Raw genomic sequence first — 72,089 nt, 5'->3', positions numbered from 1 at the left:
GGCAAGGGGGCCCCATAGGCAGGGCTCTTAATTAGAATAAATAATCCTGCAAAAAAAAAAGCTGCAAAAAAAACCTTCAAGGGTCACTGAGCAAGTACATCTATCTATCTCTATATATCTATATCTGTATCTCTAAATATATATATATATATATATATATATGTGTATGTATGTATGTTAACCCGTGCAAGATACTCATGCATTCTAGTCAAATCAAGTTACTTAAGGTGTTTAAAAAGGTTCTTGTCATGCATTTGGGGCTAGCCCAGGCCTCCTCAGGGGAAGAGTGTTACTTCCCGACGCAGGCACCCTTTTTTAACGTGGTTTTGTCCACATGTCACCACCTCATCCTTCATCTTCATCGCCACATCCTTAATCTCCATCGTCTTACTGTTCTAAAACCTCTCGATACACAACGTTTCTGCTAAACGCCTTATCGCTGTGCTCAATCAGCCTTCCTTGAAGGGCAGTATTCATAACCTGCACTTTCACATCACTGCTTCTCTGTACTCGTGAAAATGCGACATACAATTGTCCATGACCAAAAACAGGCTCTGGTAAATAAATACCCACACGGTCAAGAGTTTGAGCCCTCAACTGGTAAATTTAGCCTTTACTACCCCTCCCACGGGGGGAAGGGGGGATGATGGAAGTTAACTGACTTCACTATTATAATTTTTTTGTCAAATAATGTCAGTATACCAAATTTCAGGTCAATTGGATGAGCCCTTTCTGAGAAAATAGTTTTTTCCACACACACACACTAACACACGCCGCTAGGCTTATATATATTTATATATTTATATATATATATATATATATATATATATATATGTATATGTATATATGAATATGAATATGGGCCCCGGTGCACTGCCTTGCCCGGGGGCCCATAATGTTGTTAAGATGGCCCTGCACACACACAAGTATTCTTACCTTCTTCTTCTGCTGCCTCCTGCATAACACCTATGCTGGCCGTGTGGGAGGAAGGGGCGGGGCCAAACTGCCACAGAATAACCGTCACTGCCCAATTTCACCGCATAAATGTGGGGGCAAATTATACATCGTTTTTGTCTTTTAGGTCTCCGGTCAGGCATGTACAGTACATGGGCAGCTTTAATTGAATAATTTTTACATTTTTCTCTGCCTATTCAATCATCTTTACCATTGTCATTTTAGATAACTTAAAAGATCTCTGTTTCATTTAATAGAAACTATGTTTAGATTCACTAAAATAATGTTTTTAAAACTGATAACTGAACAAATGTCCTCATTGACATTTGAGAACAAGTCAGGGTTTGTTTGTTTGTAGGCATAAAATGCCCACTTTAAAGGCCCTCTAGTTTCAAAAATGTTATCTGCCTGCTGTAATTATGCTCGGTATACAGGAACGCACATGATAGGAATAGTTTTGTCAGCTGCTATGAGCAAACTTTAATGTTTTTTAACTGCCTCCTCTTTGTCTGCTCCCCTGAGATTTTTATTCAGATCTCTTGATCTGGTCACCCAACCCCTCTGCCACTGACCATGCTGTGACCATTGTGAGATAATTATCTCACATTAATAATATTCGTGAAGTTTTTAGAGGAGATAAAAGTATTGTGGGATAGCTGCAGAAATAAATGCTCTGTATGCAATATAAATTCTGTAAGCAGACTCTAGGAAATCCCATCCACTTAATATTATGTACAAAAAATATAATCGCATATAAAATTCGACTCCTTTCATAGTCTCTTAATTAGCTTATGCAAAATAAATGCAGTACATATATTAAGGTAATTTATAAAAAAACAAAAAAACTTACATTTATAACCATTTAATTATTTAATGGGGTAAACATTATTAAATCAAAAGTACATGTTTTGTTTTTTGTTTTTATGCCTGTATGTTTTGGCATATTCTTAATAGTAGCAGATAACCTTGGCTATTTAGCAACAACCCTCCGAGTTCCACTTCATTTCATCACAGCTGTCAACCACCTAGACAGCCTGGCAGGAGCAAGTTATGAGACCTGGTAGTGATTACTGGGTGGATGATCCAAGTTCCCTTCCCGTATGTATAGTACTTTAGGCTCCTGATTGAACAGAAGCCACAACCATTTTGCCATGAGCCAAATTTACTTTACACTGCCAACCTAGCTGATTGAACAACTAGAAGTGCAGGAGCTTAAGCCCACCCGTTCTGGCAGCTCTCTCATCTCCTAGGTGCCAGTTTTGTGAGATCTCCATTCCGGTAACCGTTGGGGTCCAAGGAAGTACATTGGGGATGTGGAGTTGTCACTAAATAGCAAGAGATGGGCAAAAGTGGACAAGCCTTTATAAATGTGTCTTTTCCCTCCGTTAAAGTGTCATTACACTGACTGACTAATTATTTTTAAAGATATTTGTATAACTTCTTACTCCATAAAACAATGATATTTCCATTTCTGAGAGATACTTTTGTTTATAAAGCTGTAAAACAGCTTTTGTTCATATTAATAAATGCAACTATGCAGACAATGACTTCTGCCGAGCCTATAAGATATGTATGTATTGATTATTATACTGTATTAAAGCTGGTGAACAGGGCTGGTGCTATCATTAGGAGAAGTTGGGTGGTTGCCTAGGGTGTCACTCATTCAGTGTTTTAATACCCTGCGGCACCCCCATATGGGCACCGGTCACTGATATGGTGGAATAGAAACTGGCAGCTTCTTACCTGTGAAGCGGTCATCTGCTGCTCCTCTGTCTAGAATGGGCTGTAGGCGTGGTGCTTGGCAGCCACACCAACCTCCTGTCCACTAAAGTGAAAAAGCAGTAGTGGGGGGGTGAGGACATAATACTGAGGGGCACCATTTTCGAGGAAAGTGGTGCCGCCTTGGATGCCCCCAGAGACAGTTCCAGCCCTCATAGTGCAATGGATGCCAATTTTATGAACAGTGACTGAGGATAGAGAATTAAAGTGGTATGATCAGCAAAATGTGTTTTTATTATTATTTTATGTTGCTTTGTTTCTAATGCAATATTTGTTTTCCTCATAGTTTTACCAACAAGCTGCTTAAGCAGCAACTGTTAATCGTCACGATTTTGGTTTAAACAGGGACTGAAGTCTGTTTTAACCCAAAATAAAACATTATTTACCAAATACCTCCTCATAGTAAAAAGCGTCTTTAACTTTAATCTTCTGATTGCTGGGATAATATTCTGTTACATGACTGTGCTGACACTTTTTTATGAGGAATGTAATTTCCTTTTTTATTTCATTTCAGTATTTTTTGTTTTTTAATTTCTCCGGATCATATGTGAAATTAAGTTTTCTCAGGAGTAGCTTGAAAGTGCACTGACCGTTTACGGAGCATAGGGGCCATTGGAAAGAAGAGGTCAGATCATTGCCTTATGTGAACCAGCAGATCATATGTTATTGCAACAACATGTTGTTAAATAGTTTTTCGCATCTGAAATTGAGGTTATATTAAGCTGTTTCTATTTGTATCATTGCAATATCTTTTAATGATGTTACTTTTCATACAGAAAAAGCCAAAACAAAATACTAAACTCTCTGCCCCATCTCCCATGTGTAAACATGTTGTCACTGCATTCCCTAGGTAGCACTATTGTATCTAATGCACTTTTAATGGTGGAGATTTTAAGCCATGACACTGCTGGACTAAAGAACTGTTAAGTAATGTATTGTCTCTTATTTTTCTCCTTTTTAACAGTAAATAATATTTAACAATACTATAATATATCATTGCTACTTGTACTTGTTATTTTATTATATTAAACTTGAGTCAAAAACATGTTTTTCTCAATGTGAAGGAAATAATCTATTAGTGTAACATTTTTACCTGAAATGTTCATATGAAGAAATGAAATGTTTTGACACATTCCTATGCATGTTGTAGCCTGCAGGTGTCACTCTTACACTTGCTGCAAGATGTTGTCATACATGCATTTTGGTATGACAAGCTTTTCTTAACAAGAAAAACAACCATGTTCTGAAGTGACACTAACAATCTTAAGAATCTACTGACTTTGTATTTATAATTTCCATTTAGCTCAGGTCCTCCAGGGCAGCACAATAGATAGATAACACCCTACCCTCCCTCACGTGCACAGGAATGAAACACCATTCCTCCTTGTGTTGTTACACATGTATTCACCAATCAACCATGTGCTGAGTAGGGGAAGTGAAAGAACCCTAAACTCTCTCATATTGAAGTTCTATGTTATGAAGGTAAACAACACTGTTCCGTGATAACTTGATCTCTGCTGCTGCTCTGATTAAAAGTAAACTCCATTACAGGTGACTTCTATTCCTCCCACATCTTTAGGACATTGTTTTTTCAATTCCGTAATATACAGCTTTTCACATATTCATTAACGTTCAGTACTGGCTTTACTTCTTCTTTAAGGAACTGGTATTTATAGGGTTCAGTTCAACTGTTCCTTTAAGTCCACTTAGCAGCACACTACTGTTCTGGAATATTTTTCTGGTAAAAGCAGCTTTCCCTAAATCCTGTAGCTCCAAATGATGATAATAAGTGCTGAGCCAACGTCTATCGTACAACAGGTGGGCGCACAAAGTGGAACTTCTGTTTACTCTGAATGTGAAAACATGAGAGTGCATTCTCCAAGGGCTGCTGAAAGCACATGGGTAAAGAATGTAGACACTTATCTGATTTTATATTTTGGGTTTGAGAATAAAAAGAGAATCTCTTTAGATAGACACCAGAATGCTGAAAAGCTTCACTTAGTCTTCTCCAATAATTAGATAAGGTGGTTTAGTTGAGAGGGCCTGGAGTTCACCAATTGTTGTTGCTGTGGATCAGGGCTGCCAGAAGTATTGTCTTTAAAATAAGCTTAAGAGATTAGTTTGATAATGGTGTAACGCCCCCTGCGGGGAGAAACAGGGACAGACGCAACACAAAAGAACTTACCTTATGAACGATGGTCACCTCCAGTCCGCCTCCGATATCCCAGCTGCGATCCGCAGCCGCAACCCTTGTCACCTCCAACCACGTCCCTCTAGGGAAGAGACAAAGATTACGGCCGTGCCTACCAGGTAAGGGCTGTCCGAGAATACGGCAACGAACAAGGACACTCTCATTCCAAGCCCACTTGCCGCCTCCTCGCTTTTGCTCTTGCCAAGACGCGGGGGACTACAGGCACTTAAGACCAAGACTAGTACGAGGACTAATCCCGCCTCAAGTACCTCACACACCTGCCGGTGAGGGCCTAACCGAAAGGGAATCGATACTCACCGGGACACTCCTACTTCCGATCCGGTTCCCCTGCACCTTCCCGACTCCTGCGGATGACAAGAACACACAGCCTCCCTCTACGCTCTCAGTGAGACTAAGATGGCACCCACAAAACTGGACTGACTACAACAGCGACCCGACCCTAACAACGTTCTAATGGTCGGCAACGCAACTAAGTCAAACCACTATGACTAACTAGGTGTGGTGCACTAACGGAACTGCTCACTTACACACTACGGGTAACACCAACCGGTGTTCACGGACTAGACCGGAGGGCGGTTCCTAACCCCCTCACCCAGGTCTAACCAAGGAGACTGTCTCCTTACGATGGGGTCACACGGCTGCTTCAAGCCCGGCTGAGGCTCAGTGGAACAGCACACTAACCCGCGGGCCGACTGCCGCACAGAACAGCCGATCGAACTGAACCGCCCGACTGCCTGTACTCGGGTATCTCGCACGTGTCCCTACGTCCGGAACCACAGGTCCACCTGCACAGAACCGGCCTTGGGGACCCTCAATCAGAACCACGGCTGCCTCAAGGTGTGCTGCACTGCCACCAACTCACTCAGCCACCCCCTCTGGGAACCAGTGTGACCCCGGGGACCTAAGGGACAGGAAAACTACGTGTGTTCTCCCCTGACTATGTGTATGCTGGTAACTACACTTGTCCCCACAGCACGGGTTAGCACAGAACAACACAGGAACAAGAGCCTACCTTTAATGGGGGCCTGACGTCTTGCCCCTGACACAAATACGTAGCAAACCCAAAATACTGTAATTCAACAATACCGCCGCACAGACAGAATACAATATACAGTACTTTGTAAACTACTTACCGGAGCACACCGCTGCTAGCCAACCAGCCGGTTGCTACAGCACCACAGGAGCCTCCGCTCGACTGTAACTCCTAACTACGTGTGCTCACCTCACACAGGACCGCGCCTACACTCACGAGGCTCCCACGCCTCTATCACACCACCTACAGGGCCTTCTGCCATGGGCCTCTTGCCCAGTTGCACACAGAGCCTTGTGCTCTGATTAATGGGCCTCAGCCCCCTCTCTACCACAGGCCTCTGAGCCCACTAACTAGGGCCTTGTGCCCTGCTACCTAGGGTTCCTAGCCCCTGCCTGAGGCCTGTGGCCTCCCTGACTGACTGAGGGCCTTGTGCCCTTTATAGCCTATGGGCTACCAGCCCCTAACCAGGCCCTCTGGCCTTCCTATGGCCTCTAGGCCACTAACTACCTAAGGGCCTTGTGCCCTTTTATACCTGGGGCTCTCACGCCCCCTGCCTAACTAACAGGGGCTTGCCCCCTTTATCAAAAGTAATATGGCCTACTGGCCCACTAACTCGTAGGGGCCTAGTGCCCAGGTGCCCCTAATTTACCTCATCCCCATGGGCCTTGTGCCCGACCGTGGCCCCGGGTCTAGTGCCCGAATTTAACGTTGAGGCTACTTACCTGCTCTGCGCAGGAATCTCAACTTGCCACGCCGTCTTCTGCCTTCTTTCTCCGGGTCTTCCAGACCCTCCAGCCGGCGGCGCCTCTTCTCCTGTTCGGTGCGGGTCTTCTGCCTTCCCTGGAGGCGGGGGCGCTGTCAGCCCTTACAAGGGCTCCCCGCCGACGATCTCCGCCGCTTCTGGTCTTCTTTCTCTCTGGACGTCCCACGACGTCCTTCTTTCTCTGCCACCGGACTCTTTCTGCCAAAATGGCGTCACCTGGCGACTTATATAGTCGCCGGCGTGAGCGCTGATTGGCTCGCGTCGGCGCCAATCTTTTGAATGGCCGGGCGCGAGCCACGATTGGCTCGCGCATCCGGCCGCTGATTGGCCAGCGGGGAAAGATTAGCCCTGATTGGCTCATCCTTCCACCGCGCACAGGACCTGCAGGAAGAAAGTCATACTCACCGCCGCTGGATCGCTGGACGGGTGAGTACTTCTCTTCTTCCCTCTTCACCCGCTTGTAGGGCACCGCCATCTGGGGAGTCTTCAGCCCCTCCAGGGGCACAGCGACAGCCGGAATCTTTGCCCTCTTCACGGGCACCGGCTCCGGAGGCATCTTCTGTCCCTCCAGGGACACAGCGCTGGCGGGGGTCTTCTCCGGGGACACCTCCACAATGGGACAAACAGGACAACATTTAGGTCCAAAGATGGACATGCCATGGTCTTGTTTAGACCTCATTTTCCACTGATTTGGAGAAATCTTTAATTAAGTGGTACTTTGCTAGGTACATTTCCATGCACCATAGAAGATCACAACCTGTACATTGACTGTAGCAAGCTGCAAACAGTTTGCAAATCTAGAGGGTAAAGATTTATGAGCAAGTATTTCTTCTAAGTTTTGTTCCTTCTCTACACCAGTACATGAAGTTTCTTAATAGTCTATGACAAATATCAGAGTAGAATCTATTGTGTAAGAAAAATCAAAACTATTTCTTCTTGCCGTCTTTCTTGGGCAAGTACTAGCTTTTTCAGTTCTCCCATACAGTCAGACCTAATAATTAAGAATTTTGATGAGGCACTGAACCCTGTCTTGGCAGATTATTTACCAAAGGAAGTGACAAGGTTCTTCATCAAATAAACTCGTTTTCAAAGCTAAAAAGTTATCTTTGTGAAGTGGTGTGTAATCATGACACAATTGGAAAAAAAAGCACAAAACCCTGAGCTTACTCACGCTAAATTAGCCGTTCTAGGTGTTATTTGAAAGCTACATACCCTGCTAAATGGAGTATCCAAACTCTGATATCTGCAAACAATATTTTGCTACACAGCATTCACCCAAAACCCAGGAAATCCACATTCTTACCCTAAAGGCTAATTTTTAAATGCCAGATGTATTATCTAGTAGGTTTTACGGGGAAAATGTTACAATCATAAATGCTAGCAGCCTCTGAATAAATTCTTTGTTCAGGGCATACTGACTGGTTGGTTCTTTATTGCCCACTCTATATATTGCTTGGGTGCATCCCATAATAAAGTCTGCCATGGCAGCCCAGTATATTCCCATCCAGGTTGTTTTTTATGTAGTTCAGAAGACAGATTGGGAAGTACTTAACAGATGTGGAAGTTTGAGGAGCTGGCTTATAGACTCTTTTAGGGGGGTATTATTGTTTGACCTGGCTCTAGCTAAACAAAATGGAAGCAAACCCATAATAAAAGCTGCCATGGAGTACTCAGACACTGGTCTAACGAAATATATTGGAAATATTTAAATCAAAATACAAGATAACCCATTCTTAGAAAGTTCTTAACAAAATAATAATAGAATAAGAAACAGAAATATATGGGAGTTTATCTTAATGTACTTTGGGTGTATAATTCCAAGCCAACTTAGTTACAGTAAAGGTCATTCATAAATAACGTAGTGGATACTTAAGCTGTCCGATGTTTTAAACTAGAATACTATAGTAATTACATTTCAAAACAAAAGATGTCCTAATTCAATATAAATCTACTTTATTCTCAAACAACAACCCGTGCTGATAACCATAAACAGAGAGTTAGAACTTCTCTTAAGCGGTACATACTTGTATACATTATTTGATATTGAAAGAAAAAAAGCATAATATGGATTAAAACAAAGGGTAAAATGAAAGCAAAACTTCCATCTTTCATAGGTGGTACAATAGTCCATGACCCTAGTAGAACTTAGCGACTTGAAGGTCTTGTTCTGCTGACGAACCTTTAACCAGAGATGATAAACTAAAATAGGCCAACAGAGAAGTAACTTTTGTACAGGTGCCACACTTCACAGCAGAGACCTTTTATAATCTCATGTTTGCCCTACAACCACGTCTTTTATAGTGAGTGACACTAAGGGGTAAATGTATCAAGCCACAAGTGTCCTGTGGTTTTCAAAAGTGAAGATGTTGCCTATATCAACCAATCACATTCTAGTTATTTATTTAGTACAGTCTACAAAATGATAGCTAGAATCTGATTGGCTGCTAGGGGCAACATCTCCACTTTTCAAAACCAACGGACAGTCGCAGCTTGATAAATTTACCCCTAAGTCAGAGAACTGTTCTAGAAACACATTGTTCTGCTGCAGATTTCCTAATCAATTACACAAAAAAAATCTACATAGTTTCAGGTGTTTGCTTTAATGAGTTAGCTATAACAATGGTCCTTGAAAAACAAGGTAAGTATTAGTAAAAAAAAAATAAAACCTAAATTTTTTTTTTTATTTTATTGAGAAAAGTCCCAATCAGAATACCATAATATCAATATATAATTGTTGACCCTAGCTTAGACGAGTTGTGACCCTATCATTGCCCTGCACTATCCCCTACTGTGACTTTCACTTATCCCTCCCACCTTCCCTGGTCATTGGTGGGGGGAGCAGGGTAGTTTAAAAAAAAACAAACATACTCACGTGATCGCGGCGCCGGCGTCCCTCCTCTCTGCTGCTCTGTGCTCTATTCAGACTGAATGCCGGGGGTGATGTCATCATGTCACGCCCAGCATTCAGTCAGTGTGGAGCAATAGAGCACAGAGGGGCAGAGAAGACCAAGAAAGAAGAGAGAAGAAAAGGTAAGTGAAGGGAGGAAAGCAGGGGGTAGGCAGAGGGGTTAAAAAACGGGGGGGGGGGGGCAGCATGACACAGAGGGGTTAAAGAACAGAGGGACAAAAGCAGCATGGCACAGGGGGTTAAAGAAAGGAGGGACAAAAGCAGCATGGCACATGGGGATGATGAAAGGAGGGGGCAAAGGCAGCATGGCACAGGGGCATGAAGAAAAGGGCAAAGGCAGCATGGAGGGCGCAGTGTGATCATAAGGGGGCATAGCGTGGTGATGATAAAGGGGCACAGTAATGTGTGTGTGATGGCACAGAGCTTTTGGCAATGTAGTGTGTATGAGGTAGATGGTGGCTAATTAATGGCTGCTATTTTGTTTGCGGGGTCATGGTAATACTATTTTAATGTTGGGACTGGAGGAAGGCCTAATTATTAATCATGGATGCTATTGATTTAACAGTGGGGCTGGCTGTAATTTTCTAAATGTAGCCATTTTTTTTTCCAAATCGGTCCTCCAATATTCCAGGATCCGGACAGCCGCAACTAAAGAAACCAGCAGCCACATGTGGTAAAAGTGAGAAGAACAGATAGGACAGAGCAGCATAGTGTGTGAAATGTTGTGATTCTAGTAGGGACAATGCCAATGTTTGGTGAGCCCAGTGGGCGCAGGCCATGACTGAACTCTTTCTGTACACACTGCATTCTTCCTATACTACACAAGGGTGCTAGATGTCCTGAAAGTCAGGAGTGCTTGTACAAATGTCACGGTCCGGTGAATTCAGGACCTAGTGATTTTGAAGTGGTAGCCACGCCCCCAATCATGTGGCCACACCCCTAACGGCGGCGCAAAATTTTTCTGCTTACTCAACTATAAGGGGGGCCCCATAAATTTGTTGTACCGGGGCCCTGAATTCCTCTTGGCAGCCCTGCTCATAATGTGTATACTTGAATGCTGACATCTGAACGATAAAATGGTAAACACTAAATTTGTTTGTGATTACAAATATTTTGGGATTTTTAGCTTTCTTTTTTGGGAAGGTGAAGGTATTAAAAGTGGTCTCAACATAATAGCAGTCTTCTGTTTGGACAAAAAACATTTTGATTTTACCTTTATTACTGCATATTTGTATTGTCTCTATGTGGAAAAACTGGAATCTGCAGAAAATGACCATAATAACATAAAATCTAGTGTTTTAGATTCCCAGGTCATCAATATCATCCTAGTCTGTTTGAATCAGGCAAGTGCAACAAGTATACTGCAGAATGACGTGGACCCTTGGAAGCTGTTTGGATAAAAAGCACACCTAAGGCTAGTGTAGCACTGAATTTAATTTTAACATGATAAACTTTCCTCAGTGCTAAGTTTAAACTTTTGGGTGAATGCTTTCTTTCAATTTTCAGTAAGGGATATAAAATAGTTTGAGTAATTTGCATGGTAATAAAAGTCTTATATTTAAGGAATATGAATGAAAATCTAAACACAGTTGCACAAGATTACTCTCCAAAACTCTGTTTTATACTTGACACGTGTTATATTATACATGTTATACATAGCTTGTAAAACACTTCAGACAATAATGGATTATATTATGCCAACTGCAAGAGGGTTTGATAATTCCAATCCAGCTATGGTGCGTCTTTTGGATGCTTGGTAGTAGACTGAACTGAATAGTTTAATTCTTGTTTATACCCAAATTCAGAACGCACAATCACGTCCTTATCACAGAAGTACAGCAATATTTATTACAACACTATGCGTGGTCAGCAAAAATTCTGATGGATTTGGCACAGGATCTTCCTTCAGGAAGGAGAGACTCTTTATTGTCATTAGATATGGAACTGCTCTTCCCTAGGTTTAAAGCATGCACTTACAATTTCTAACAAAGCTTCAGTAAATAATGGACTTACGTTGGTTGAAGAACTTTAATGATGCAAACTATCTTTACCATTAAGATCTACGGTGTTAAAAAAAAGTTGCAAACTTAATAACGAAAATTTTGTTGAATTGTTTTTTCCATTTCTATATTCTGGTCTGATCCATTTATTTGTAAATGAGCAATTGTAAAAAATATAAGATGGGGAAATCAAGTGTACATTTACAAATCGTTTTTAACATTTCCAATTTTCATTATATATTATTACCTTTTTAACGAAGCTCTTGAAACAATTTGCTGTAGGGCAACGTATTGAGAGTCTCCAGTTCTGTGTTAAGGTGTGGACTGCTGTGTTCCACGTGCCTGAAGTAGTCTGGCTTCCCTTTGGCATGTGACCACAAAAGAACAATCTTGCTGTAGTCCTCCCATAGAGGAAACTTTATATTGGTGAGCAAGGAACAACAGAAAACTTGTAAGCTGCATCACATATTTCTTTAGTGCATCAAAAACAGTTTCTGCTTGCTATAAAACTGCTGCAATTTAGAAATAATGGTTTGTGAAGCCATGGCTAAGGTGGCCTGTTTCATTCTGGAGCTTATAGCTGAAAACCGTGATCTGTGCATTAAGCCATCAATAACTTCATTGTTCCTTTTTACTTTATGTACTGCAGTTAATCAGCAAATTACCATACTAAAAGAAATGCCAAATTTTGCACAACTTGTGTTCTAAATTAGACTTTGTAGACTGAAAGGTAAATTTGTTGAAAGAATCTCCTTTCTATCTTGATTTAATAGTTTGATCAGACAGTACTTGGATGTGAAGAGTCTTTCTTCTGCGCAGATGGGATCACCTACAGCTCTCTTCAGCCGCATCACCTGTACATCAGCTTTTAATGCTGGGGATATAAAAGCTGTTGACATTAGACAGATAAAATGGCGGGAATAGTTACGTATATGATGCTCCACAGTTTTACAATAAAAGTGGTCTACTTTTATTGTAAAACAATCAAATTCCATTCAATTACATTTTCCATACCACCACTTCTATATTTACACTTTCATTAAAACGATGATCGGATCACTGATACCAGATACCACGACAGGAATACACCAAAGGTGTATTCCCCAGCACACTGGTAATACTGACACCTGGAAACAGTGACCGGAATCCTTGCCAACGAATGAAGAAGCCGGCAGGTAACGATGACACGTCACTTTCAAGCTGCACATTATGTTTGCAGTTCTTAAACTGCTATTTTAAGGACACACTGCCTCTACAGTCTAATACATTGTACAGGTGGCGCCTCCTTAAAATTGCACGTTAAGAACACCAAACATAATGTGCAGCTTGAATGTGACGTCATTGTTACCTGCCGGCTTCTTCATTTGTCGCCAGAGTTTCCAGTCACTGTTTCCAGCTCAGTATTACCAGTGCGCCAGGGAATACACCTTAGGTGTATTCCTGTTGGCGTATCTGGTCTCCGCGAGTTCATCATTGTAAAAAGATATTGTGACAGGATGGACCGCCTATGCCACCCTGTCTGTTGTTGCTGGGAACCGGCTGGGCTTTCTTTGCCACCGTCCAATTTGTTATTCCGAATACGCCCCTCCTGCCACAGTGCGAGGGGCCTGCTGCCACCACTGAGCTCCTTTTTATGGCACTCAGAACCACGTTCCTTCTGAGTAACTGACGCTGCTAGCGTACCTCGTTGCTGGTGTACCGGGGCTGGTACTCCTGACCTCTTACTATGGATCAGGGTTGCTGTGGATGGATCCCCCTGGCCTATCACACTGACCAGGGCTGCATGGGTAGCAGGCAGAGCGGTGGTACTGGAGAGCTGGGTCCAACCTCAGAATCAGCCAGAGAACGGATTAGAGTTTGGATCTAATCTGTAGGTCACAGGATTTTCAGCATGGGAGATATTTTCAAGCAGGTCTATGAAGCAAGTTATGTTTATTGCTCAAGGGTCTTGACAAGGATAGTTCCACTGATTAGAGGTATCAGTGGTCAGGTCAGATGGAACATCAGAATGATACATTACATGCTAAAACAGCTCACCTTTTATACAGTTCTGACATAACTACTACCAGAGGTAAGCCAGCCCCTTGGACCTAGCTGGCTCCAACACGTCTAGAATATTCACTCAGATCTCAGGATGTAATCTAATTTTGCATCTAACAAAATTTATCTTCCACATCCCCCTGATTTCTTCAGATGTTCTGTCTCCATTGCTTAGAGTTCCTGTCTGTCTAACAGGACCTGCATTCAGGTATCGGCCCCTTGTTGTGTATTCAAGTGTTGGTCACTCACATCGAATAGACTTAATTAGCCTTAATGAGGACATCCTCTAGACTACACAACATACTTACAAATGCTTATCAGAAATCAAACATATACCTTAGACATTAATGCATTTCCTCTAGCAAGGCTAAACAGAAAAAAAAACAAATTTTCTACCCTGGTCTTAGAAATAACGATTTCCTATCTCAACATATACACAATATTAAAAATAAGTGCATTGGCAATTTATATAAATAAGTGCACCATGCTATTTCCATTAAATAAATTCACACCATAAGTTATTTATATGTGATCCAGTCACAGGTACCCCACCCACTTTTAACCACTGATGCCTCCAATAAGTGCAAGTGATTCTTTATCTTCAGGTTGTGTTATATATACTCTGCCAGATAAATAAGATACACAGTAACTTTTGTAATGTTTTTTGTTTTTTTGTGCAAGATTGATACCATGGGTCTATTAAAGTTTATTTAGGAAATAGATCACAAAAGGGCTTTTTTGTTTTCAAGTTTGTAGACATCTGCACATTACCCTCTTCTAAATACTTTTGGCATATTGATACACATAGCAAAGCATTTAATTTTGTCCTAAAGAAATAACTCCTGGGAATGACTAGTTACTGAACATTTGCAGACGGAGAGAGAGGGTTTTCGGGGCCTCTCTATCCCCCACTCTAGTTTTTCCTCCTTGGAATATTTTTCACCCTAATACAATGGAAAACAAATTCATATTTAAATCTTGAAACATAAAAAATACTGAACTGTAATTTGGTTCCAGTATACAACAGTAATATCACACTGAGCATACAATACAGTATATGGTTTTAAAATAGTTCAGTAATTCCAAAATATGCTATTAATTCTTAAAAAACAAAATCATGGTATTCAGCCCAACACTGAAGCTAAATCCTAAAATATTGTCCTTCTTTATTTTATTGAACATGAATTAGTCTACACTAGATCATAAAAGTATGCAATATAAAGAAAAACATTTAAAGTGACTTGAGCAACACTGTGGTTAGAAAAACATTTCAAGAAATATCTTTATTGTACAACAGTAAAGGGTGTGACAACTTTTGTGAGCCCATCCCTATTACTTAACATAGCAAGGGAGTGACAGATTTGTAAAATATCTTTCAAATATCTTGTCAAACTGGTTTAGCAAACTTGTTAAAGTAGTTGCTGAAAAACAACATTACTTGTAAGCATATGGCCCTTAAATGTGTTTTCAAAGTTGTTGTTGCTTGATTTTGCAATCTACAGAAATCAGTGCTAGTTTTAATATAGAATAAATTCAGCAGTATTTCTATTGTATGGTTCTGTGATAAAAAGATTTCACATATATACTTTCTAAAGCCGGATACTTATATGTAAATCCTGTCACATGACCGTCGATCAGCATATTTATTATGAATAAAAGTTCTTTGGCAATCAATTACACGATAAAGTTACATTTTATTTCAGAAGAAGGCATTTACAATACCCACATGTTCCTACTACAAGTACAATATAGAATATTACACTACCATGACCCCCTCCAATTGTGGTATCTATTTGATAAGAAAGGGGCATTTCTAAAATGTACATTTTTCTGATGTACTTGCAATAAGGTATAATATTTATATGTTTCACAACACACCTACTGTATTCAGTGAAAAAGGTGTTTACAGCAGTTTTCTGTCTCAAATACAATACAGTATATTACATTACCTTGAACCTGTACATTGTGGTATTTGATATGAGGGAATTTCTAAAATGTCCATTTTTATTGTTGCTGTCAAACTGATCATCTGATACCCTTTTCTCACCAAAATCCCGAGTCAGACACAGGATGATGAATACGGTTTCAACCCTAGTTGCATCCTTTCCCACCGTACTTTGGTCCCAGGTATATCCTGTGTCGCCGCCTTTCAAACTGGCCCTGTGTCCGCTATGCATTATCAAGTTGTGTCATTAAAAAGGAGACAGTAGAGGCCAATGAGCTGCTTTTAACAGAACCTGGGTAGAATAACCCAGGAACACCTTTCATACCGCAGCGTATCCGGCTCCAACATAGAAATAACCTTGGTCGCGACCATGGTCGTGGACCCAGGTCGCACTGACACACTACCTGGGTTATTTTGAGTCCATGCTCGGTGTAAAAGGGGTATGACAGAGCTGTGTAGCACACTCAATAGTTTCTATATAGGTTCTGATATACTTCTTCTCTAATAGAAACAGGAAGCATGTGTGGGGACTTGGCTACACATTACTTTTTATATGGTGTTTTGTTAACTTTAATTTGGTCTTATGCTGTAGTGGGAAGTATTTATTCACAGAATTTCCTCTGAAAAAGGACTGATATATTAATTGGTTCGGCTAGTGCAATTTCTTTTTTTTAAAAAAAGTATCACTTTATAACCTCCAGGTCATTTACTTTTAATGATTTTCACATTATTAAACATAGGCTAGTCTAATTTCCCACTAGACAGAAACAAGATTCACAATCCCTCTATTTTAGATGAGCATAAGTATTTGATCTGAACATTTGCTGGTAATGTGACATTACTGTTTCCGTCATTTGATACTGAGACTGCTATTAACTAGCCTGCATCCTAAGCCTCAGGGGTCTATTTAATAAAGAGAGATAAGACTCCTCTTACCGCTGCCAGCCTGTAACACTGGGTATCTGAACAACGCTCAGCTACCACAATGACATTTTTTAAAATAAATTGCATTTTAAAAGATTTTCTGTTAGTCATCGGTGGGGAAGAGGGGGGTGTCTTAGTAAATAGACCCCTAAGTCTCGAATCTGTTCCAAACCTCCATGAAAGCTGTGCCTGTAACTTGCTGATATCTAGTCTGCAACATGACTCTTGAAACCATTGAAGAGCCATGTTGCAGTCTTTCTGGGTGTAAGGCTGTTCACTGTTTCAGATCAACCTCAAACTATAGACTAGGGGGTAAATGTATTAATTGCTGATTTTTTCAACTCAACGCTATTCGGCGAGTTTGCAGTGAAAATTTAAAGCAGCAATGGCTTTAAAGGCAAAACAATGCCTTTTAAAGCCATTGCCACTTTAAATTTTCACTGCAAACTCGCAGAATAGCGGCGAGTTGAAAAAATCAGCAGTTAATACATTTACCCCAGGTCTGCTTTAGTTTCTGGCGTCGGGGCTTACCATCCATTTGGGTCTATTTCTTTGTAAACATTACATGGTGACACTTAAGCAGTACATTTATATTAATCAATGTAATATGACCTATCCAGTATAGCCTATAGATTCTCCAGCTACACATATTGGGCCTGATTCATTAAGGAACGTAAATCCCCATATGTGCCATATTGTGCGTAAAATTTCTCTGTGCATGTTCAGAAACTGACTATACGTAAGTGAACGTATGAGCATGCAATTCATCTCTGATGACCCTTCCGACTGACCTTGATTTCAAGGGCGGAATGGAGAATGAAAGGGGAGTATGCACGTAGGCAATGTATAGTAAGAGCGTGTCAAGGCCGAGCGCGCACACATCCATCTAATTCAAGCTCTGGGCATCTCACAGGCACGTTTTAAGCCGTATCACTTAAACCAGCTACAGGGCAGGTGTAAGTGCCGACTGCTAGTCATGACTGACACGCATGCATGCCAGACCATGGGGTAAATGTATTATGGTCCGATTTTTCCATCTCGCCGGAAATCGACGAGTTTACGGCTAAAATTTAAAGCGGCGCTGGCTTGTACAGGCAAACTTGCCTTTACAAGCCATCGCCCCTTTAAATTTTCACTGCAAAGTCGCCGATTTCCGGCGACGTACAGAAATCGGACTTTCATACATTTACCCCCATGTGCTTGCAATTAAGACCAACTGTGCATTTTATGTACAGTAGACATTTATAACAACCTAATAATTGTGCTTAGTATAAAAAAAAAGAAATTCAATGTATTTTTTATTATATCATTAACAGGTGTTAATGTCTTTTAATTTTTTTTTTTTATCTGTGTGTTCTGATGGGACTTTATATATACATGTGCATTGTACATATCCTGCAGTGTGTAGTGTCTGTCTGCATACGACAAGTGCCGTATAGGTAGAACGTACTTAGACCCATATTCAACTAGAAACGTTTCTTCAGATCTACCTGTACTTGAATACGGACATACCTGCCTGCAATTTTCGTTTAATTAAGAAAAATGCAAATTGTGTTCCCTTTGTGTTCTTTAATGAATCAGGCCCATTGTGTCTAAATGTTTTTACAGAGGGGTCAGTTGTACTTCTAATTACTTTATAGCGGTTGATTTCCACCTGTAAGGAAATTTAGGTTGTAATAGTTTAAGGGTTTAGGGTAGTCAAGGGCAGGCTAGGCAGGGAGGTATATGCCCCCAGGCTGGACAATTAAAGTGTATTTTGGGCCTCCTTTTGGTCCAATGGGAGTGTGGTGCAAACAACCTATGCAGTCCGTCCATAGATGGCTGCATCACATGCTTCTGGATACGGCCATGTCATCCTTTACTAGAATATTGCACCACAAGCTGTAGTACAATATTCTATTAATGGATGATGCGGTCACCTATGCAGGGACTGCATAGCCTGAATGCACCGCATTTCTCCAATAACAGTGTTACAGGGTTCTTCCCCTAGTCTACGGGAGCCCTGTAGCACCAAATTACTGTATGTTAGTGACCCAGCAGTGCAGTCTCATCACTTACACACAGTATATTGAAGAAGAAGACAGAAGAATAATAAGACCATAAGAAGAATGGAATGGTGTGATGAAGGGGGCAGCAGTGGGATGAAGGGGGCAGCAGTGAGAAGATGGGATAGATATATTTGTTATTTGTTGCTCTTGTTGTGATTTTATAGCTATATAGTATTGTGTGTGTATACACCATTAGAATCAGCCATGTATGTAAAAAAAAAAAGGTGATGTAGAGAGAAGATATAAAAAAAATGCAATATAAAATGTGATTTGTTTTTTGTTGCATTTCTTATTTTCATTATTTAAGATTTATCATTTATAATAATAAAAGTATCGCTGGGTTAAGAAACATTAAATTAGCCTTTTATATTGATAAAAATATATTCTACCAAAAACCAGCCAGCCCCTGAGGATGGAACATGCAATGGTAAAACCTCACTCTTGTCCTGGTTTATTTTGCATATTGAAAACTCTTAAAACTTATTGAACTTATTATGGAGCTCGGGAAGGGATGTTGGTGGCTTTGACAATGCCAACAAAATATCTGCAAATAAAGATATTTTAATTTGTCCACATATATCATGATCATATTTTATTTATAAGATTGGAGGTAAAGAGGGCCAAGATTGTGAAAGTTAGCATTCAAGAGGGACAGGAGAAGAAATAAGAAGAGACAATAGGGGTGCAGGGAAGTCAGTGGAAGGGGCAGGTGGAACAAGAGGAGGCAGTTAATTAGGATCGGACGGAGTAGCAAATGGACACAATAGGGGAGGAGGGAAAGGAGTTGAAGGGGCAGATGGAGCAAGAGGAGGGAACTGTCTTAGGATGGGATGGGGTAGGCAAGCATGAAAATATATGCAGCCGAGGGCTTACTGCATAGGCAAAATAAAAGGTTTTAAAGTACAAAAAATGCAACATCAAGGGGGAATTCAATTCCCCCTAAAGTAGTACTACGATAACTCTATGACCATTATTATGGTAAATTTAACCCGGCTCAGGGAGCTGTGAGCAAATAGCCGACGTTGAAACTACCGTAATAACGGTATTTAAGCGCACTGTTACCATAATAACGGTAATAGTGCGCAGTTCACGTTAGTTTTTACAGTAACGCGGCCAATTAAATTCCCTCCCAAGTGGTCACATGTGTTTTTCATCATCTAAATTGGGGGAATAGTAAGAGCCTTGGGGGTAAGTGTATGAAACGTTGATTACTTCATGTCGCTGGATTTCGGCGACTTTGCAGGGGAAAATTAAAGCGGCGATGGCTTGTAAAGGCAAGGTTGCCTTTATGAGTCATCACCACTTTAAATTTTCACTGCAAAGTGGACTATTTCCTGCGACTTGCAAAATTCGATGTTTTATACATTTACCTCTTCGAACGGTTTGCTAAGTCAAGAAGGATAAATGCCCTTCAGGGGTATAATTCACAATTCATATAATTTATTACATTAATTACCTGGAGCAACTGTCTGTTCTGTTGCTAAACTGGCCCTGTATACTCTGGTTTCTTAGGAAAATGTTCAAATCTTTTTCCAAAATGTCTGCCACCCAGTTCTTGTGGTAGTGCATTCCACAAATTTGGAAACTGAATCTTCAATCCACAAGTAGTGTCCTTAGTGGGGACCTTAAACAGAACGGATTGTCACAGAAATTTCAGTATTACTTTCTATCATCCAAATCATGACATTTTTCTGTATAGAGCGGGTCATACTGTATACTGTCAGCATCACATCTCCACGACAATATGTGCAGATAGGGTCTCATTTACAGTTAGTTGTAAAAATGCACTTTTTGCACACGTGTAAAAATACTTCTGCACGATTCATCATCGTCATCATCATCAACATTTATATAGCACCAGCAAATTCTGTAGCACTGTGTGTGTGTGTGTATATATGTATATTATTATTTTTTGGCATTTTTACATCTGTATTTTCCCACTACAGGCAGGGGTAGGTCCCCCTGTTAAAGTAAACCAGACTTAGCCTGTTCAGCGTTGGGCTATAGCCTCCATGGGGAAGGTCAACAAAAAACAGCTCTTGTGACCTTATTGAGTCGCAGGGGTGGAATAGAGCATCAACAGGCCCAAAATCAAAATTTGCACAGGTGCCTAGTGATGCAGGTCTAGCCTCACAGGCCCTCCCCTCTGCTCTCAAAGGATCAGAGAGGGGGCTTCTTCTGAGCATGTGTGGTCTCGCACATGTGCCCACTGTGTATGTACCAGCTAAGTATAGTCTTCAGCAGTATGTATTTCCTGTCTATCTAGTCATTGTACATGACTCTGTGATATTACATGTAGTTATAATCAGCCATGCTTTCAGAGCATAATCAGCTGTTTTCTCTCTAAATGTTATAATTACCAATTTTTCAAAATATAGGATGATAGCAAGCTGGCATTAACATTATCATCAAAGGTTACACTCATTGCACATTTCTTTAACACACTACTGCAACTTCAGCAGTGTGGTTGTTGAAAAGGGTATTGAGGTATTGCAGTAGACTGGACAGGTTTTGTCACATTTCAATGGCAGCCAAGGAATTACGGTGACCCCTTGCAAGTACCTCTCCAGTACAATGGCATCTATGTATATTGGAAAACAAGTATAACATGTTTGTTATCAGAAGGAATGCAGAGAATGCCGTTATTTGAAGTAGCTCCTTCGCTGTGCTGGGTTCTTTAGGGGGAAAGAGCCTGTCACATTTTCCTAAATCGTATCAGTTATTCTGGTGTTACTATTCCCCTGCACAAGAACTGAAGAAAGAGTGGCATTTAAGAATGGCACTTCACATTGAACTGTTGTTGCTTGTTACTTTATCTGCTGCTACTGCAGGTAAGTAGATTTTATTAATGTACTGTTTTATATATCTGTATATATTATATATATCTGTATATATTATATATATATTTATATTCAGGGATAGACCCACTGAACTCTAAAATTATAAATTGAAGAACATCATTGTAATTGTGTTGAAGAGTGTCAGTCCTACTACGCCAATAATGTTAACACTAAACTCTTTATATAGCATTGTAACTATCAGATGTATACTGATGTATTTTAAAGGACTTCTCCAATTTATATCCCAGGAAGCACCCTATGAGTGGCTGTATTATGACACTCTATTCTCTACACATTTTTGGTTCTCTATAATATGCCTAGTGTTCCAACAAATAATGGTAATTCAGTGCTAGCATTATGATACCCTGTTATATGGATGAGTTCCCATTATTGTAGAAGTTAGTGGTGTATACAAACTAGAGACTATAGATTCATACACATGCATTTGTTGTACCATAACCCAAAAGGTTTTGTTAACTACTTTCATGAAATGCTGCTGTTTGTGTGTACGATTGTACTTAAACATTTTCACCTAGAATGACATATCCCACGCTCGTGTTGCATGTAGATGCATATGTGTAGAATGTTTCCCAGAAACTTGCAACATAAAGAACTAAGTGTGTTTAGTCTATAACGGTTAATGGGACAAAAAGTAACAATGACTGTGTTGATAGTTTAGTAACATGTTGCACATTGACCAAACATAAGCTTGCTTATTAATAATATGGGTGCTGGGTGAGACTGACTCGGTGCATGCATCCATAGTAAAATGAATTACGTACATTACCAAATAGAAGTAATTCAAGACATGTAGTATATTTTTGTAAAACATCTCGAAAGTTGATAGGAACTCACTGAAAACTGTTTGCTCTAAATAAATGGCTTAATGCTTTGAAACACTTTAGTGTACAAATGTGATGAAATGTTTTTACTTTGGTAAGGTTGACAGATCATGGTGGTAGTTGCAAATATATATGAACAGTCACATTTTTTAAAGTTTTTGCGGCAGCCAAATAATGGACTAGAAAAGAAGGAGTATTTGTTCATGTGTTTCCAATTTTGCTCCTGTTTATAAAGTATGTAGCTATACTTGCATGTATGCCTGCACTACAAAAGCCAATTGATTTACTGCATGCTTGCTACACTTTGACAAGGGTGTTCCTTCTGCCTGCTATGGAGGTCAATTATGGAGGAACAAAACACTCTGCAGCTCAAATACAGCTTTGGACCTGCTATACTTCTTGATTTGCGCAAATGTGCCTAGATTTCTGAGAAGGCACATAGCGTTGCAGGGCAAAATGGTTTACATAGACAGGGAAGAGGAGTTGAGAGGAGTGAAGGTGATCCCACTGAAGTACAGTGAGCTCCTCATAGGGAGCATAGCTGAAAGGCCATTTAATTTTGTGCAGCAAGATTATTGTAATGATTCAGTCTTGCCCATCTGCAAAAGCACCAACTGAGGATATCAAGTCTTGTTTGTTTTATTCATTAAGATAACGCAGTTCCCATACACAGTGCATGGTGTAATAAAATAAATACATCATTTTAAAAGATACTAACCAGACTCAGCTCTAGAAAGCCTGGGTTGATTTCCTCTATAAACTGTGATGCACATCTACGCCATACGGCTCCCTGTGTAATTGCATGGGTTCAGGGGAGAAGTACTTTTATAGGCGCACATCAGGCAATCTAATAAAAGGCTTCCCACACACAAAAGTGACACATGAAGTAATGTCCCCTTTCTCTTATAATTTATTTAAGACATATACAAGACTAAACTGAGCAGTATCTTGAGGGAAAAAAGGAAAACATTATTCAAGTGAACCTAGCGATACTAAAGTGGTAGGCGGTTGGACTTTGATATGATGTTTAAGTTTTGCACAGTGCAACTGTTGAATATTTTTCTGCCTCTCCACACATCAAGGTGGATGCTGCTGAATGTGGGAAGGAGACGTTTAACATTGAGGTGAACTGCTGCAAAACCAAATGCGCTCTGCAGTGGGTGCCCTTTGTAATTGATTATCTTTGCTAGTAACTGAAACCGAGCCCTTATTGTTACTTACAGAAGCTACCATAAAATTTGTATATGGATAGTATAGACTACATAAAAAGTAAAATACATATATTTATATCATATTTACTTAAGATTAAACCTAACAACCACATGGAAACTGATATTGTAAACTTTTACAGTATAATCATGTGTCTTTTAAAAAATAATTTGACCCATATTGATGCCATCAAAAGCTGCTCCCGAAAACAAGTGGAGTCTCTGTTTACCTTACACACATCTCTACCCAGGTTATCCAGTGTTTCTGACCTAAAATCAGTCATTCTTCTGGTTGCAGCGGCCTTCAAAACAATTGTGTTTGCTGGTATCTTAAAAAATTAGGGATTAAATGCTCACCATCAGTAGTGCGTTAAGATGATCGGAGGTCCTAGGCTGTCAGGCCCCAGATGTCACCCCACAGATGTGTCTCAGATCATGTCAAACATGCATCATTTTGGGCACCTTCTTTCTACTATTCTCCATGCCGTGCAGGATAGCAATAGGGTGGTGGCCCTTAGACACAAGCCTGCCCTTAAAAGACCAGTCATAACAGTAATAGGATTTGCTTCTATCCAATATCTGTAAAAACACACACACTCATAAACTGTATTTACATACATAGCTTATTTTGTGTGCAGATGTAGGCTTGTCTCTTGTGGCAAATTTTCATCCTCCGCTGCCCATCATTGAGCATGAAAGTAAATCATATCTGCCTACTTTTGGTATCTCCTCTCAGGGAGAACTAAGTGGCAAGTGCTAAGGGGCACGACAATGTGAATCACATCCTCAAGCCCTGCCTCCATCCACTTCACATTGGTAAGTGGACAGGATCCAGGAGGGTGCCCTGTTCTTCTGGGAGTCCTAGAGAACTCCCTCATGTTTGGGAGTCTCCTGGTTTATGGAGTAAATGTTCATCCTCATCATCCCTCCTCAAACTGCTTTGAATATTTACTGGCGCTTCATACTTACAGCAGGGCCATCTTAACAACATTATGGGCCCCCGGGCAAAGCAGTGCACCGGGGCCCCTACACACATATATGTATGTATGTATGTGTGTAATATATATATATATATATATAAAAGAGAGAGAGAGATGTACTTGCTCAGTGACCCTTGAAGGTTTTTTTTGCAGGTTTTTTCTTTTCCAGGATTATTTATTCTAATTAAGAGCCCTGCCTATGGGGCCCCCTTGCCTGTGGGGCCCCTGGGCACCTGCCCATCATGCCCAATGGAAAAGATGGCCCTGACTTACAGTATCTCAGACATACTGTGTTTTCACCACTGACATGTTTGGCCTGATTCATTAAGAATCTTAAATTAAGACGTTTCTTATTTAAGTCTCCTGGACAAAACCATGTTACAATGCAAGGGGTGAAAATTAGTTTTCTGTTTTGCACATAAGTTAAATACTGCCTGTTTTTCCATGCTTAATGAATCGGGCCACTTGTTCTCAAGTTAGTGTGACTAACTAAAGATAGTTCTGGGTCACAGTTTGATAAAGTGGCTGCTTGGGATTCACAAGTTACTTTATCATGAGCTATCCAGAGTATGAGCAGTAGAGGGCTGTCTGTAGATATGTGATGATTTCTGATTTGGTTCTTAACATTCCATAAACTGTGATTGGCCTGATTCTCCAGGTTGTATTTTAGGTGGAACAGTTTTAGAATGACTCTGTGAATTGCTGAAATGCCAAATTTCAGAAATGGCCAAATCAATTCACACATTTGTATTTACCTAAAAAAAAAAAAAGATTAATAAGAAAAGAAAAGAGCTATGGAAATAAGTAAGGGAGGCACATCTCATCTCCAATGTATCTTGAGACATACAGTTAAAAAATAAAAAACAGCTAAAAAGCAGTAAATCAACCATGGACAATGTGCAATCCTATGTTTCAGACCAGGGATCCCATTTATAAGTGGAAACAGGATATTTACATTGCTTATCTAGGAAGACTCTTTTAGCAGCATAAAATGGATGACATCTGCATGGACAGCATTATGCAATCACCTTCAATTCAGGTCTGTGGAAAAAATTATTGGCAATCAACAGCCAAGTATAATAGACCTGTGTCTTCTTACAATGAGCAAGTACTGGGAGATTAAGCCTAGTCATCTGCCATGTATTTGCCATAACAATGCACTTTTATAGATGAATGGAAAGTAACTGGTTTATGAAATTGAAAACTTGAAATTTATGCAAAATGCTTCTTCTTTGTTTTGCAGATATGACGTCTTATATTCCACAACTAACTAACAGTCCTATCCCAGGGAGAGTGACAACTACAACATTTGTTTTGGACAAGCCACAGTGCCTCTTTAACCAGAGTTCAAATAACCTTGTTTGGTTATTTGTAGCTTACAGTACAGGTAATACCACAAGGTAGACAGGTCTCTCTATTCATGAAAACTGCAGAGATCCTCAATATGGAGTAAATATATTCAGTAATTAAGAAAAAGTTAAGAAAATGTAATTGTTTTGTCATGTTTTCTTTCTTGTAGTGACATTGAGTGACAACATGTTAGCAGGAGCTGCCCCTTACTCTTCATTTTCAACTAATAGATACTACCGTACCTATCGCACTCTTGAGAAAGCTTTCCCTTGTTCTACTACACCTGATTATATTCGAGTTGGTGATCAAACTGTCTGCTCTGACCCTGATAACTGCAATGGACCTTTAAATTCTCCTGGGCCATACCGGTAAGTGCAGATTTGTAGATGAGAGACTACCTAAACCTTGGAACTATGTGTTGATCTTGTCTTGTAAATCATAAAATTCCGTTAGGGATTTAACTAAAAAGAAGCATTCCTTGTTTCTGCTCTGTCTCTACCAAATTTGGTTAGAATGAGTTCTAGCACAAACGTTTGTCACACTGCTTGTTAGGGGCATCTACTTAGAATGTATACCTTTGACGATAACAGTCTGCAGCCAGCTATATATTGAACTACAAAAGCATTTATCAGTGAGGGAAAAGCTCCAATGCTGGTAAAAACTGGTGATAGCACTGCTACATATGGCAGAAACCCAGCAGATAGTATAATTCAATGGCTTTCACCAACGATGGCCTATGCATGGGAAAACCTATTTTAAAAGTATTGTGGCAGTGAACAAAGCATTTGTTTATGTGAAAAAGACTTTCAACATTTTTTTAATCATTGTCTATTTTTAAACATAATGTTTATTTTTTATAACGCGTGGAACGGAAGGCCACAATCCAAGCTGGCTCACACATATGCATATCTGCGGATACTGGCTTGGCAAAGCGGTAAGATAACCCATATCACCCCAGGCCAGACTCGCTGAGGCAGTTGAGTATTGATTGGAGAATATCACTCAGCTGCCCCAGCAAGATTTGTTTGATAAATTGTGGCAATAAGGGATCTTTTTATTGCCAAGATCAGTAGAAATAATAAAAAGAAAAGATTTATCGCTGGTGAAAAGGGCCTAGTGATCATTGGCCAATAAGTCCTAATTTATTTAGAGCTCTCCAAAGGTAATTTCCGAATTGCAACCAGCAACACAAATGCCAGTTGCAGAATGTATGTACCATTTGATGGGAGAAGTTGGCTGGAATGGGGCATTTCTTGCTTAGTTCGGATTATTCACATTAGTGCCTTTTACACCTTTTTTAATTTTGCACCAAAATCCATGAATGAGATTTCATTTTGCAGGAGTAAATTGTTTAAATGAGATAAAGGGGTGGAGATAGAATAAATACAGGAGTGGTTCCTGCTGTGTGAGAGGATGCACGGTCTTCTCAGTTGCTGGAGTTCTTTTCTTATCTTATACACATACTCCTTTATATAAAATTATACATATCTATATAATCTATACATATCTATATAATCATATATATAATATTATTTTGGATCTGCCAATTAAATTTCTTCAGGCATGCATACTTCATCAAATTTATTTGAACACTTTAAAACTTGTCACGTGATAAAAACAGTTCCTATATCCCCTGGTTAGGTAAAAATTGATTTTCTGAGGACAGTTTCAAGGACCGTGATGTGGGCACGCACCTTGAAAGTTGGTAGGTGGACAACAAGCCCCTCTTGCTCAAATGAAAAAGTATTGCGGATCTGCACTTTTTGTGATTTTGTAAATTACCTTTTCTATGTGGACCAGTATTAAAGCCACATGCATTTTGTATAATTACTTCAATATACAAATAAGACATGTAGGTTATGAAAGCATTTTTAATAAACCAAGAGGCATATTCAATTAGCCGCTGTTGTTCCGGAGGCACTCTGTGGCAATGTAACATTGCAGATTTCTCTTTGCCCCCCCATAGGGCTGCAAGGAAAAATTCACAATGTTGCGGTACTGTAATACTAGAAAAAGTGCGCAGCTGTGATGTTCACAGGAACAGTTATGGCTAATTGAATATGCCCCCAAGTGTTGTACTCTAGTTGGGTCATGCTGGATGGTGACTAGTCCTTGCCTCTTGCTAGAGAGCGTGTTACCAACCCCAATCAGATTAGCCCCTACTCTCCAAGGCTTCAAGCGTGCTCTTAAAACTCATTTCTTTATTGAAGCCTATCAGCCCTCCTCCTAACTCCTTTGCCTCTGCTATCACCTCCACTCCACCACTTGATACCACCCTATCTGTGTCTTCTCCTTCCCTTTAGGATGTAAGCTCTAATGAGCAGGATGCTCTTTCCTCATGTTCTCCTTCTACTATTCCATCACCCTTTGTACCTCCAATACTTCATGTTGGATATTACCATCATACTCACTGCCCTGTAAATATCATAATCTTTAATAATCTATCATGTAATGTTTCATGGTTTTGTTGCGCTCTGTTTATTGCATACTACTGTAAATTTCATGTACGGTGCTGCAGACCTTTTGTGGCACCTATAAAACATCATAATCCTGCAGGGAAAATGGCAATAGCTAGACACTATTAGGGATTGGCTTTTATTGATGTATTACAAGGGAAAGTAAAGGATAAGGAGAGTTAGGGGTATAGATAGGAAAATTGCTGATAAACAATAGTAAGAAATGTATAAATTACACTAGATAATTCAATACGCTGCTCACAAATTACAAAACAATTCTAAAAATCTAGTACTCACTCTATCTACCTTTACTCATTAGCTGTCTAATTAATATTAAGTGAAACGTATAAATGTCTAAGTCATGTCCCTTGTAGCTGACTAACTCTATTTTGACATCTTTGTTTTCTTTTGTTATGCTCAGATTCCACTTCATCATCTTTGCCTCTCTCGTCCACTGGGTCATGGGTTCCTGAGTCTCCCCTTCTTGTATTTATTCTCTGTCTCATCCTCTCTCTACATCTGCTTCCTTCTTTTGCACCTTCTGACTGTCTTATCCCTGTTTGTCTTAACTCTCTGTCTCCCACTATCTTCTCTCAATAACAACTACTCCTATTCCTCCTCACTCTACTATTCACTTGCTTAATGTCTCCAGTTTTTCTCACCTTGGTAATCACCCTCCCACCCTGTTAATTACTCTTTTACTTTTTGCATAATCCTCTGTCCTTTTCTGACTTTCTCAATCTTTCCCTACTTGTTGCTTGCCATCTGTGCCACTCTCTGCAATGAGCTCCATTTATCTGAGGCTTCTCTTATTGGGTCCTGGCTTTGAATGAACTCTGCAAGCAGAGTCAGTAATTTACAGCAGCAATCCCTTGAAAAAAATTTTTTTTTAAATGTAAATCATTATAAAAGGCTATACATTATTCATTGTTCTGGACTACCATGGCAGCCATAGTCACATGGCACATGATGTAGTGAGCTTTGGAACATACCTCTGAGCTCAGCCTGCACTGTGACAGCCTCCTACTCTCCCCTCTGCCATCACATGACATGCTGAGAGCTTTGAGTCTGTATCTTTGTAGCAGATAGATTGTTTATATCTGCTAGGCTTTTTTGTTTGACAACTAAATCTCTTTGAAAAGGAGTTAATGATTTGTATGAGGATAGCTTTGAAAAATCAGCTGCATGCTTTAAAAAGTATTTAACTTGCTATTTTTAAAAAAAAACATCTTCTTTTGGGATTGCTGCTTTAAAACAGATGTCATTCTATGAGCTCGAGATGTTTAACACTGACAATTTCTTTTATTTGGTTAATAGCAGAGAAACGGCGAAAAGTTTGCTCCAGTTACCTGATTGGCAGCTTGAGTCTCAGATGGTAATGTGCAGTTGATAGATGAGCGACTGCACGTGATTGGCTGCCTGTTTATAAATAGGCAGACATGCCCTAATTAACTCATTCTTTGATGGAGCTCCCCCGGAGCAATCCAATGCATATCTTTTTTGGAGGTTTTTATTACCTATAGATTACATGTGATCTAGATTATAAGAAGCGTTTAGGAAGATATTAAATTTACCACTACACTACAGAAAATGTAAAGGCCAATAATACATAATTACACAATATAATGGGGCAACATCATTAATAAATTATTACTCTAAGGGGGCACATTTCTTCATTATACCTTGGGTGCACATTTAAGCATTATTATATGACGGAGGCATAATAATTTAGTTATGTAACCATGGAGCAGACATACGTATGATTTATTTAATGGGGGCCAACACTTGCAGTGTCCGCTAGTGAAGCTCAAGTGCCAGTATGCATGTGCACACCAGTGTAGTGCCACCAGAGTGAATACTTCATTTTAACATTAGTACCATGTTACCCACCTCAAACGGGTACCAGGATGTGCCCAGTGCATTGTAGCTGGGCCTCTCTAGGTGCATGGACCTGATGATTTTTTTCAGGCCCTCTTCCTAGAGGTCTGGGCCCAATGCTGAATAGCACTGGCCTGCTAGTAAAGGAGAGGGAGTTTTTACTCATGTCATTAATTATTTATTTACTTTTTACTATACTGACAGGAAAGATAGCTCAAACAGCGTTCAATTTGAGCCATCTCGTCTGTTAGAAGCAGATCTAAACAACCTGCCATTTAGTAAACCGCACAATCCTAATTTGCACGGTATGTATATCTGCCATGTCAAATGATCTGAATGGCACTTTCAAACTAAAATTTGATACATTTCTCTTTGCTGTCCTCTGGGGCTGGTGCTTCCATTAGGCAATCTCAGGCAGTTGCCTAGAGTGCCAAAATTTTAGGGGCATACAGCGCATGAGTGAATGGTGTCTGAAGTTGTGTGGGTGCCTATAGCGCTCAGACCATTTCCGCCTGCCCTGCTGTCCTCGCATAATGCAGCTTGCATCTTTACATATTCCTGCTCAGTAACTTCATGCTTTTTTCTAATTTCTCTATCTGTTTTTGTAATTAATTTCGCATTGCTAAGTTTCGTTCCTTGCCGCCCTCTGCTGTTCAATGTTCTTATTGCAGTTTTGCCTCGTCATCCTTTCCAAGTCTTATTTTGCCTCAGCTGCAGTCCACCTTTAATAAGAGACCTTCCAGATACCTCAACCTAATGATCAGCACATTTCTGCCTGAATTTGTGTGTAATTCCTGCGCCTTTGCTAATCTTTTAACCCATAAGCAGCCTTTCTACAGTTCATTTTCAATCCATTTGTTTCTCATAGTATCATACCCACTGTTGATGTAAATTCAGTTATATCTTTGCAGCGTTTTATAGACATTTACTTCTTCATTATCAGTCTGATGGCAATCTATTCCCAGACTTTAACGTGAACCTGTAAATTCTCATCGTTGAACTTTCTCCATATATCACTTCACTTATCATAACGCAACCTGTCATGCTAGATGGTTTGGTTTATCTTCCTTGAATAATACCTAACTATTCCCTTCGGTATTTTCCTTTATTTTATAGTACACCTTCTATACATCACTTAAAGAAACCCTTGCAGGAGAATCATCTCTGTTCTGCCACTTCTCTTGCTGGACGCTTCCGACCTGTGCTCTGGAGACTCGGACACACTACTCAGTAGGGTTATGGCAGAATGCTGAAAGACTTAGGGGCATATGTAACAAGGACCGTAAAATATGAAAAATAGTTTTCAATCCTTATTGCTTTGATAAGGATTAAACTATTTCTCATATTTATGAAAAAACCTACCTACACAGGAACAGCAGTTCTGATAAACTTGTTCCTGTGGAAAAAAAACCCAACTTACTTACCACTCCATCTTCATAATGCGAGGCTTGGTGACTTCTTCGTTCCTAGCTTTCAAATCCTATGCGCATGCGCCGATTGATAACTCTGGTCATGTGACATGGCTGCACATGTGCTGTAAAGCCCTGTTCTTCGGAGAGGAGCTTAACAGTGCTGAAAACGATCAGAAACAGTAGTGTACGCCAGCCTGAGCTGGCATACATTACCACATGTGTAAAAGTTTTTTTTGAAAGTTGCTAAATTGCTAACCATAGCTGTCCCCATAGACATCTATGGGGACTGCTATGTATTTCGAAAAAAAAATGCAAAGCAACAGATATCTGATATCTGCTGCGATGCACCAATAATACAATTGAAGGGTACTTTGATTTTCGACTATTCCCCCAAAACGGCTGTTTTCAGGGGATTTACAGGAAAAAAAGATTGATAAATAGGCCCCTTAAATCCTATCTACAGCACCCCTGCCTATTAGGTTTTGCCCATCTCGTGCCAAAATAATAGCATAATAGCCAAAATATACCTCATTATCCAAATGATACAGAATTAATTTATTTATTTTATTTTCATTTAATTTTCACATTGGTTTTATACCTTTATATTCATTAATATATATACATTTATTTAACATTTTTTTTTTGCCTCTGCATCAGGGAAACCAGAACTTAACAGGTGTATATGTGTGTTTCTGCATGAGCTGCGTTTGGTTGAACATGCCTCTACTGTAATTGACATGAATTTGCCTCTCCAGTCATGAGGAGGAGCAAGTGCCAGATATGAGCAAGTCTGCATTGGCTCATATGCATGCGTCCTCTTTGTGTAATATCCCTCACAGCAAAGCCTTCTTTTTCAAGATGACTGTTGAAATAGTTAATTTTTGCCACAGGTATTATCTTACTTAAACTCCTCCAAAATATTCTGATGAATAGCAGTATCAGGCAAGACTTAATTTTATTTTACGGAAGTCACTTAGCTTCCAAATAATTGGGATTCTTGCTGGGTCTAATTATTTGTAGACAGGAAGCAAGGGGGAGTTGCAATAAAGTACAATAAAATACAGTAGATAATCAGCAAGTTTCTATTTGATTTTCAGTATGCGCTTATTACCTCAGATTATTATCCGTGCATAACAAAAATGATCTATTCCTATGTATTTGTTTTTAACAACTACTTTTGCCATTGGAAAGCCTTAATTCATTAAGGTTATTTTTCCTAGAAAGCCGTCTCAGTGTGCACCTAGATTAATAGGATAAGATGATGATAATTAGGATGCATGTACAAAGTCTACTGCCAAGCATTGCCCCTAGGTTTCTTCTCCATTATGTTCACCTAAAACACTCGTTAGATGGCGCTTATGCTACTAATAGGGATATTACAAGGAAACTACACATGAATGTGTGTGGAGCAACACAGAGAATGCAGGACAGAATGCATGTGTCATATCTTGTATTATATTTGCTTCTATCCTCTGTCCTGAAATTTCACTGTGTTGCCCCAAACATCCATATGCATTCTCATCTTGGGCATTACAAACCTCACATGGGGAAGCCTCCATTCAAAGTTCGGTGAACAGAACAGGGAACAGATGTAGCAACACTGCGGAACCACCCATATGTATGCACCCCACAAATGCTGTATTGCATCTGGCACCCAATAGAAAGCAAGGTAGTAATTATATAAACGTTAGGCCACGTAAATTTCACAGTTTTCTACCTCAAAACTTATGGTGCATTGCTTGTTCTTGTAAAATAAGTCTTTGTTTCTAGATCTGACCATAGATTCCAAAGTACCAGTCTCTGGGGACAGGAAGGGCCACGTGTACTGCCATGGTTTATGTGGATGTATATCTCTCACTAGTATACAGTAAGGAGAGAATGTCCAGGCCATGATAGTTCTTCATAGTATTATACTAGCCATAATTTCCCTTCAGTCAACAGAGAGATTATAGATGTACATGCCCACTTCTTGGTACTCTGGTAAGATCTGACAGCATTACCACAGTCAGTCAGTGCAGGGTATGGCCGAATGGCAATAAATTAATGAATGAACCTATCCATTGAATGGCAGCCACACTCGCACCAATGGTACTACTTACAGCAGGTTGAGAATATATGCTCACCCATTACTTTTCGCACACACACATATATAGAAACCCAAACGGAGCCATATTTATGCATATCATATAATACTCCCATTAAAACTACAAATTGGTGTATCATGGAATATGACCGTTTCTCTGGTAATAAGAGCTCATTACTGAGATTACGGCTGTATTTAGGTTGAAACAGCCCTAGGCGATATAAATGAATACCCTCTTAATAAGGAATTGTGACCCTCCAAATTATTTGTCTGTATTCAAGACCCCTCCTGCTTTATTTTTACTGAAAATTAGGTAATTTGTCTGCATTGGCCTGCAGCACATTTTGCACAAAATGAAACTGTTAATTAAATAATGTGAATAGACAGCTGTAACAGCTGATATAATAAAGTCATGATGCTAATTATTATTTGTACTATCAGCTGGAGGGGTCAATACGTAATAAACCAATTGGAAGCTGCTAGTTAGTTCTGCTGATAGTCATCATCATTATTGCATATGGTTCCTCCAGTCACTGCATATGATATACCACCCACAAGTTGTATCTGAGGTTGTGTCCATGTTTAATTGTGCTGTAATTACATGAATGCGCTTACTGTGCTCAGCCTACGTTTGCATGGTGCCCGTCCATCTTCCGCCTAGTCATAAAGATATGCAAGTCAATGAAAAGAAAAAAGGTATGTACAGATGTATGCATGCATTGGTGTGCATAGTCAGTACACAAATATGTATTTTAGTCCACACAAGTGATGTATGTCTAACTCTAAATGAACGCCAATATCCTCTAAACACTGACAATACAAGAGATGCATGCATAATATATTATTAAAAGGTAATGCATACCCATGTCCTCCTCAGTACTTGCTTATTGTACACAAGAGAAGTATTTTGTAGTCTTAGAACCATCAGTATAATGCACAATACTGGACAATGTAGTCATTGGGGCAGTATAATATGATATGGTGATACTATTGAACTGGGTACTTCTAGACCTCCTCCTCCCTAGGCGGTGCTAGACTTTCTGAGGTAGGACAGAGCTTGCCTAGAAGGCAGATAAAGGGAGTGGTGGCATGGCCTACACAGAACTTCATCTAACAACAATACAGAGTGCAGAGCAGAAGATGGTGGCAAGTAAACAAGAAGCTGTCACTGGCAGCGGCAACTGCCAGCATGATATTTAAGAAGAATGTCTCTCACAGACATTCTTAATATTAATACCTGGCTCCGTGGCGTCCCCAAGGTCCCGGTGCCCTGGCCACCAGCCAAAAACTGCCTAATGGAAGCGCTGGGCCTGAACATCTTTGATTTTATCACGCAGGTTGATAAGCACCAATGTAAGAAAAAAAGAAAACCCCTTACAAAAATCAATCCCTAGGTGTTTAGACCATTCAGAACTGACACTCCCATGTATTTTTAATTAAATAAGCCCCTACTGTATACTTTGTGGCCCAGAATAACTTATTACTATGTGTCAGTGACAGACTCATTGCAAGTATTTTGTTTTAAAATAATTTTAAGTCATAATTGACATTATACGCATTTGTACTTTTATAGATATAATCCAAGGTCGGAATACTACAATACATTATTGTGTTATATTTTCAGAGTGAAATTTGTTGTACTGGATTCTACTGGTAAACTAATTGATCAAACAGGTTGGTCCAACCCAATCACTCTTCGTACAGGTAATAAAAATGTAAAAATGAACAAATGTTTATATTCCATATCATTGTTTTAAGAACTGCAACTGATAAATAGGTTATTGTGATCTTCACCTATATTTTTTTGCAAAGTAAAAACTAGTTAACAATGAATACTAGCCCAGATCTTGATAAATTTTCTAGAAAACTAATTGCACACATCCTCACAGCCGCCAAATCCCTTATAGCCCTTAGTTGGAAACGTAGCACTCCTCCATCTCTGTCCGCCCTTAAAAAGCAAATTTGGCATGTGGCGGCAATGGAAGAGATCACCTACTACTTACACGAAAGAGGTTACACTTTCAACCAAGTGTGGGCTCCTTGGCAGTTTGCAGAACGTACGTTCCCCTCTGACCCTTAAAGCCTTCGTCATGACCCATGTGCGGCGATCAGGACTCTGCTCCTGTCCCACCATCTTCAGACTCTCTAACATTTACATTTTACCCTCTTCTCGACCACGCTCCTGCTTCAGCCTTTGTGGTCCCCCCCCCCCCTCCCTTCCCCTTCTAACTCTCCTCCACCCCCTCCCCCCACTTAACCTTCTGTATTATTGGCTCATATACTTAAGCAAAAAAACCTGAAAATATGGTCAATTTAAGTTTTAAGTTGTCGAAGGACGCCTTCGCTGGATTTTACTACAATGTTAATGTCCTTCTATGTATATATTGTAAACGTTTTACCTCAAATTGTACATGCATTTTATTGACTGACCATCCAAAATAAAGATTTTTTTTTAAAAAAAAAATGAATACTAGGCATTTAGAAACAAATATTTTATGGAACAATGGTAAAAAAACATGGTGTGATCAGATGTATATTATGACCCAACACAACCAACTTCAAGAGTAAAAAAAAAGTACACACATGTCGCTCTAAGTAAAGGACCCTCGACCTCCCTTGTGAATCATAAAACGAAAATATCTAATGGTCCTATGCACATTGCAGGGATGCATTTTAAGGAAGAAATTGGAAAAGTTTGATTTAATGAAAAGGTTAGCTCTAAGGTGGTTGGACTTTGACATTTACACTTTTGCACAGTGCACCTCTTCAGATATTTCCATTTCCCTAGTTGCATTTTATTATGTGAAGGTGTCTGAGAGCGTAGATCAAGCATGCACTTTGATATTATTATTATTATTATTATTATCGTAGATTTGTTAGGCGCCACAGTGTTCTGCAGCGTCTTAAACAATGGAAAACAGTACATACATAAAACAGGGGGACACAAGGTAGACAAAATAAATGCAGACATAAATCAAAGGGTATGAAGAACCCTGCTCATTAGAGAGCTTGCCTTCTAAGTGGAAGAGGGCACAGCTGAAATAAGAGGAGTAAATGTGTTTCAGAATGGAGATTGGGACAGTTGTGAGGATGCATTAGTGTGAATTGTGTTATCGAGAATAAGATCACCTCTAAAAAAAGAAATGGGTTTTTAAAGAGCATCTAAAGCTTTTGTGCAAAAGTCTCATTAAGAGTGGTAGGGAATTCCATAAGTGGGGAGCAGCACGGGAGAAGTCTTAGGTGGGAGTGAGAGGTAGTTACCAGAGACGAGACAAGTCGCAGGTAAGAGGTAGATCTAAAAGAGCGGGAGGGAGAGTATGTTGATATGACATTTGATATGTATGCAGGGGTAGTGTTGTTGAGGGCTTTGTATGTAAGGGTGAGTTATTTGTATTTTATTCTGGAAGACACAGGGTGCTAGTGTAAGGATTTTCAAAGTGGTGCAGCAGATGTGGAGCGGTGAGAGGGGAAGATCAGTCTTGCAGCAGCATTTAGGATGGATTGAAGTGTGGATATATGGGTGTCAGGAATGCCAGATAGGTGGAGGTTGCAATAGTCAAGAGAGGAGATGATGAGAGAATGGATAAGAGTTTTGGTAGCATGTTAAGTAAGAAAAGGGCATATTCTGGCAATGTTTTTAAGGTGGAGTCAACATGACTGAGAGAGAGTCTTGATGTGAGGAATAAAGCAAAGTGCAGAGTCAAGTGTGACACCAAGGCAGTGGGCTTGGGAGGCTGAGGAAATTGTGGTTTTATTGACTGTGATGGAGATTTGAGGGCAGGAGGTGACGCTGGCAGGAGGGAAGATAATAAGCTCTGTTTTGGACATGTTGAGCATTAGGTAGCCTTGGGACATCCATGTGGAGATAGCAGAAAGACAGTTGGTTACACGAGATAGTACTGAAAGAGAGGTCAGGGGAAGAGATATAAATTTGTGTGTCATCGGCGTAGAGGTGGTATTAGTGCCCCAAGAGTAGGGGTGTGCAATGAAAAAAGTATAGGGCCAAAACCAGAGCCTTGTGGGACACCAACAGATAGTGGGAGTGGAGGATGTCCAGAGGTAGAAACACTAAAGGAGCGGTTCGATAGGTAGGAAGTGAACCAGGAAAGAACGGTCTCTGACGAAGGCCAATGGAGTAAAGGGTGTGTAGGAGAAGAGGGTGATCAACAGTATCAAAAGCAGCAGAGAGGTCCAAGAGAATGAGTATGGAGAAATTACCATTAGATTTTGCAGTAAGTAGCTCATTGGTCATTTTTCTGAAAGTAGTTTCAGTGGAATGTTGGGGGTGGAAGTCTTATTGCAGAGAGTTGAGAATGGAATGAGAGGTGAGAAAGTGAGACAAGCATTTGTAAACTAATCGCTCTAGTAGTTATGGAGGCAATGGGGAGGAGAGAAACAGGGCGGTAGTTGGAGAGAGAGGCTGGCTCTAGAGATGATTTCTTTAGAATAGGTGAGATGAGTGCTTGTTTAAAAGAGAATGAAAATGTGCCAATGGAGAGAGACACGTTGAAGAGGTGAGTTAGCGGTGGGCATGCAGTGGAGTGAGAGGAAGCGGAGAAGTTTGGAGGGAATAGGGTCGAGTGGACAGGTTGTAGGGTGAGCTGATAAGATGAGTGCAAAGACTTTGTCTTCAGTTACTGGAGAGAATGAATTAAGGATGGATTGGGGAGTGTTAGGTAAATGTGGGTAGAGTGAATGGAGTGAGTGGAATTTGCCAAGAGGAAATATCTTGTCGAATGGTTTCAATTTTGCCTTTGAAATAGGTGGCAAAATCATGGGCAGTGAGAGAGGAAGGAGGAGGAAGTGCAAGTGGGCAGAGAAGTGAGTTGAAGGTGGCAAAGAGGCAACATGGGTTAGACTGGGTGGATATTAGAGATTTGTTTGTTTGGCAATTGAAAGGGCAATGCTGTAATATGAAAAAATTAATTTATAGTAGAAGAACTCAGGAGCTCTGGCACTCTCAGTGCGGGAGCACTTTTGCAGGTAGCGGGTCTGTTTGTTGTGCCTTGGCTGGAGTTTGGATCATCGGAGACTATATGTAGTAGCTGGAGCTGCATTGTCTAGGGCTAAAGTGAGTGTTTTGTTATAGAAAGAGGCAGTCTGATTAGGACAGGACAATGCAGTCATTGGAAAAAATTGTTGTTTTAGTGAAAATGAGAAGTGGTTTGGGCTACGAGTACTTAGGTTTCAATATGTGCTGGTTGGACCATGTGGGTCCAATACCTGAACAAGTCTTCAAACACATGGTCCCAGCATGGGTCATCCAGTGAGGTTCCCAATCCTGGCAGGGATTTTAGGGGGGGGCTATTTAGGCCCCGCCCCCTTTCTGTGTTCTAAGGCTGCTGGCGGCTGCACAGTATGTGCAGGTCCGTTCAGCAGTGAAAGTGTGCTGCCCCGCTGCTCTGATTGTGTTTAAAACACAATCAGAGCAGCCGGGCAGCATACTGTCACTGCTGAACGGACCTGCACAGTGTGCAGCTGTCGGCAGCAAGCCCCTGATAGGCCCCCCCCCTGGATCCGCCACTGAATCCTGGTCACATTGTCTCCAGGATTGGGAACCTCATTATATAGTAAGAAGTGCTGACATTGGTTACAGCTTTATCCCACTCAAATCCAAACAAGAATTAGAAGTATACTGTGTACAGGTAAACTTTGACTTTTCTCAGTCCTTGTTCTCTCATAAGGATAACACCGTGGGAAAATGTTCTGAAGTCAGCAGGCCTACCAGTGTCTCATGGGTGGTGGGAGGCATGCTTTAGGTTGAGTCACAGAAGAGAAAATCACTGCCTGGTTGGAAAGAATGGTTAATATGACGCACACAAAATGGATATACTAAATATATGGTAACATATTGCAATTCTTGTATTGTATTGAATGATTTACCCATACAATATAATACAGTATATAATCTCTTGCATTTTTACATTTGTAAATGCATAGTCTATAGTTGTTGTTCTTCTGAAAGGGGAAATTGATGATGTTATACAGTGCATTGTGTTCCTTTATAATCCACTCTTCACAAAACAAGCAAAAATGACCTTGCTGTATACAGTAGCTTCTGACATTGAATCTGCTAGAGTAAATTAACCTGGGTGAGGATTATGTGATAATGATGACAGGTATGGGGTACTGTGTTTTGCACATTTTGTTAACTTAATTTCTGGAAAAAAAGGAAATCAAAAATAATATAGATCGTAGAACACATACTGATTCCACCATAGCTACTTTGTGAAATCCATTGTGATTTTTTTTCTCTCCTCTGAACAGGAAAGAGCTCATCAGTAATTGATACTTGGCCTGGCAGGCGCAGTGGGGGCATGATTGTCATCACCTCCATTCTCTCAGTCCTCTTGGCTATTTTTCTGGCTTGTCTCATTGGGACTTTCATTATAGGAAGGTAAAGAGACACTTTAATAAAACAATATATATCAGCATTAAATATTTTATGTAATATTCTGCTTTATATGTTGGTGCTATAGAAATAATAATAAATGCCATTTTTATAATTTTTTATGATGGTTTAAATATTAATAGAAGCCAAAAGACATATATTTAATTTCTATAGAGATACATTAAAAAAATATATGGAGTTTTGGTAAGAAATGAAGTAATCTTCACCTCAACCTTGAAACTACCTCTCAAAGTGTTGTAGACGTCATCGTGCTGTTTTAAACAGTAAGAATATTAATTCATTGCAACTTTTAAAGTGGAGGCGAGTGTTTCTATTTGTCCTATATGATATATTGGTAATGTAATGACTGGCTAATGATGACATTTTAGCTAAGAGACTTTATGGGGCATATTCAATTGTTTAAATATACTGCAGCGTTAAAACTATTACCATTATTACGGTAATAGTAAGCTGGATTTTTGTCTTTTTCGCCAACAATTGAATATGCCCCTAAGCATGCAGTAAATTTTACCCTATGTTTTAAGCAAACCCTTTTTGCCTTACTGTTTTGCTGTAAGGCAAAAAGGGGAGGGGGGGATTGCAAAATTTGCTAAAAAATGCAAACATTCTTGCTGTAAAAAGTCTGTCTGCATATTGTTTTAAAGTGAGAATATTTGTCTTTGATCCACACTACTACATATCCCACAACTGTCCCAATTAATGGTAAAATCCTGATTTGGTACATGTGTCTATTAAAAACTTTGGGGGGTAGGTTTGGGGCAGCCTAGCACTTTGGAAGGCACATCTATGCCTCGTTTGGCATGCACACATTCATGTTGGTGGTATGCTAGTATTCTACACTTACCTATGGAGAATTGTGTTAGGCATAAGAAGGACACCTTTTCAGGTGCAGCTTCGGACAGAAGTGTCACTGCTGTACAGGACATAACTGGTAGTGCATCTGATGCACCCTAAACATATGTCAAGTAGTACTTATAGAGGGATATTCAAATGGCCGTGTTACTGTCAAAAGTAACGCGGCCTATGCACTATTACGGATATTACAGTAATAGTGTGCGTTATTACCGTTAATATGGTAATTTCAATGTTGGCTTTTTGCTCGCAGCTCAGGGAGCCACAAGCAGAAATCCGTGTTACAATTACCGTATTAACGGTAATAGGTTTAACGCTGCGGTGTTAAGGGGGAAATTGAATTCCCCCCCATAGTCTAAAATATACTGGAATTCCTCCACAAAACACTTAGGAATGTACTGCTTAATATATAGAAGAGCAGAGGTAGCATGTCAAAATGTTAAATATACTCTAATTAGTGATAGTTATCATTTTTTTCTGATTAAAATTAAATTACAAGAGATTAATGTATTATTTTCCTTATATGGGTAACAATTTATAATACTATAATGTTAAATATAAAGTACAAACTGCAGCTTATATGGACATTGCTCTAATTTGAAAGCACATGTTAAAAAGCAATAATTCTATTGTAGTTTCAGCTAACTTTTTTATTGGGTTACTGCTTATAATTAAGAGTTATTTATAAATACGTATGTATATATATATTTTTTCTTTTAGCAAAAACGCATTTTGCTCGAAGAAGACTGGTAAAGAAAAGACTGTGGTCCAACAAGAAATCGATATGAAGAATTATAAAACTCACCATATGCAAACAAATGCCCCCATTTATGATGAGCCAATTGCATAACTTGAACAATTCTGACTATCCATTACACTTTTACCCTGATTTGTAATAGTTATCATTTGTATAGTACCACTTGTCTATGTTTGCTGTTGTTCTGAATGCTATATACAGTTAAAACTCTGTGAAAGACAATATTTAAAATGCAACAGAAAAAACTTATGACAATGCCCACTGTTCATGTGATATTTAGGTTGTAGATTTCACCATACATAATGCAGGCGGACTCTCCAGCAAATTGACCCTAGAAATGATTCACACATTTTAATAAACTCAGGGAGAGCCCTGAATAGTTCTGAACTCTGTTTTGGGCAAGCAGTAGCCCAGAAATTCCACCAATATTTTCTAAAATTGATCACAAACTCTGTAATCCTCATGCTCAACCAAAGCACAGAGCGTGAGGATCACTGTTCAGGTTGTCCACACATGTGGGTGGTGAAAGTGGCAGAAAGATGTCCAATTGGCCTCCGGAACAAATCCCAAACTAGTGCAACTAGGGCTAGTTAGTGCAGTTGATGATTGCAGTCATGGGCCTTTAGTGATCATTTTCCAACTGCATTTCTGAACATGATGATCCTATAATTTTTTTAAACAATTAATATCATGCGCTGCAGTCATTTTGGCACACACACAGCTAAATTACCTGCGATATTGTAGCTTCTGGAGCCAACATTAGGTCCTTTTACAATCAGAATATTAGGCCCCCATACCAGACCGTGAGTTTCAAGCACAGTGTCTCAGAACATTTTGAAATCATTATGTATTGTTTTATATAAGTCATGCAACAATGTAAGCATGCTACCAGTATATGATAACTGTAATAAACACATGTAATAAACATGTTACTTTCTTTCTAATGTTACCAGTAATTTTACTTGTTTTGTCTGTGTAAATAAGATGTGGTTCTGAATATTACAAACATTTTTTTTTTGGGGGGGGGGGGGGAGGGGGGGTACTGGGCCCAGCTTCATTTCAGGAGCTAGCAACCCCCCTGCTTTGAATTTACTCTGAAGTTTTTTAATTTACGTGTAACCCCTGGGGATGCTGCAATTGGACTTGAGCACCCAGGGGCTAATAATCACAATTGCATCAGTAAGAAAAAAGATGGATATAGCTATTTACCAGTCCAGGAAGAGGAACTACATCTCCCAGAATGCTATTATGAAAGGGAGGCGGAGCCTAAGAAGGCTTAAAAAAAAAAAAAAAGGGCGGAGAGAAAGGAATATTAAAGTAATTCTATCGTTTTAAAATAAGCATTAGCCAATCAATTGTATGTGTGTCCAAAGCACAAAGTGATTTATTTTTAACGATGTTAATAGTCAACAATTCAATACATTATTATATCATGATAAAGTACAGTACAGCACAGCCAATACCAAAAGTTACATACATACATACCGCTGCAATCGCTGCGCTTCCATGGGTCCCAATGGAACAGTGTATCTGTTAGATAACTGGTCAGAGTAGACTGAGACCCTGGTGGGGGATGCAGCTAATATATACAGTCAATGTTTCATTGTGAACAATAGAGATGACGTAGATTGTTTCTATAGGTCCAGACGTTGGGTGGGTCCAGGCCAGACAGGTAATAGGTTGATTCAATCTAAGGAATCCAAAGGTGGGCGTCTTCTGTCCAGGGGGTCTGCTCCTTTTCATAGCCAGTATCATACAAAGGTTTACTCTCTAATATCAATAACTAAAGTATGCAATGTGCGATCTCTTCGCCGACTGCACCGGACAGCTGCTGATGATTAGGGCTTCAATATGATATCAGGCATGACACCTTTCCTATTACCTAAACCTTTAATAACACTACAATGTACATATATATATATATATATATATATATATATATATATACACATATATATATATACATAGACTAATAATAAACCGAATACTATCTGCTCCTGAATTACAGTGTAACAGAACCAATATGAAATTATATAAATAACTAACTGTTGTAATGCGAGTGTGTGCGTGCGTATTTTACCGTGCGAACGCACCACGCCACGTAACACTTGCGTACGCTTCGCAATACGCACGGCAAACCAATATTAAACCAATATACTTTCGTTCATCCAATTATACGACTTCAACAGGAACATCCTGGGAGAGACTGAGCTGTGTGACCAGTCCAGATAGGTGACCCCCAGGCAGAAGGTCACTGGATTGGTGGTCTGAGCAGAGAGAACAGACAGTCTGCAGAGATATCAGAGCTGAACAGAACCTGCTGGAAGTCACAGTGTGAAGCTGTAGGAGGAGGTTTGCATGCACCTCTGAAGAAGGACATTTTACAAGTCAACCATTTTGGAGATAAGCAAGTTCAGACCTGTGACACACACTGGTGTAGATAAGTTACTGGTTATTTTTACCTATCTGTTATTATTCAAGTGGGGTTTGGACTATATCTGGCCACAAGGGCTGAAGAGTTAGGGATAGATGGGTGGGCAGGTAAATGTGCATCAAGTGTTTGTCTAATCAGCATTTGTGGAACTACAAGTCCCAGACTACAAATAAGAAAGGATTTTACAGTTGTTGCTACAGGAGGGTTTGCATACTGTGACTGCTGTACCTCACTGCAAGTGATTTAAAGACCTCTAAAATCTGCAAACTGGACACATGATGTTTCCATGCCATGCTGCATCCATACAGAAGGGCCCCAATTTGCAGTGCACTGCTCCATTTGTGTGGTGTGTTTGAATACTGCTGATGTGTGCGTTTGGCAGTACATTGTAGAGCTATAAGGAAAAATATATACATTCCCCCCGCAAGATATTCCCAGTATCAGGAGCAAGTAAGGTACCTGATATATTTTTCCATGTGTATAAAGCTGTGACAGTTAATGTTTATATTGTTATATATTATATTATATTGTATGCTGTTAATGTTATTGATTTATTGCGAGTTAGTGTGTTAACTTGGTGTGCATAGTAAGAAGTGGTGCTCCACTTTCATCCACACTGTTTTATTACTGTATTGTATTGTTTGCACTATTATTTTGAAATTATACCAAAGTATATTTTTCTATAAAATTACAAAGCTGCATTTAGGGTTTCCATTTAAATAAATGTGCCTGGCTGGCTTTTGCAGCACACAGTTTGTCACAGAGTGATAATACTGGGCAGGGGGTTTCCCGAATCTCCCACTGGTGTATCTCTTGAACACCCCCCAGAAGAGAAAGCAGAGATTCGGGTGGAGGCACTGAAAACCAAGTATCGAGGTGAGAAGCATCTGCGTGGTTCAATATATATATACACCCTCACAACGCTTAATACCGAAGGGGGTGTTAGTGGAGGCACTGCTGAGATCCTGAAGACACACTCAGTGAAACCCATCAGCACAGACGTCATGGATAGTATAAGAGAAGAAGTGTCTCTGTGGTGTGAACAACAGACTGTGGCCCCAACTTCGATGTTTAGGGATCTATGGTGACTCTCGGGGAGTGACAGAGGAGGAAGTCCTGCATGTGCTCCACAGGATTTATGGGGTAGAACATCCTAAAATCCTTGGATGGAAAGGTAGAGATGAGCATAAGACCAGTCTGATCCTCTGTGAGACGCAAGCAGAATTGGATAAAGATTTTCTTCCCTCCCTCGTTTCTGGGCCACAAAAACAACAATGGCACATTGTGATTCCGTTAAAGCCAAAACAGCTAGCCGCAGCACCTCTTAACGCTGAACTTCCGGATGGAGATATTAACAGACAAGTATTCCCGCAGTTAGGAAAGTCACAGCATGAAGGGGGCTACAGAAGGCTCCGGCTCTTCTCAGGAATAAAACCAGTCCCTACTGGGGAAGAAACTTACGAGGCATGGAAAGAGATGGCTTCCCAATACCTGGAGGAATGGCATTGCTCCGAACCCTATAAGAGACAGCGGATCGTTGAAAGCCTGCGAGGTCCCGCTGGAGAACTAATCCAAGCCGTTCGGAGAAGTGACCCCCAAGCCACTGCACGACACTACTTAGCGACTCTAGATCAGGAATATGGAATGGCAGAGGATGCTACAGATCTGCTCTATCAGCTAAGCCACACCTATCAGGAGTCAGGGGAGACATTGTCCAGTTATATCTATCAGCTGGACAAGCTGATCCACCTTATTGTGTCAAAGAAAGGAATACCCCTAGCAGAAGTAGACGACAGGCGAATGCAACAGTTGTTACGGGGAGCTCTGTCCCTTGACCCAGTAGCGATGAAGATAAGGAATGCTCAACTGGGACAAACGTCACCTACTTTTCTTCAGTTGATACAGGATGTTAAACAAGAGGAAGCTATAGTTAAGTCCCGAGAGAGGGTGACCAAGAAAGTCAAGGTCGTACAGTCAAAGCCCGAGGCTGACTTTCCCAGCACTGAGTTAATGAAGATTGTGGAGAAGCAAGGTGAGCAGATTGCTCAGTTGTTGGAGATGTAGAAGCAGATTCAAGCACAGATGCGGAAAAACCACATTACCGAGCAACTGCACCCGAACATCCACCCCCGACAAGTTCTCGAAGCTAACACTACTCGGAAGCAGAACGATTGTTTCACTTGTGGAGAAGTTGGGCATTTCGCTAGACAATGTCCTCAGAGGAAGGGAAGAAGGTGGTCACCCTCACCACCCCACAGGGATGGGAAGCTTTCGGAAAAATGAAAGGGAGGACCAGGAACCCCCACACTGGCCCTCTAAAGAAAGCTGACATTAACATTGTGGGGAACTCTCACCTGGGATGGAGTCATTTGCCCAAAGGATTGCTGGGACCCTCTCCTCACGTGCCGGCATGTCTAAATGGGAGACCTTGTATGGCCTTGCTAGATAGTGGTTCACAGGTGTCCATTGTGTTTGAGAAGTGGTACCGAGAGAATCTATCTGACTTGCCCATCAAGCCATTGTGTGGACTGACCATCTGGGGTGTGAGTGACAAGAATTATCCCTACCTTGGGTACATCACTGTACCTTTGAAGTAACCACGGGAAGTAGCTGGAATAGAAGAAGAGGTGAAGGTGGTTGCACTTGTCTGTCTTGAGGCTGAAGGAGAACCTCGAGATGTCCCAGTGATTATTGGAACTAACTCCCACTTGTTCGAGATACTGGCCAACTGGTGCCAAGAGGTGGGAGGAGCAAGTTATAGTAAAACACTTAAGATTCATCCTATGTGTCTGGCTGCTTATAAGAAGAAAGAGGAAAAGATTTCTCCGAAAGAAACCACATTACAAGTAGAAAGTTTTGATCAATGCTTTAATGGTAGTGATGCTAGTCAAGAGGACTGACACTGGCTAGTTATGCAAATGCTACAAAGAGAGGCTGCCTTCTCTTCGGGGGACTGGGATTTAGGTCTAGCGACAGGAGTGGAGCACCACATAAGGCTAACGGACGACAGGCCTTTCCGATATTCGGGAACATTTAAGGGAGATGCTAGAGAATGATGTGATTGAGAAATCTGAGAGCCCCTATGCTTCTCCTATTGTGGTGGCTAGAAAGAAGACGGGAAAAATACGGATGTACGTGGACTACCGGACATTAAACAAGCGCACTATTCCTGATCAGTACACTGTCCCTAAGATAGACAAAGCCCTTGATTGTCTTCAGGGAAGCAAGTGGTTTTCTGTGCTAGATCTACGCAGCGGGTACTATCAGATATTGATGAGTCAGAAGGATGCTGAGAAAACCGCCTTCATCTGCCCGGTTGGATTCTTTCAGTTCAAAAGATTGCCACAAGGATTATCGGTGGCTCCAGCCACTTTCCAAAGATGCATGGACGATGTTGTGGGTGACATGAATTTCAGGGAAGTGCTGGTCTACTTGGACGATTTGATAATATTTGGCCGAACATTGAATGAGCACAACGAAAGACTCCTCAAGGTATTGGATCGCTTAATAAAGAAAGGGTTGAAGTTGTCCCTTGACAAGTGTAGCTTCTGTAAAACCCAGGTCAAGTATGTGGGATATGTTGTGGATCGGGAAGGAATTTCTACAGATTCAGCGAAGATAGAAGCGGTGAAAGAATGGCCTCGACCAACAATACTGAAGGAATTAAGGTCTTTTTTGGGGTTCTGTGGCTATTACAGAAGGTTTGTCCCAAACTACAGTAAACTTGTCAAGCCTCTTGCAGATCTAACTCGAGGTTACCCTGCTCCAAGAGGTTCCCATCGGAAAGAGAAACATTGTTCTGGGTAAATGATGCGTTCGGGGAAAGGTGGAATGAGGCTTGCGAACAAGCTTTTGAGGGATTAAAAACCTACCTGATTCAAGCGCCTGTTCTGGCATATGCCGATCCAGAGTTGCCATACATTCTGCATGTAGATGCCTCCTTTGAGGGACTTGGGGGAGTGCTATACCAAGTGCAAGAAGGAAGGTTAAGACCAGTCTATTACATCAGTCGAGGTCTTTCACCCAGTGAACGAAACTACCTGGTGCATAAGTTGGAGTTCCTGGCCCTTAAGTGGGCAGTTGTTGACAAACTTCACGACTACTTGTATGGAGTACCATTCGAAGTGCATACAGACAACAATCCCCTCACATATGTGCAGACCACAGTGAAGCTAGATGCAACTGGGCACAGATGGTTGGCGGCGCTGGCCATTTACAATTTCACAATAAAGTACAGGCCTGGGAAAAGAAATGTAGATGCCGATGCTTTGTCAAGATTACCGGGAAGGTTTGTGGAATCTCAGGAAGAAGAATGGATAGAGTTGCCAGCTCCAGAGGTGAAGGGGATGTGTCATGAGGGACGTGTGGTCGTGCCTCCAGTCAAAGAATGCTTAACAGCTCTAGGGGCAACGACATATGCGCTACCAAGACAATATTGCTGGCTGAGTCAAATGGAGCTCAGTGATCTTCAGAAGTTGAGTTCGAGCCAAGTCAAAGAAGATCAGCAGAATGACTCCTCTATAGCAGCAGTTAGGTTGTCTGTTAAACACAGACAAAGAATCCACCCGGGTAGTTTGAAAAAGGAGGAAGTTATTTTGCTAAGCAGACAGAGAGAGTCATTGGTGGTGAAGCAGGGGCTACTGTATAGAGAAACCAGCCGCAAAGATGGCAGAGAGAGGAAACAGCTAGTATTGCCAAAGAAGCACCGTCCCATGGTTCTCTGTGCATTGCATGATAAACACGGCCACCTGGGAATAGAGAAGACCATGAGTTTAATTTCAGATAGATTCTACTGGCCGAAAATGGAGAAAGACATTGAAAGTTATTGTAAATCTTGTGGGACATGCGTACTTTGGAAATCCCTCCCAGAGAAGGCTGCCCCCTTAAAGAATATATCCAGCAATGGGCCTTTAGAGTTAGTCTGTATTGACTTTCTATCAGTGGAACCGGATGAAAGCAACACGTGTAACATTCTAGTGGTGACAGATCATTACACCCGTTATGCTCAAGCCTACCAGACAAAAGACCAGAGAGCTGTGACCGTGGAAAAAATCCTTTGTCCACTATGGACTGCCTGCCCGCATTCATTCAGAGCAGGGTCGGGATTTTGAGAGCAAGCTAATAAAAGAACTGTGCGAGGTCTGCGGGATAAAGAAGTCCAGGACTACTCCTTTCCATCCACAAGGAGATCCGCAGCCGGAGAGATTTAATCGGACCCTTCTCAGCATGATGGGCACTTTGGACACTAAAAAAAAGGCACATTGGAGTAGGCACATCAGCCATTTGGTCCACGCCCACAATTGCACGAAAAACGAGTCCACGGGGTACTCCCCATATCTCTTAATGTTTGGAAGGGAGGCTAGACTACCAATCGATATCTGGTTTGGAGTGGACACTGCTGATCCCCAAGAAAAGCCCCATTTGAAATATGTGGAGCAGCTGAAACAAGAACTAAAGGAGGCCTACAGACTAGTGGAAAGCAGCTGCATCAAAAGCTGGACAACTAAACAAGGGTCGTTACGATCTACAGGTCAAGGAGCATATTCTGGAGCCAGGTGATAGGGTTTTACTTAGACACTTGGGCCTCCCGGGGAAACACAAGTTAGCCAATCATTGGCGAAAGGATCCTCATGTTGTGGTTGCGAAATTGGCAGACATCCCAGCCTATCGAATTAGGCCCAAGGGGCTGACAGGCCCTATAAAGACATACCATCGACAACATTTGCTTCCCATCAGAGATGGTGTCTGGTTCTGGGAGGAGCCTGGAACAGATGAGCCAAAAGTGTCCACACCCAGAAGATCACGATGATTCAGAGAACCGATCACAGAAGAAGATGAGGAAGGAGATGATTGGGGGTATAATGCTCCAGGGAAATTGGGAGAAATAGATTGGAGACAAGATATCAGAAGGCTCACTAGGTCTACCGAGGGGGCCGCTGTAAGACCTCCACAATTAGAAGAAAGGAGAACTATGGCTGCCATTTCAGATGAAGGTGTCAACCCAAGAGTAGCTGGACAGTTGGATTCTCAGTGTTCAGTAGAAGAAAGATCTAACCAGAGAGTTGACATGGATGGGGACGTCGTTGATCCAGATGGAGGATACACTGAACGCCCCAAAAGGGTGTTGGGGGGAGAGGAAGGGAGCCCACCAGTTCAGGGTCGACCCAAAAGGACCCCTAGAGCCCCAATGATGTTGACTTATGATAGTCTAGGTCATATGACTGAGATTCCTAAGGTGATTCATCCTTGCTGGGTATATCAGTGGCCATATCTGACTCCCATATCTGTTATGCCAGGGCCTGTTGTGTATGGGTGTGAAAGTGTGTATAGACAGCATGTCTTAACCTCTTTAAATTTTCAGGATGTGGGACAAGCCTCATCATTTGTTCATTGTGGACTTGCCCCACAGGGGGAGTGTGTAACCCCTGGGGATGCTGCAATTGGACTTGAGCACCCAGGGGCTAATAATCACAATTGCATCAGTAAGAAAAAAGATGGATATAGCTATTTACCAGTCCAGGAGGAGGAACTACATCTCCCAGAATGCTATTATGAAAGGGAGGCGGAGCCTAAGAAGGCTAAAAAAACAAAAGGGCGGAGAGAGAGAGGAGCATCCTGGGAGAGACTTAGCTGTGTGACCAGTCCAGATAGGTGATCCCCAGGCAGAAGGTCACTGGATTGGTGGTCTGAGCACAGAGAACAGACAGTCTGCAGAGATATCAGAGCTCAGTGCAGTCCTGAACAGAACCTGCTGGAAGTCAGTGTGAAGCTGTAGGAGGAGGTTTGCATGCACCTCTGAAGAAGGACATTTTACAAGTCAGCCATTTTGGAGATAAGCAAGTTCAGACCTGTGACACACACTGGTGCAGATAAGTTACTGGTTATTTTTACCTATCTGTTATTATTCAAGGGGTTTGGACTATATCTGGCCACAAGGGCTGAAGAGTTAGGGATAGATGGGTGGGCAGGTAAATGTGCATCAAGTGTTTGTCTAATCAGCATTTGTGGAACTACAAGTCCCAGACTACAAATAAGAAAGGATTTTACAGTTGTTGCTACAGGAGGGTTTGCATACTGTGACTGCTGTACCTCACTGCAAGTGATTTAAAGACCTCTAAAATCTGCAAACTGGACACATGATGTTTCCATGCCATGCTGCATCCATACAGAAGGGCCCCAATTTGCAGTGCACTGCTCCATTTGTGTGGTGTGTTTGAATACTGCTGATGTGTGTGTTTGGCAGTACATTGTAGAGCTATAAGGAAAAATATATACATTCACCCCGCAAGATATTCCCAGTATCAGGAGCAAGTAAGGTACCTGATATATTTTTATATGTGTATAAAGCTGTGACAGTTAATGTTTATATTGTTATATATTATATTATATTGTATGCTGTTAATGTTATTGATTTATTGCGAGTTAGTGTGTTAACTTGGTGTGCATAGTAAGAAGTGGTGCTCCACTTTCATCCACACTGTTTTATTACTGTATTGTATTGTTTGCACTATTATTTTGAAATTATATCAAAGTATATTTTTCTATAAAATTACAAAGCTGCATTTAGGGTTTCCATTTAAATAAATGTGCCTGGCTGGCTTTTGCAGCACACAGTTTGTCACAGAGTGATAATACTGGGCAGGGGGTTTCCTGAATCTTCCCCTGGTGTATCTCTTGAACACCCCCCAGAAGAGAAAGCAGAGATTCAGGTGGAGGCACTGAAAACCAAGTATCGAGGTGAGAAGCATCTGCGTGGTTCAATATATATATATACCCTCACGCTTAATACAGAAGGGGGTGTTACATACGCATGTTGCAACTGTAGATTAATCTCTGATTGGAGAGGGATGTGTTCACATTCATTGACAAGTATGGTCCACCAGTCATAGATGAACTTGCTCCCTGGCTTTCATGAATCATTATAGATGCTAGCATTGCATTCTGTTACTGTGGTTTATTTCTATCTATACACATAGGAACCAGAGCCGCCGAGAGGGAGGGGGGAGCGGGTACATTTTACCCGGGCCCGGCCATGCCAGGGGGCCCAGGCCGGGCCCTCGCTGCTAATTTTTTTTTATTTGATTTTTTTTTTTTACATTTTGTGTATCTTGCGGTTTTCTTTTTTGTTTTTTTTTAAATGTAAAATTTTTTCTCCTGGGTTGGGTGTATCCGTTGGTGGGGGGTGCTATAAGAAATAAAAAAACAAAAAACAAAAAAAAATCACGTGACCGCGGCGCCACGTCCCTCCTCTCCTGTCTTCTCCATTCACACTGACTGTCGGGCGTGACGTCATGAAGTCACGCCCGACAGTCAGTCAGTGAGGAGCGCCGCAGCCAGACCAGACCAAGGCAGAAGAAAGAAGAGAAGACAGAAGAGAAGAGAAGAAAAGAAAGAAGCTGACAAAAGGTAAGGAAAGAAACTGAGAGGCAAGGGGAGGAAACAGAGGGACAGTGCTGTAAAGAAGGGTCATAGAGGCACAGAGGAAAACAGGTGCAGAGAGGCACAGATAAAAACAGGTGCAGAGAGGCACAGAGGAAAACGGGCAGAGAGGCACAGAGGAAAACAGGGGCAGAGAGGCACAGAGGAAAACAGGGGCAGAGAGGCACAGAGGAAAACAAGGGGCAGAGAGGCACAGAGGAAAACAAGGGGCAGAGAGGCACAGAGAAAAACAAGGGGCAGAGAGGCACAGAGGAAAAAAAAGGGGCAGAGAGGCACAGAATAAAAAAAAAAGGGGGCAGAGAGGCACAGAGTGAATAAAAAGGGGGGATAGCAGCATGGAGGGCGCAGTGTAGTTGTGATGTGTGTGTGATGGCACAGGGGGCATGTTGCAATGTAGTGTGTGTGCAGTAGGTGGTGGCTAATTAATGGGTGCTATTTTGTTTGTAGGGTGATGATGAGGCAATTTAATAGTGGGGATTATTAATTTAAGATGGGGTGATTTGGGGGCTATTGAATGTGGGGGTGAGTTTGGGGAGAATTAGGTCTATTTATTAAATGTGACTATGAATTATTTAATGGCAGTGATGGTTGCGGGAAATAGGTATTGCTAGGCTGTTTGCATGACGGGAAATAGGTTTATTTATTAAATGTGAATAGTATTATTTTAATGTTGGGGCTGGAGGAAGGCCTAATTATTAATCGTGGGTGCTATTGATTTAACGCTGCGTTTGACTGTAATTTTCTAAATGTAGCCATTTTTTTTCACAAATAGGTCCTCCAACATTCCAAGATCCAGACAAGCCACAACTAAAGAAACCAGCAGCCACAGGTGGAGAAAGTGAGAAGAACAGGTAGGACAGAGCAGCATAGTGTTTGAAATGTTGTGATTCTAGTAGGGACAATGCCAATGTTTGGTGAGTGTTTGGTGAGCCCAGTGGGCGCAGGCCAAGACTGAACTCTTTGTGTACACACTGCATTCTTTCTATACTACACTGTGATGCTAGATGTCTTAAAAGTCAGGAGTGCTGGGACATATGTCATGCTCTGGTGAATTCAGGACCTAGTGATTTTGATGTGCTAGCCACGCCTCAACGGCGCATTGCCACGCCCCCAAATGTATGACCACACCCCCAAATTTTTGAGGCGTCATGGCGGCGCAATTTTTTTTTTAGGGATTACTCTACTATGAGGGGGGGCCCCATGAAATTTTTGTACCCGGGCCCTGAATTCCTCTTGGCAGCCCTGATAGGAACTAAGATGCATTATGTCTGCTATCATTACCCCTTCTTGTCGAAACACAAGCCCTAATTGTAATTGCAAAACCTAATAGGAAATATTACTGGTGGTTATGGAGATTATATAGCTTCTTCAGACACTTGTATTAACATGTCAACTAGTGTTTTAAAATGATAATAAAATTCCTTTGCATTAAGACGGTTTGTGAAATTTCATCCCTGCTGGATATTCCACGGTCAATTGTAAATGATATTATTAGAAAGTGGATGCGTTTAAGAACAACAGCAACTCAACCATGAAGCGGAACACCTCTTAAAATCACAGAGCGGGGGTCAACGACTTCTAAGGCGCATGGTGTGTAAAACTCGCCAACGCTCTGCAGATTCCATAGCTGAAGAGTTCCGAACTTCCACTGGCATTAATGTAAGCACAAAAACTGTGTGGTGGGAGTTTAATGAAACGGGTTTCCATGGCCGAGCAGCTGCATGCAAGCCTCACATCACCAAGACAATACCAAGTGCAGATGGAGTGGCGTAAAGCACACCGACACTGGACTGTGGAGCATTAGAAACGTGTTCTGTGGAGTGACAAATCTCGCTTCTTTGTTTGGCAGTCAGATGGTCGAGTCTGGGTTTTGCAGATGCCGCGAGAACGTTAACTGCCTGACTGCATTTTGCCAATTGTGAAGTTTACTGGAGGAGGGATAATGGTATGGGACTGTTTTTTCAGGGTTTGGGCTAGGCCCCTTATATCCAGTGAAGGGCAATCTTAAGGCTTTAGCATACAAGTCATTTTGGACAGTGCTATGTTTCCAAGTTTGTGGAAACAGATTGGGGAAGGCCTGCTTCTATTTCAACATGACTGTGCCCCAGTGCACAAAGCAAAGACTACAAAGACATGGGGGTAAATGTATTAATGTTCGGATTCTTCAACTCCGGCGTGTTCAGCGTCTTCTGCGATTAAATTTAAAGCGGCGCTGCATTGTAAAGGGAAGTTTCCCTTTACAATGCAGCGCCGCTTTAAATTTAATCGCCGAAGACGCTGAACACGCCGGAGTTGAAGAATCCGAACATTAATACATTTACCCCATGGTTTGATTTTGGTGTGGAAGAACTTGACTGGCCTACACAGAGCCCTGACCTCAAGCCCATTGAACACCTTTGGGATGCTGGAACGGAGATTGTGAGCCAGGCCTTCTCGTCCAACATCAGTGCCTGACCTCATAAATGCTCTACAGAATGAATGGGCACAAATTCCCACAGAAACACTCCAAAATCTTGTGGAAAGCCTTCCAAGAAGAGTGGAAGCCGTTTTTGCTGCAAAAGGGGGACCTACTCCATATTAAAGTATATGTATTTAAATACAATGTAATTACAGTGCTTGTTGTTGTAATGGTCAAGCGTCCGAATACTTTGTCCCATATATTGTATCTTGAAAAAGCATAGAGGAATCCTGGCACAGTGACCGTGGTATGCCCTTTTTTTAACAAAATAATGTCATCTTGGCTAGCAATGTTGCCTATATATCTACCCATATAAGTGAGTTTTACCTCAGGTCGTCGTCCTTATCGGAACACATTAAAATTTTCCATTCTCTTTTAAAATAACCTATGTGAAACTATGGGTACAGTTTTCAGAAAAATCATATTTCCTTTGCACTGCAAGTATATTCAAACTGTTTTCATCTGACTCTTTTCTGGGTTTTTACAAATCATGATTGTTTGTGACAATTTACAGATCACCAAAATCAAAAAGCAATGTAATAACTATTTGAAATAAAATAATTTTAACTCCAAAGACCTTCACACTGCTGTAAAAATTTGTATCAGCACATTCAAAAAGAAACATACACACATTTATCAGAACATTCAGAAATACTAATAACGTTATCACATTCATATTATCAGCTTAATAGACTGGCAAACAACACGGTGTATAATTATTCAGTTTAGTGGTGCCATATGTAGTATTTATTTATTACCTATAATGCTGAAAAAAATTGTAGCAGAACTGACCTCAGGAGGAGTATTTTGGTACATGCAGGAGGTGTATTTCTTTAAATACATAATTATATACATAACAGCTTCTTTTTGTAAGACAACAACTCATTTAGGAGGCAATCTATTTCTTAGATGACACAGAATCTCTCTATGGATAGGAAAGCTAATGCAAGGCATTGTATTGGTAGTATCAAATATTTATTTACAGAATAGCCTAAGAAAGGTTAAATGGATGCCTGATATCCCAGAAATGACTGCACAGAAGATTAGAACCTAGTGGCCATTCCCAACTATCACCACTAGGTACTGAGTAATTCAGAAGAGGCAGACAGTGCAAATTCCCTCTATATGACTAACTTATTTGACTAAATCTCCATGGGCCTGATTCATTAAGGATCTTAACTTGAGAAACTTCTTATTTCAGTCTCCTGGACAAAACCATGTTACAATGCAAGGGGTGTAAATTAGCATTCTGTTTTGCACATAAGTTAAATACTGACTGTTTTTTCATGTAGCACACAAATACTTGATAGCTTATTTGTACACTGAAATTTAAAGTTGATATTTGTGTGCTACATAAAAAAAACAGTCAGTATTTAGCTTATGTGCAAAACAGAATGCTAATTTGCACCCCTTGCATTGTAACATGGTTTTGTCCAGGAGACTGTAATAAGAAGTTTCTCAAGTTAAGATCCTAATGAATCAGGCCCCATGTTCTTAATGGTAATTGGGGTCCCTCTTATTCCCCTAGCCACCATCAGCTGGCCTAGGGAGAATCCCTGTGCTCTTCCAGTGCTGGGATATTTGCTATTCGTAGAGGGGGTCCATATTGTTTTTTGTTTTACTTTTTGTTTCTTCTACTAAACACACTTATATTTACACTGACATACCATTGTCTGGTTTCTATGATTAGGTAGAATATATGCTGCAGATTTCACTACAAGCATGCTAGACAGCCCAGTCTAGTTAACATAGTGACTGGGTAGAACAGAATGCCATTTCGGCTGATTTGTGCTGTCGGGCCAGTGATTTACTGATTTCTTTCCCATTACCCATGGACCCTGTATGGGGTATTAATTAAATTAGCCACCAACAGCAACATTGTTGTTAACCCTTCACTTTTTTTTTAGTAATAGGACTGGTTCTTCATAGTGCATCCTCCCTTTTAAAATTAATTAGCTCCACCATGCTCATTTATTGTGCCAATACAATGTCACTGGTGTTTGTTTATACATTGTTTCTGTGTGTAACACACCCCTAAATCAAACACAGTTAATTAAAGTCAGAGAAAATCTGACAGGTGCAGAGAAGACTTTTGTTTTTGTGACACTAATCCTGTGTTCAGGGACAGAACTAACCTCTTTCACCTCTGTTTTTGGAACATGCATTAACAGTTAATTAAATGGCAAAATAAATCCTTACAATCTTAAAAACATGTGGGAGTGAAATACATTTCAATTTGGGAAAATGTGCCTAGATGTCTGCCACATGCATAACAATCCATACCCAATTCTGCATTTTGGCACTGCCCCTGTAAGAAAGCTTTGCATACCTTTTCTAGATTTGTGGTTCTGGCTGGAAATGTGCATTCTGGAAAGCATGCAAATGTTACTTTACAATTCAGCCTACCAGTTCGATCATTAATTTAAAAAATTTAAATTTGCTCCTAAAATACTCAGTTTCACTTTGCTTATGTCTTAAACTAAGCATGCGAGTATGAGTATATTAGGACTGTTACAATATTACGTGTGTCACTAATTGTACATTGTTTATATTCTAATTAGAAATGCTCTTTTCTGTATAACGTGCAGGTTAGTATAAGCTGAGGCCTTAATATGCCACTTCTGAAGATATGGAAAATAAATCCTTTTGGAGAGAGGGAGGAAAGATGGCTACATGGCCATCCACAAACCAGGGAGCTCCTTTGTGAATTTGCTCTCACCACCCCTTGGATCTCATTTAAATATCTTGTCACACAAATCAAGATAGACATAAAATGACATGCATGAGTGTATCTAGCCAGCATTTAGTTGTCCTCCAAATCTGCCTGTCCATTTCCTCCCATCAGAAAATGCACAATTTTCTACCCCTACAGATGCTGTAAGGGCTGGCAAACTTCAGCCCGTGGGGCAGGACTCAATTCAGCATCCTAATTCAAAGGGGAAAAAAATGCAGATGACCCAGCCCAAGGTAGCCCACTATGGAACCAGCAGATGCCCCCTGCCCCTGAAAATAAGCCACTCTTGTCTGATTTTACCACCTTTACCTTGATTGGGTTGTAATAATGTTTTCTCCTTTGGAATCCATGCAGTCATAACTATGGGTAGCTTCCTTTCCCAGGTTAGGTAAAGACAGGTAACAAAAAACACTCTGGAATTGTATATAAGGTAGCTCTTCCTCCTCCCTGTGTCTTTTCCTGTCTCTAACATAGGCATTATTTCTTATTTCCCGTAGTTAGGGGCTTACCTTCCTTGGAGATTCCGGCGACAGACCAGTGAAAGCTGCAAGCCTTAAATGGGCTGACTACCCAGGGCGCATCAGACAGCTACTTTAGGAGCGGTGCTCATGCAGTACTTTTGAATTGGCTCTGGTTCTTAGTTGTCATCAGTCAGCGCAAGAATCACATTAGAAGGCATAAGGCTCATAGATTGACGACTAGGCTGTGTATATGCATGATGCTACTTGGAGCTTTCCCTGCAGAAGGAAAATGTTTTGTAAGCTGAATCTGCTGCACATGAATTACAGATGTAGCCTGAGTCGGATCCCAAACAGTCTCTAATTATAGGGGTGCTTTGTATGATATGTTTCCTGTAGTTAGAAACAGTTATAGATCTATAGGTATTGATCTAGAGTAGCCTTCCACAGAGATCCAACAATCCCTTTTTGAGGAACGCAAAAAAAGTGGTAAATTTTTCCATTACATGAAGTGGTAAAGGATATGGATTGAAGGAATGGACACAAGTGGATAAGCGTTAAACCAACTTAGGTTGGATCAAATGTTTCCATTTCATGATGTTGAGGTTCAGAAATGGAGTGTATCATATAAAGTTGATGCATCTATTGAGGATGGGGGTTATCATAGAGATCCCATTGGTAGGAAAATGGAGAGTTGTTTAAAGAAGTTGCATGTCTCTTCTGGAATTGCCTTGAAGTCTGGAGTGGTTATGGCGTAAGTGACGAGAGAGCTTAGAGAGCTTAGATTATGGGCTAAGACACTTTATACAGGTGGCCAAGAAAAAAAGTACTAGATAACATATGTTGAAAAGCATTGAGATTATGCAAAAGAGCATACAATATTTATGTGGAGCATCTCTGGATGCCATTATTTTTTCAGCCAGGACAATGGCCTCAACAGTGGTGGCTAGAAGAGCCATCTGGCTGCACCCCTGGGCGCAGCCACTCAAAGGATAGCCTGACCAGCCTTACGTTTGCAGGTTGCCTGCTCTTTGGTGATAAATTGGACACTCTTATACAGAGGTCATCTGGTGCTAGGTCTAACCACTTGCCACAAGATAGAAGGTCTAAATGCTCTTATTTGGCTCATCAGCACTTTAGAGATGTGAGGAGTTATAAGACATGGAGGCATTGTGGTAAGAAGAATATGCAGTCCTCTACTAAGTAGTTATTTTGTGTTTTCAGGAACAAAGAAGGGAGATGAAATCAGAAAACTCAACAATGACTATTACCAGAATCATTCCCCAGTGATACCATTAGGGGGCAGAATAGCACATTATGCAGACATATGGTCCATACTTTTCTCCTTCAGACTCCATGCAACCATAAATATAACTATGTTCTTTTATTGTGAATGTGATGCTTACAGTGTCGGACTGGGGAATGAAGGGCCCACCGGGGGACTGCAACCTTAGGGGCCCACCAGAGGGGGTGTGGCCAGTCATCATAGAGGTGAGACTAGACACTAGAGTGGAAGTGGTCAGCCCACGAAGGACAGCTAGCACCATAGTGTAGTATATAAAGAATGCAGTGTGTATATATAAACAGTATACAGTCTTGACCTGCCCCTTTGATTAGGCATAACAGTCACCAAAAATTTGGATTGTCCCACTAGACCAGGCTTGGCTAACCTGTGGCACACCAGGTGTTGTGAAACTACAAGCCCCAGCATGCTTTGCCAATATATAGCAGCTTATTGCTGGAAGGGTATGCTGTGCCACAGGTTAGCCAAGCCTGCACTAGACTCAGAACATTTGACAGACTGTTTTACCTGTTCTTGTCACTTTTACCATCAGTGGCTGCTGGTTTCTTTAGTTGCGGCTTGTCTGGATCCTGGAATGTTGGGAAAAAATAATGGGTACATTTAGAAAATTCCAACCAGCCCCGGTGTTAAATCAATAAGGCCCACAATTAATACTTAGGCCTTCCTCCAGCCCCAACATTAAAGTAATAGTATTCCCATTTAATAAACCTATTTCCCTCCCTCCAGACAGCCCCTACAAAAATTAATTGCATTTACCTATAATAAATATACCTATTTCCCGTAACCATCACTGCCATTAAATAATTCATATTCACATTTATTAAATAGACCTCATGCTCCTCAAACTCAGCCCCGTATTCAATCAACAGCCCCCAAACCACCCCATCTTAAATTAATACTCCCCACTATAAAATTAAACTGCCCCACCTTCCCCCTACAAACATAATAGCACTCATTATTCAGCCACCACCTACCACACACACATCACATTGCCACAAGCCCACTGTGCCATCACACACACATTACTGTGCCCCTTAATCACCATGCTGTGCCTCCTTATGATCACACTGCGCCTTCCGTGCTGCTTTTGGCCCCCGCTTCTCCTGGCCCCCCCTTCATCACCCTGTGCCATGCTGCTTTTTCTCCCCCTTCACTGTGCCATGCTCCCCCTTCACTCTGCCATGCTGTCTGTGCTCCCCCTTCACTCTGCTATGCTGTCTATGCTCCCCTTTCACTCTGCCATGCTCCCCCCTTGCTTCCGTTCCTTCACTTACCTTTTCTATCGGCTTCTTTCTTCTCTTCTTCTGTCTTCTCTTTTCTTCCCGACTCCTCTCTGCGGTGCTCCTCACTGAACTTCATTTAGTGAGATTGGAGCATAGAGGAGTCGAGCGCCGCGGTCACGTGAGTATTTTTTTTAAGTTTTCCGCTCCCTCCGACCAACGAAGCGGGGAGCAATCAGGGTCGGGGCCTAAAGAGGGATAGCCTGGTCCCCCAGTGGGCCAGTCCGACCCTGGATGCTTACATACGCCCTTCGTCAACTTGTATTTGTAGCCCCTGCATCTTTGGGTACCTCAGAGTACCTGGAGAGTTGGTAAATATCATGGTTAACATAAGCTCACCTGTTCACTTTCACACACACATGAGGAAAGGGGGAAAAATGATTGGTGCATTTATTAAGTGGGTAATATAAAGGTCTAAAACATAATAGGGTAAGGGTAAAAAGGTTCTATCTGAAATGAAATGAATCAATGTAACCATGAAATGTAAATGGCATGCAGTAAATAGTGATTCAATCTTGCAAAATAGTAACTAAACGGGGGGGCGTGGCTTGGACTCCAAAACCCAGCTTACAGGGGAAAATAAAACTAATCTCTCCCTCTATCTGGCCTGTCGGTTCGGAGAGCTCCTCTGGCAAACGGGGAAAGTTGTTTTGGCCCGGTATCCCGATCACACGGACTTAACAACTTAGTGTGGCCTTACCCCACGTGGCAAGTCGTCGGCCTGTCCGTCCATACAACCCCCGGGACTTCCACTGCAGTCCAAATCTATCCGCGGGACCCTGCTAAATCAGGACTGCCTGCCGGCACCAAAACCAGGAGAGCGGGAGACCCGACATCGCCCGGAGACCCTCCGCAGAAGGGAGGGCGCAGTCCCTCCAGGCCCGTGAGATTAATCCTGGCCGCGGGAGACGGTCCGGACACCGTCAGTTTGAAGCGGGACCCCCGGAATCGGCCCGTTGGTGTGTCAGTGCGGATACCCATCCCTTCTTGAACCCCAGGGCTCTCAGCTCTTTGACGGGACAACCGTGAGTAACAACAAGGTGCCGGGCCCCCGCTACCGCTCGCAAAAGTTATTAACCCTTGGTAGCCCTGCTATATAAAAAAAAAGTCACTGCTGGGGGGTGGGGGGGGGGGGGGCGAGTCTTGGTCTACCAAGCCCCACAAAGCATGGTCTGCAATTTCCCCCACTTCAAAGGCTATATTGACTTTGCTCCCTAGGCCTCTAAGGGGTTAATCTCTGTTGAATACAGTCTCTGTTGCTGCAGTTGTTTGTTGCCTGCTCTGAAGTTCCTGCATCTGCCATCTAGTGGTAGCTCTGAAAATTGCTATTTATCTCTCAAGCTCATTCTTGTATGGTGTCACAGCTCCACCTGGTGCTTGCTCTCAATTCTCTGTCCTGCAGTGATCATTCAATTCAGCTCTGACCGGCTTTCAGAAAACCTCATGTAGGCTGTTTCCAGGTTGGCCGCCCGTTCATCTGTTTAATTTTCTGTTTAATTTTCAATATCGACGAATTGTTCACCAGGTAACCCGCATTCAACATGAATAAGTCAGCGAGCAGAGGTCACAAGGGCGCAACGGGAGAGATAACACAACATTTTTCACGTCAGGACAAAGCATCTCCTCCTCGTTCACCACAAGGGGCTCATAGCGCTCATGATTCTCCTAATACCACCATCCCTTCCACTAAGGCGGACTTTGCTGAATTACGTAACTTAATAGTGGATCGTACCAAAGCCTTCGCCACCGACCTCCAAAAGGCCATTGGATATCTTAAAACTGAGATGGTCATAATCTCCAAAAGGACCTCGGTCCTCGAAAAACAAGATGGAGTCATCTGTCAAATTTCAAAATGAGGCATCTCATGACCTAGATTTCCTTTTAAAAGAAAACGACTTCCTCAGAGATAAGTTGGAGGACATGGAGAACAGGGAGCGTCGCAAAAATCTGAGATTACGCAATATCCCTAAATCAGTCAAGCCTAAAGACTTAGAAGACTACGTGAGCAAATTCTTCGCCTCTTTGGATCCCACAGTTTCCAACCATCCAATGCAGATAGAGCGGGTGCACAGAGCCTTGAGACCTCGTCCGAAGGACACTGAGCCCCCCAGGGATGTGATTCTACGTCTTCTCTCCTTCAAGACCAAGGAACTTATATCTAATGCAGTTAGGAATTCTGCTTACACCCTCTTCGAGGGCAGCCGTATCCAAGTGTTCCAGGATTTGGCCCCGTCAACGATTGCCAAAAGGCGGGACCTCAGAGAGACCACACGAATCCTAAGAGAAAACGGATACAAATATCACTGGGGATTTCCTTTCCGCCTGATAATTGAAGTTGAATGTTGTCAAGAGTCAATTCAGACCCCAAGTGAAGGGAAGGACTTGATTCATAGGCTTAACCTCTTTCGTCACGACAGGATGGCGGAGGGTGATTCTCAGAGTTCATCAGGACAACAACCCCCATGATATGTGTAACTGTATATTCCATTTAGGAGGTTCTAAATGTTCATAACTTAGTTTTTACTGTCTTCATCTCTCCTTGCTCTGTTTACAAATTGTTTAAATGTTGATTTCTTCATGTTGATTTTTTTTTTTGACTGCATCATTATCAGGTGCAGGTGTTCCTGGTTGCCAGTTTCGTTGATATTTATTTGCATTGTTTTATATACGGATGCACGGGGGACTCTTTGTGTCCTCCTAGCCGCGCACCCGCACCCATTGGGATTCATATATTTATTATATTAAGGTCCAAAAGTCATTAGCATTCCCACACTCTGTGCCACGACATAAATTATTGTACAGGCGTACCTCGCCTGATTGTTTTTTTTTGTTTTTTTTTCCCCTTTGGTTCTTAGGCAGTGACCCAGTAGGTCTCCCCTCTTCCAGTGAGGGCCGAACCTATGCCCTTTCCCCTTTACACTATATCTTCTCATCCTCCCCTTATTTGTCTTTCCTAGCTTTTCTTTCCTAACTCTTTTTCCCCTCACTTTTATCTTCTCTGCATTACTGCCCGATAGCTTGCATACCTATACCTGGTGTTTTTCCTCAGAACATTAGACATGTCTCTCACAACTCTCTCTCTTAATGTGAAAGGGCTGAATGCCCCACAAAAACGGTCTATGTTATTTCACACAGTTCATAAACTTAAAGGAGATGTAATTTTTTTGCAGAAAACCCATTTTAAAGCTGGTGGCCATCCCTCCTTGTACTCAAGAAGATACTCCTCGGCCTACTACTCCTCTCATCCCACAAAGAAAAATGGAGTCGCCATTCTTCTTCGTAACTCGGTTCCATTTGTTACGTCAACAGTAAAGGATGATCCCGAGGGCCGGTTTCTCATTCTGACGGGAAAGATTGGGCATCTCGACATAACCTTTGCCAACATATACGCTCCTAACACAGGTCAGACTGCCTTTTTCAAACACTTTTTCTCGGAACTACACCATTCTCGTAAGGGTCTGCTCTTATTAGGAGGGGACTTCAACACTGTCATGTCTCCTCTTTTGGACAGATCAATCGCCAGACACTCCTCCCCACCATCACACACACAAAATTTGCAACAACATGTGACTGAGGCCGGTCTCTTCGATATTTGGCGAGCGCTGTATCCCACTTCTAGGGACTTTACGTTCTATTCATTTCCCCACCAATCCTATTCTCGGATAGACATGTTTATGGGGTGTTCAAACATATTCCAGCACATAAAAAAAGGCTGATATTGTCCCTAACACCTGGTCTGACCACTCCATAATATCACTTTCGGTGGACCTTCTTCAGAACCCCCGGGGCAGAACTTCTTGGAAGTTAAATGAGACCCTCCTCAAACTCCCTTAGATCTCTAAAAACATCATAGCCGACTCCATCACAAATTATTTTGAGAATAATTGTAGTTTGGAGGTCCCGACCCCCACAATCTGGGAGGCCCATAAACCAGTTATTCGAGGTGACATTATACAATTTGCTTCCCGTAGAAAAAAAGAACGCAACGAGACACTTAACAAACTATCTCTTCAACTTAACGAGTTAGAATCGGCACATAAGGAGTCTAGCTCCCCCACATTATTACAAAACATACAAAAGATCAGAGGAGAAATTCACTCGATTCTCGTACAAAAAACTGAACGTCAGCTAAGATGGCTTAACCAAACCTTTTATGAGAAGGGAAACAAGGCCGATACACTCTTAGCCAAAAGATTAAGGGTTAAGCGAGCTTCTCAAATGATCACTTCAATTAGAAACAAAAGCGGAAACTTGTCCTACGACCCTAGGGTCATTAATAATACTTTCCACAGCTACTATGAAAAGTTGTATAACCTTCATAAGGATCAGACTACCCCGGTAGGTCCCCCTCAAGAGATTAACTCATATTTAGACAAATGCTACCTGCCCACACTAACGCCCCATCAGGCATCATCCCTTAACGAAGTCATTACAGTGGAGGTGACTTATGCGTTGAAAACCCAGAAAAAATCTAAAGCCCCCGGGCCTGGCGGATTCATGATGTCATATAATAAAACGTTCTCTAAAGAGCTGGTGCCTCACATGACTCACTTATTTAACAGTATACTGTCAGGAGGTAAATTTCATAATGAATCCACTCGCTCTACCATAGTGGTGATCCCCAAACCAAATAATAAGGACCCTACGTGTTGTTCTAGCTACCGCCCTATTTCATTAATCAATGCTGACATCAAACTTTTCTCTAAAATATTGGCAATTCATTTAAACGCATATATGCCAGCTCTAGTTTTTCCTGACCAAGTGGGTTTTGTCCCTTCTAGACAAGCATTGGACGTACAATAGACATAATAGCCTATGTCAACCAGAACAAGATCCCATCAGTTGTTCTGGCTCTAGACGCTGAAAAGGCCTTTGATAGGCTCTCATGGCCCTTCATGTTTCGAACTCTTAGTCATTTTGGACTGAATGGGGCCTTTTTATCGGCCATTCAGGCTTTATATCATCATCCCTCCTCTTCTGTATTGACAAATGGCTTACTGTCCCGGGCTTTCTCTCTAGGTAATGGCACAAGACAGGGTTGCCCTTTATCGCCTTTACTATATGCCTTGAGCATCGAACCATTGGCGGCCGCCATTAGACAAAACCCAGATATCACAGGAATCCGAATAGGTCCCCGTCATTTTAAAATCTCGTTATTTGCTGACGACGTCCTCTTAATGCTCTCTAATCCTCTAATCTCGCTCCCAAATTTGTTTAAGGAACTCAAAGAGTACGGTTTTATGTCAGGATATAAGATAAACAACTCCAAGTCGGAGGCTCTCTCCCTACAAGTTTCTAGTGTAACTAAAACCGCTCTTGAATCCTCGTTCAGATTCCAATGGCGCCCCAAGGCATTACGGTATTTGGGAGTTCAGATCACGAAGGAAGTTAGTCAGTTGTTTCATGCCAACTTTACTCCTCTTTTTGAATCCATAAAAAAAGATCTTATAAAATGGGACCCGCTTTTTATCTCCTGGTTCGGTAGGATCAGTGTCATAAAAATGAATGTTTTACCTCGAATTTTATACTTGTTTCAAACGCTGCCCATATCAGTCCCAGGCACTTTTCTAGCTAACCTGCAAACAATATGTAGTAAATTCATTTGGCAAGGGAAAAAGTCGAGACTTAAGCGTTCATGTTTAGCTAAGTCCTCTCACTCGGGAGGCTTCGGGCTTCCGCTTTTTGACCGTTACTACCACGCAGTTAACCTTAGTCATGTCATTTCCTGGCAGTCTGCCCCGGGGACTAAGAGGTGGGTCGACCTGGAGAATTCACTCACTCCAGATTATACATTGAATGCTCTTCCTTGGCTCCCTCGGAGTCAGAGACTGGCCTCAGTCTATGCCCACCCCTCTATTCAGTTCACTCATAACATATGGGACAAATTGCACACTAAGTGGCAGCTCACCTCGTTCCCCTCTCCTCTCACTCCGCTGTGGCATCATCCAGACTTCCCGGCAGGGAATCACAAGGCGTTCGCGCGCCCTTGGCAGGAGGCGGGTATCGCTCAGTTCACTCATATTCTAGGAGTATATGTTCCCCAAACTTTTTCAGATTTGAGAGAAAAAAAGGGTCTTCCCTCATCCTTGCACTTTGCGTATATCCAAATACGAGGTTTTATACAATCCCTCTGTAGGACTTCTAAGTTACGTTTGCCCACACCATTTGAGAGGAGTTGTATGGTCCGCTCCGGATTGATATCTCTGATTTACCACGCCTTCCTGAACCCAGAAACTGGTATCATTGAACAATTCGAGTCGGCCTGGGAGCGGGATACTGGCAAATCCTTGGGACAGGAGAGATGGTCCCAGCTCAGGCTCAGGATCGCCAAGATATCCATCAACACATCAATAAGAGAAAACACATTCAAAGTGTACACAAGATGGTACCTTGTTCCTTCGAGACTACATATAATCTACCCAGGCACATCTGATCTCTGTTGGAGGGGATGTGGGGAGGTTGATTCATTCTATCACATTTGGTGGACGTGCCCCACATCTCTAATCTTTGGTCCCAGGTTGCTGACCTTATCACAAAAATTCTAGAGATTGAGGTGTTGCCAGACCCTCTGGTTATGCTGCTGTGTTCTCGGATCCGGTCCCTTAACAAACATGGAGACAAGCTTGTGCAGCATATTTGTGCAGCAACCCGTTTGCAAATAGCTAAGGAGTGGAAATCCCTTTCCCCTCCAAGTCTCCACAGCATAGTCTTCCGGGTCTGGTATATGGCCTCAATGGAATACATTACTAGTCTTCTTCACGATAAAATACCAAATTTTCATAAGGTGTGGGACTTCTGGTATTCTTTCTATCAGACTTCATTGCCTGCCACTCAGTGAATTGCGTTTTCTACTCCTTTTATAGTGTGGGATCTGTTTCCTCCAGGGGGGTTGTCGAGTTATCCCTCTGCCCCTTTCCCCTCTTAACTTTTTTCTCTCTTTATCTTTCTTCCCCCTATCTCCCCCCTCTCTCCTTTTTCTTTTCAATAAAACTTATGAAAAACACAACAACATAGGGTTTCCCATTAACGGGTCTTTCCAAGGCTTACAGTTGGATCATACCATTTATGATAACTGTTTTGCTTTGTATACAGTATCCCTGTATTTTCACTTCGGATTGTTTGTAACTCGTGTTGTTGTTGAAAATAAAGAGTTAAAATAAAAATGTCATTTTCTCTAAAAAAAAGAAATAAAAAAAAATAGTAACTAAACAATAGCACAGAGAAAATTGCATCAATGATAGCATTCAAGGTAAACAGTGATAAGAATAAGAAAAAGCATGCAGTGAAAGGATCAGTAACAACACTGATGAAGTGGCAGATTCAGCAATGGCAGTACTCTCAGGGGCACAATTAGCAGTAACAGCAATTACTATTTTAGATCTCTAAAATGAAGTTGTTATAGATATGTTAAATGTCACACTTCTTACTCAAAATGCTTGGTATAGCTGTGAGCTGAAATTGAGTAACATTCAAATTTAAACCTTCAGATCTAACTAGTGTCTCATACAGAAGACATTGATGAAATGGAAATTTGTAAGTAGAAGTGTGTAACTTACTTACTGAATCTCTGAGTCAGTAAGAGATGAGGTAGCAGCATATAGTGTTGGAAGTTTTGCGACAGCTATGAAGATGAGGATAATAATGAAGAAGTCTTTTTACAATGAAAACAAGGAAGACTATAACTGTTATTTCAAAGAAGATAATTATTATGAGGTTGTAATTCCAATAACAATAACTATTTGGGTAGTAGTCCCAGCATGCATGATATCTGGAGCACAATGATGAGGGTAGGAAACCCATGATCAAGAATAAACACTGATGTGTGTACAAGATGAGGGGAGGAGTAGTTCCGGCAACAGCAGGAACCTGGAACAGCTGGAATGGAACAGGCTATTGTTCAAAAATTGGAACAATTCCGGACTCCTTCTGGTCCTCAGGATTGCAACTGGACTCCCTCTGGAATTCTGGACTGGACCTTGACTCCTTTGGGCTTGGACTTTATCTGGTCCTTTGCCAAAGGTGCATCTAGCTTGAAGTTTGATAATATGACTGTTATGCTTGCTGATAGGCTCACTTTGCCTATTTAATAGGTACTCTCACACTTACTAATTGTCTTTTAGAGGTTTCAGTTGCTGTTACCTGGGTGCCTGCCTACCTATTATTTATAGGTGTACAAACCTTACTCAATCCCTTGACTTTGATGGAACGCCACAAGTTGTGATCTTGTGCTTCATCTGACTTTGCCCTTTGCCTGACAATTTTGTGCTCTGATATCTGATCGGATTCCTCAACCTTATTTATTTGACCTTGCCTTCATCCTCCATTTGCCATTACTCTTACCTAAGTGATAAACACCAATTACTCTTTGCAGAAGTCCTAGGGGCTTGTGCACAGTGAAAATATTTCACTTTAAAGGGAAAAGAGTTGCGGAAAAGCACATGTAGCCTGGTTATTATTGTCAACAAGAAATGGTTTAGAGTAGACCAACCTTACAATTAAAATATATATAAAGGAGTGGAATTCAGGATTTAGTTAAGAATTCTGTACTAGGTTTAGGAATTTGTGTCAAAGACTGGAGTTAGGCATTACGGGCTGGTATTATGGACTTGGGGTAGGATTTGGGTTTAGGTTTGATACCCAAATTAAAGAAGCCAGAAGGAGTGCTGCCCAAACAAACAGAAGTCCATATGAAACAAAAATGTGTTGTAGCAATTTTCACAGGCGCTCTATGAACAAGATGAAGCTACTATTCCTCATAACATTAAACACCCAAAAAATGCTGCAAAAAACATACAAATATAAGAGAAATATACTAGCGCTTCTTATATCAAGGAAATCAGTGTGTGTAGAGAGAGAGAGAGAGAGAGCGCGAGAGAGAGAGAGTGAGTTCACCAAATAGGTCTGATAAGTAAAACAAACTAAATTGTAATACTCTATGCAAACCTTTCAAGTTCAGTGCTACTCAATACAAACACATAAGAGCAGCACTAACATCTAACACATCCAAAAAGGATTATACGCGGACCAAGTATGAGACCATACGATAGTATTAGGTAAGATAGACCCAGTACCTTCAATTATAAATAGTAGAAAATATATAAAGAGAAAGAAAAAGAAAATATTTCAAATAATAATGGAAAGTTTAGCTTGACCAATCCGCTGAACACGAACTCCTTTCAATAAAGTATTGTTCCAATAGTAATATCCTTTTCCGCTAGTTTCCTTGATATAAGAAGTGCTAGTATATTTCTTTTAAGAGGTCCATATGAACTGGTTACCAAATAAAACCCTTAGCTTTTGGGAGGGCTTCCCAGCCCAATAAGTGCTGTGTGTTTAGTGTGGGGCCAGTGAATATCTACTCACCTCCCTATGGTGTGGTAGGTACTAGGTGAATATTTGCTAAAAAAAATAGACATCGTAAAAACACAGAGACTCCATTTTTAAAAAGCCCTTAGTATATACTGACAAAATTTTCAAGTGTGGTTGGGTCACAGGAAACAATCACATGCTGGCTACAAAGAGCCATCACACAGCTCTCTTTCAAATATTTCCACAACGTCCACATAGTGATGCACTTGTTATCAGAACTGGCCGGACAGCTCTTCGAAAATATTTTGCATGTAGTACTGTGGAGGATCCCAGAACCAGAGTTGGCCAGGCCAAGATATGGAGAAAGTGCTTACCTGGTCACAAATCCTGCTTCGATCCGTCGGCGCCATCTGCAATACCTCCCGTTGCTGGAAATAATAAATCTCTCTGTATTCACTGTTATCCATTCAGCGGGCATTGCGGCAAGTCAATGAGAGCTCCATGTGGGCATTTTAAATTTATTCCCTTATTTTGTGACTTATATTTAGCCACTGTGAGAAGTTACTAGGGGTTTGACAGCAGAAACATTAGAAGGAAGGGCTGCAGAGAACATGAGAAAAGAGCTCCAGCAAGTCAGGCAAGAAGTCGTCAGCAGATGCTTGAGGATGGTGGTGGCCGGCTTGTCAAAGGATACAGCCATGGAAAGAACATTGGGATCAAGCCAGAATAGTTCCACAGCAGAGCCGAGTTATTGTCATCAAAGCAATAGAAGGAAGGCAAAAGACCAGTCACTCCTTGTTGCCAACAAAAGTTGGCAGAGTAAGGTAAGGCTTTTGGCAATGCTGTCAGGTATAAGGCCTATAGCCACATTATTTCTGACACTAAGGTACCTGTAGTCAGCCATCAGCCTGTGGCTGCAGTTGCATTCAGGCTTTAGGCCTCTGGGCACCAGTCATGATTCAGGCACCAGGCCCATGGCCACCAATAACTCGGGAGCTAGACTCATGATCATGTATAGTTCAGGCACTAGACCCTAGGGTACATATAATTCAAGAGCTAGGCCTATGGGCACATGTAATATGGCCACTAGACCTATGAGCATCAGTCCCTATCCCACCACCGGCGGTACTAGGCTACAAACTTACCCTTTGCTTTAAGGCTGTGCCCTACCTTGGTTCAAGGCCTTGCCCTCCTTGTGTTTCCACCACTGGACCACCAGGGAGGTCCACTAACCATCAGGGAGAGTTAGTTTTTGGTCTGATTAGCCTCAACACATTGGGCCTCTCCCTATGCATTTTCATGCCAAAAATATTATTAATAAAATATTTGTCCTTGTGGTTTTCCAACCTTTATGTTGTACACTGTTGGTAATTGTTTACATAAGCTTAGGAGGCCCATTGGTATTCCCTTCTACATCTCCCTGTGGCACCCTGCAAATAGGACCCATTAGTCAGATCCCCACTAAAGATAGCCTTTTGGTGTGTTCCTTGTTGTTTTCCATTGTCTGTTAGTTTAATTGCATTATGGATGCAGTCAAGCAAAAACAATAAGTAAGAGAATACCTGATGGTTTTATAAATGTTTTTCTCAACAACCAAAGTGTTTTTAGGACAATACCAGTTGAAATATTGAGACTTCTAGAACCTCTTCACAAGGGCTTCACCTATAGCAGCCTGCTTTCTTGTTCCCTACAATATGCTTGTAGGGTGTCGAAGTCAGCAAATTGGATAAAGTCATTTCAATTAAAGTCTAGCAAACTTGGTTGTCTTTGTCTGAAAAGATGCGTATGGTACGCATCGACGTACAAGGGCACGCTACGGCGTGAAAGGGCGTACGCATCCACTACACGTGGCAGCAACAGTAATTGGTCTTTTACCATACATTCGCACAAACACGCATACTTATAAAATAGTACACATTATTGGTAGTTGCAACACATAGTCAGTTATGTCGAAATATAGTAGTATTTATATGTTATATCAGAGTTACATGCATATTA

At 41.2% G+C, this 72,089-nt stretch overlaps 1 protein-coding gene across 2 annotated transcripts; it reads left to right on the top strand.

The window, feature by feature from the left end:
* The first annotated feature begins 21,209 nt into the window (after positions 1 to 21,209).
* UPK3B (uroplakin 3B) lies at positions 21,210 to 42,625 on the top strand. 2 transcript variants are annotated; one of them, XM_075195108.1, is made up of 6 exons: positions 21,210 to 21,437; positions 25,720 to 25,863; positions 25,996 to 26,194; positions 35,280 to 35,359; positions 39,923 to 40,052; positions 41,640 to 42,625. In XM_075195108.1, the coding sequence occupies exons 1-6, from the start codon at positions 21,383 to 21,385 to the stop codon at positions 41,767 to 41,769; spliced, it is 738 nt and encodes a 245-aa protein (XP_075051209.1). In that variant the 5' UTR covers positions 21,210 to 21,382; the 3' UTR covers positions 41,770 to 42,625. The 2 variants fall into 2 exon arrangements, with proteins under 2 accessions (XP_075051209.1, XP_075051210.1); XM_075195109.1 differs by lacking the exon at positions 21,210 to 21,437 and adding an exon at positions 25,125 to 25,515.
* The last annotated feature ends 29,464 nt before the right edge of the window (positions 42,626 to 72,089 follow it).

This window comes from Mixophyes fleayi, chromosome 2, assembly GCF_038048845.1.
Source record: "Mixophyes fleayi isolate aMixFle1 chromosome 2, aMixFle1.hap1, whole genome shotgun sequence".
Lineage (NCBI taxonomy): Eukaryota > Metazoa > Chordata > Amphibia > Anura > Limnodynastidae > Mixophyes > Mixophyes fleayi.
This window is presented reverse-complemented; position numbering and strand designations above follow the sequence as displayed.

What these genes read in the sequence shown, in the direction of transcription:
- UPK3B (XM_075195108.1), top strand. Translation starts at nt 21,383, where the DNA reads ATGGCACTTCACATTGAACTGTTGTTGCTTGTTACTTTATCTGCTGCT. An exon ending in TTTATCTGCTGCTACTGCAG is followed by an intron (nt 21,438 to 25,719) that starts GTAAGTAGATTT and finishes TTTGTTTTGCAG; the next exon opens with ATATGACGTCTTATATTCCA. An exon ending in ATTTGTAGCTTACAGTACAG is followed by an intron (nt 25,864 to 25,995) that starts GTAATACCACAA and finishes TCTTTCTTGTAG; the next exon opens with TGACATTGAGTGACAACATG.